The 72,089-nt window shown below is 39.0% G+C and overlaps 1 protein-coding gene across 1 annotated transcript; it reads left to right on the top strand.

The window, feature by feature from the left end:
• The first annotated feature begins 26,924 nt into the window (after positions 1–26,924).
• LOC141789433 (regulator of G-protein signaling 8-like) lies at positions 26,925–62,688 on the top strand. The gene is made up of 5 exons (XM_074668831.1): positions 26,925–27,199; positions 49,502–49,612; positions 52,209–52,270; positions 58,147–58,313; positions 59,964–62,688. The coding sequence occupies exons 2-5, from the start codon at positions 49,512–49,514 to the stop codon at positions 60,156–60,158; spliced, it is 525 nt and encodes a 174-aa protein (XP_074524932.1). The 5' UTR covers positions 26,925–27,199; positions 49,502–49,511; the 3' UTR covers positions 60,159–62,688.
• Positions 62,689–72,089: the final 9,401 nt, after the last annotated feature.

Genomic DNA, 72,089 nt, shown 5'->3' with positions numbered 1-72,089 from the left:
AGTGTTTACTTGTTGTCAGCCCACAGATACATCCGTGCACCAGGCTGATGTCACTACATATAACCGGCTACTACAACGTTTGCTTGATGTCACATTTCAAACCATAGCGCTACGTTGTTGCACTGATAAATTCCTCACCTCAGCAAGTTTTATCTAGTAAAAAGTTGTCTTGAACAATTAAAAATTTGTTTCAATCAACATTAAATTAAAAACAAACACACCTAGCTAAAAGTAATTTATGAAAGTGTGCATGAGACTCCAGGCCAGAAGGTGGCGAGGGAGTGCAATGTAAACAGATCCTCCTCATAGCATCTTTGGGGATGAGAAATAGAAAACCAAAACATAGAGCTTAATGTTGCAGCTCCATCATAATTTCTGGCTGCAGTGTTCACTTTATGCCACATGAAGATTATATTTATCACAGTATTAGGATTCTAGTGGGGAAGTGAAAGTTGGTACAGCCTCTACAGTTTCAGACCTCTTGTGCAGTAAGTGGCTTGGAAAAGAAACTGAATGTGGCCCTTCATTGACAATCACTATGTGATGCATGATAAAGTATGGATGCTGCAGTGCTTATTCAGATAATAGCACTCATCATGTGCTTTTTTGGTGTTCAACATTCATGATGCAAATCACTGTTTCAACTCACAGTCCTAAGTGGTTTTTTGGAATGATACTTTATATCTGAGAAAGTTTGGAAGCAAAAAGCCTTCAATAACTTTTTTAACAGCCTCAACATGAAACTGAGGTTTAAACTCTCCTTGGATTTGTTCCCACTTTCAGTTCTCACTTCATACTTTTGCTATAAATTCCAGCATGTGCAGCACTATCTATGTTTTGTACCAGCCGTGGAGGGAAAAGCGTTATAACCACCTCAACCCCTGCAGACACTAAGTGTTTTCACATCGTGGCTGCTCTAATAAAATTCAGGGGTACACAAAAGCAATAAGGAACTCTCCTCTGGGGACGGATAAATCAATTTTAAACCATTGTTTAAACTCACCCTTAAGATAACAGCTGTAGTTTGTAACCACTGGAGCGGCTTCTTGTGCATCCCTTTACAGTGTAGCCATAAACACATTAATATAGCAGTCTATATTAACTGCAGCAGCATCAACACAATTGCCTTATTAGTTAATTACACTTTGGAGTAGAGCGATTGTGGTACCACTGGAGCTCACCAAGCACAACTACAAAGTGAAGACAGACTTTCAGTATAATGCACATGTAACAAAGGGTTCTGTTAAACTTTGACTAAAGACAATGTTTCAAAACCAATAGAAAATATGTATTAGATGTTCAACACACTACCTTAAGAATAAGTAAACTTTGAACAAGTTTACACTGACTTGCAATGTCATCTAATTTCATATCTAAAACCTGTTTTAGCAGAAAAGGCTGCAATCTGACATATCAATAAAAACAAGCCTGCCTGTAAGTGTGCCTATCTCTTGAACCTGATAGTTTTGATTCATGTCACACCAGAAACACACTTTTGAACAACTAAGGGACTTGAACAGACATCTCTGTTCCTCAAGTATAATGTGGTTGGACACAACTTGATTTCATCATTAGAGTATTGGAGTTGGGATGACTTTGTGCAGAGTATGATTTCAATTCATTACTCAAAAACACCACTGCAGCTCCATTCTTGAAACTAGACCAGTGTATTTTCTTTTTTTTACCTGACAAGTTTCCACTACAAATTCCCTACTATCTTCCTCCGTCACATTATGTTGTTGTGACCTAATCCAAATAACTAAATTTCAAGAGCAATGTCATTTTATACCTCCCCTGCCTTTCCTGCAACAGAGGAGCAATAAAACATACATCTGTGAAACAAGCAAAATGTTTGGCTCACAAAAAAAGCAAACAGAAAATAATGTGTAATGGTGAATGTGTAATGTGTAATGAAACAAACAAGCGGACCAAAAACACTTAATTCAGCCAGCTCAGTGCACTGGGAGGGAGAAAATCAGACCTTGGAACTTGGAAAAAGGCTGAGGTCATTTGTTCAAAGAGCATCTGATACCAGCCTTGAATAAGGGAGGCTTATGGAAATCGAGAAGCCCAGAGGATGAGGGGAACTACATGCTGCCTCACTCCTGAGATACAATCTGAAGACTGTCAGACAACAGGGGCGTGGTCCAAAAGAATTTAAGTCATAAGAGCTGTCTGACAATGAAATACAGACGTATGAGTTGGATGTAAGCACGTTGTACAACTTTCCAGTCTAAACAAAGATCAAAATAACAAATCACAGGGGTTTGATTTTGTAAGGAAGGATTTACTCCATATCACCAACTGTATACAAAAAAGCACCACTGTTGGTTTTGACTGCTTAAAACTTGATGCCGTCAAACAGTCAAAAAGTGATGGTGAAATAAAGGACCGAAAGACGTACCAATGCAAGAAATCCTTCAACATTATTACAGTCATGGAGAAAGTGGAGCAGAAATGGATCATTGAGAGCTGCAGCTTTTCAAAAAGACATAAATAAATAAAACAGCTTGTTGACAGCAACAATTTTAAAAACATGTTTTGCTTAAACGGACCATTGAGCTTATTTGTCTAACATTAAAATGTATCAACTTGTCAAATTATAAGCCTCATTTGCGCTGCTCAAAAGTCCATCATGTACACGCTGAGATGATTTCAAATCGACAACGAATGAAAACTGAAAGTGCATCTGCTGTTTTTCTCAGCTACTTTTCCAATCAGCAGTTAGGGAACTCTTTCTAGAAATAATTAGGTCCCTGTCTGCCTCCCCCCTGGTGACTAGACAGGTGTATCCAGTGTGGACTTACTCCAGCCTGGTTCTTCTTGTCCCTGTCGCCGTGGTGACAGACTTCCTCGGGTACAAGCCTGTAATCACCCTCTAGGGCCTCACCTAACTTGCAGAGTTTCTATTTCAGTGAGTTGGTCTGGGAGTCTGCGAGGCTCGGTTGGCCTTCTTCAGCTGCAGCTTTACCGACCAGCTAACAGAGCGCGGCCTGTGTCAGAGGAGTCAGACCTCTGCAGGTGCCAGAGTGATCGGATTATTTGTGTCTTTGTTTTTGGCATTACTGTTTTAACAATAAACAACTCACTGCAGTCATACTGACAACTTGAAGTAGCATTAAACCATTAACAGGTGATTTATAAATATAATGATTTATTAATGCAAATATATTGTGTATCCTTTGTTTTAACTGTAAAACTTTGGTCTGTTCCCTCCCAGCAGTAGAAGTCTGTATGTTCCTAAATCTGCACAGAGAGAGTGTATTTAAGTAAAAACGATGGGTCAAATTTCTCTCTGTAATAAGAAAAAGGTCTCTCAGAGAATTATTATCCGGCTCTGCAGTTCCCCTCAGCATCATACCAGTGTTAAATCATATTTTAGCATCTCATTTTGTTTCCAACTTGCAAAATTAATGATTTGGTTTTTGTCTCACAGCTCTCTGCAGCATCCAACCAGCGGAAAGCTCGGCTGCACCCACTGTGTGCTACCATGTACCAAGCATCAAACAGCAGACAGATAATGTTAAGAAGAAGTGAACACAGTCACGGTTATTGTTTATCGTTCAGAACACAGTGTGACATGCTGAAGCCGGGTTTAATACGCTGCTGTAAAACCTGAGAAGGAAACATTTAGTACAATTTCCAAGTGGAAGGATGTGTTTTGTCTGTCTTCACAAAGAGGAATACACACGCTAACACTGGTTCCATCTCATTAAGCTGTTTGTTGTAGTGTGATAGACTGCAATATGATCTCATGAAGCTGGAGGCAAAGACTACATCCTCGAGGAGGAGAGGAGTAACTAGGCCTTGCAGACAAGGAGCTTGACTGCATGTCATGAAAACCATGGTTTTCATGAATACAATGAGTGGGTTCTTCTGTTGTGGAGCTTAGTCTCTGTTTTTGTTTACCTGATCTGCAAACATAGTAAAGAAAAACACGGCTTGAGATACGGCGCCTGTTCGACCAACTGTTCAGCCCCTGTTCAGAGGTTATAGACCTCAAGTATCAAGTCCTAACATGTGGCCACTTTCCCATGTGACACTCCTCCTGTCTCCTAGCCTCGTACTGTATCCAACAGCCCATCCTCTTAAAATAAAGGCGGAATAAATTTATAAGCTAAATAAAAATACATCTGAAACCATGAAAGAGATTCCACAGGGTTAATAGCATAAGGAGTCACCACTGTTTGTTGTTTTTTTTGTTTGTTTGTTTCTGACACTTGTCAGAAATGATGGTATATGTAATCATCCTGGATCTGCACAGTACAAATGATGAGACAGTAGTATGAATGATGAGACAAGATAATCAACTTGGCAGCCTCCCCGGGTTTAGTGGATGACACAGCTCACAATCATAGACTGTATATAGCGTGGACGGCGTGGCTCCACCATCTACTATATTACAGTTTTGAAGCAAAAAAACACCCGTCACAGGCGCAGCCATTCAAGCGGTTGTGCAGCCAAAGTCTGTGCAGTTAAGACTGTGAGGGATTCTGGGTGGATCTGAGTAGAGCCAGTTGACAAAAATAACTTTTTTTTTTTCTTTCAAGAGTCTCATCACTTTACGACTCTACTTCCCAACAGATTTTACAATCCCCTCCAAAAATACATGAGAACGGCAGCTGACAATCATGTTAAAGGGATAGTTCAGTTTTTTGAAGTGGGGTTGTATGAGCTCTATGTGACCACTGAGGACATTAGATACAGTAGAAAGTTGTCTCCTCTCCCTCAGTAAGACACAAACTTTAATCGATGGTGACAAGGAAATAGACGCTAACAGGGAGAGACGGTACCAAATTCAAAGGCTATTTTTTCTGCCTACAAGAACTCAAATCAAAAAGTAATACCACAGTTTAAGAGTACGCTACATAAAATATTTTTTTAAGTGCATTAAGTCTTCGGAAATATAAACATTTATCCGGACGTAACTAACTGGTCATGTGTCCTTCCGCGCAGTGCTAGTGCGCTCTGTCCCCCCTCCTCCTTTCAGCTGTAGGGAATGTAAACAAGCTATGCTTCATGCGCCGGTTTTAGCCTCATGTAAGTTTGATCAAGTATCGTAATTCTTTTGTTTGTACTCTAAGGATTGTGAGGCAGCGTAGGAAATTCAAAATGAGTGACCATGACAGCGACGATGAAGTTCCATTCACTTTGGAACCAAAAGGATACCTGTATGAGCCGGAGTAGCTACACAGAAGAGGAGCTGCTACAGATGGCGACTGAAAGGAATACAGAGGAAACATTCGCAGACACTTCTATGAGATGTATTAATTTTTTTGACCACAGCCCATCTGGAATAACTGGAGAGTTAGATTTTTTAACCTATACTCCAGGGGTAATAGTTTTTGTGGCGAGCAAAATGACCGCCTTTTTTTTTTTTTTTTTTTTTTTTTTTTACAGTCTATGCTCACAACACAGCACACATCATGTCAGACGGATGGACTGACCCCCAACTTGGCCAACTCATGGCTATGGGGATACTTTAGCCCTTTCCAAACTATGAGTGGTCACGCTATAAGATTTCCTGTACACTCCTATCAGGCTGGAAAGTGTTGGCAAAGGTTTCACCTATTCTTCTCTTACTGCTGGGAAGCTCACCTCTTGACCTCTCCCTCATCAAGTTGGGCTGCATCTCTGGCTCCAGAACTCACCTCAGCTAAACCCACACAAATATCATATGAAACTGATATCTATATGTTTGGCCTTCAAATTTGCCCAGATAATAGCATCTTACACTGCACACTTCTCACACTCAATGATCGCCATATTGGCTACGTAGAGGAAGGGGCGGGAACACATCAAACAATGAGTGATGGATGTAATCAATAAAAAGCAAAATAACATTTGTGAATGGTTGTGAAATGGGATCGTAATTTTTACACCGGTTGCTCTGTGATGGTCAAAACTTGATAGACGTTGCCTCTTTTGTATGGTATTGTTGCTAAAAACTGACCACAGGACTACCGTACATTTTTGTGCTGATAACAGGTTGAATTTAGTGTTCAAAAATCACTAACTTGTCTGAATGAATGGGGCTAAATGCTGCTTCAGTGGTCAAGATGCGTGCGCATCTATGATTACATTGACTGATAATCTCTCTATGGGGTGACCATATTCTGAAAACCCAAAAAGAGGACATCCTACCCAAAGATATTCAAAACATTCCTCTTTCGTTTTGGAAGTGAACATTTTCCATGACAGAAACATGCCTACAACATGCTAAAAAAAAAAAAAATGGGGGAGGTAGACCATTGCTCAAAAATTCAAACAGTGCCTCAAAATCAAAGTTAAATTTAAAGTTTTTTTTTTTTTTTTTTTTTGCATCTGACACATAGGTGCCAGCTCTGCAGACAGTACACAGTGATTTCTACCAGTCATGACAACTACAAAAAGAGGGGTACTTTTTCTGCAGTTTGTCTGTAAAAATGTAAGTACGCGTCGACATTTTCTGTGAGAGTGCTGCGCAGGCAGTCCGCAGGTTTTCCATTAGGACCTGAGAAAATGAGTGGCCAGGGTCCTTTGTGTCATTAAACATGAAGTGTGCATACTAAACGTGACGGGTAGGTGCATCAGAATGATGACAGTGGTCCAGAGCAGCGCTTTATTACAAATGTTAATGATGTGAAGAACAAGAAGAGCAAAACCCGGACATTTGAGGGAATGTTTAAAAATCTCCACAGACATTATTTTAAGACCAAAACGAAGGACATTTCTGGTAAAAAGGGGATGCATGGTCACCTGAGGTATGTACCCAACCATGACCTCTGTGAAGTGTTACACAGTTATTGTTCCTGACTGACAAGTAACCCAATACTTAACTCTGTAAGAAACCATTTTTAGTTGTGTTAATGCATTTTTAGGTCTTACCAGCTTCAGCTTTGGCGGCTCTGATGTATGGGTACAGTTACCTTTGGACAGAGATGGGCTAGCTTTTTTAGCCATTAATGCTCCGCTAAGCTACCCACATTAGCCAAACCAGCACTGGGTTGAAGTCAGTCATCCCAGGCCAATGATATTCACCAAAATATTAAAACTATTAATCTGTTTAATCCTACTTTTTCCTCATTTTATTGGAAAATTAAAAGTCGAAAAGTTTGTTTCATGATTGAAAATGTTCAGCTGAAACTTTGCCCCCTTCTAACTCACACGTACTTGACAGATAGTCTAGTTCTGCACTGCCACTCCAAAGCCGGAGGGAATTGTTCCACAAAATCTCAAACTAAATCTCTCTATGGAAAGCAGCCCTGTATACGCAGCTTACAGAACAAGTTCGGGCTCTTATAAAAACATTTTCATTAACGCTTTGGGGTGTTATACGCAAACTGTTACAAAAAATAATTGAATAGACACAACCCTGTTCTACTATCAGTATTTCACAACCCCCAAAGCACAGCACACAATAGAACAGCATTAATTAGACTATTTAATTGCCTGCTCTCATTCCCAGATGGGTGTAGCAGCTGCTGCCATCCAGCCAGTGCACTTTTATTGATTATGGTACTGATACATTCCTGTATTCCCCAGAAACCAAAGGCAATTACTCTGTGTAAACCACATCCAGCTGTATGCCTTTCACTTGTAAATGGTTCTACCAAACATGCAGTCAAGCTGTAGGGCCCATGTCTGATATTTCCCTGAAGATTCCTGTTGTATTTTTCTCTGTTCCACTCTTAGAAAACCTCCCCGAGGAGGAACCTGGTGGAAACCGATAGGGAGAATATGAATATGGATTGCCAACATGATAAAATAGAGCAGAACCGTAAAACGTATTTTTTTTTTTCCACATTCAGGGTATTAATAACTGTGTCCAGCAGCATGAAAACAACATTTTTTAGAAGCTCATTAGTCTTAAGATAAAACCAAATGTGTATGCAGAAAAAATCAACTATGCATGTTGTTTTGCTTCAGGATTTTTACAGTGAAGTATAGTCACAGGGTTTCTCCACAATATGACATATTTCTGGTCTGAAATTGTTATTATGGTTGGAAACAGACATCTTCTTCACAGTTTCTCCAGCTAAATATGCTTTTCTTTAAATTCAGACCTCACATCTCATCACCAAGTGTTGCAAATTTAATCTTATTGAGTCTGCTGTTGTCACAGTGGATCTGAATGAGCAGGAAGGGTTTCCTTGATTTGCATTTGAAGACAAGAAAGGAAGCTTTTCTATGTTAGACAGTTTGAAGACCAGCACAGCATGAAAGCCTCTTCACTCAGGGCTTTGGTATTGATGGAAAAGATATTGCTGGTGTTTATCAGGATATACATATTGATGATGACAACACCACGCTGGCTAACAAAGTTTAAAATTGAGAAGAGAGATCTGTGTTTTTCTCTGCTGAAAAAGATTTCTGCGATTAATTTTGTAGTGATGGTGGACACTGGAGCCTAACTCTCAGACAGAAAAAGGACAGAAGAAAGATAAACAGGAGAGTGATACAGCCCAAGCTAAAGGCTAACACAGGGGCTAAACTGTTTGTTTATTTCAACCCACATGCAGCAGACATTCTGCAGTGGTCTACTCAAACTTTAGAGCCTATCAGTGAAAAGGAGCGTAAGGTTAGCCAGGTTACAGCGAAACAGGATTTACTGACGTTACACGTTACAGACATGTCTTAGAGCACCAGGCCATCAGCTACGCTCAATAAAGAAGGCTATTAAACTAGATACAAACTAACAGTGTATACTTGTTGCCATGTTCGCCTACAGATACATCGGAGCACCGGGCTGACGATAGCGCAACAAAAAGCCTGATACTACAACATAGCGCTACGTAGCTGTACTGATAAGTCTCTTACCTCGGCACGTTGTATCCAGAAAAGAATTTGTCTTGAACAAGGAACATTTGTTTTGATCCAATTTCCATTTAATTCCAAAACAAACGAGGGGTTGCAATTGGAACAGATCCTCCTCATATCGTCTTTAAATCCTCAGAACGTAAAAACAATTATTTTTTTCACCACATTGAAGTGAGTATTTTATATCTACAGGGGTAAGTAGGTCCCTTACAGGGAGCCTTACCATGTTTCTTCAGAGGGCCAGAATGGACAAATCAAACAATGGCACAAAAGAGAGCATCTCAATTTTTCCCAGCTATCAGAGTTGCTAGAGATCCTCTACAGAGTGTTCCTGTAGTGCCCATCCTATCATTCCTGAAAATTAGACTTGAAGTAGCCTGGCCTGGTTGGAGTGGGTTGTCTCTGCTGTAGTGTGCACGGTGTTTGAGTTTTTCTTTGATGGTATCAGGTAAAGAATAGATTCCATCCATCCCCCTCATACTGTCAATTTAATTTGTACTTAAATCACAATGAAACTCACTGGTTAATGTCGTATTTCAGGATAATCCTCACTGAACTTCTATCGACCTTTACCAAAAGTTGACCCAGGAATAATGTCCTGTGATTCTGATCACAAAGTATAGAAAGTAAGACTCTTGGTCTCTGGGGTGAAAAAAGTGGATGAAGTCCCAGTCTTTCAAAGCAGTCACCTTCCAACAACAACACTGAAGAAGATCTTAGACTATAAAAATCATTGCCACAGGACATCCTTCAGGGAACAATTAGACCAGCTGAACTGGTCTCAACGGTTCAGAAATACAAAAGATAGTACAAGGTTACTATACCTTGGCTATTAATCTTACAGTCAGCATTGAAAGGGTCACATTATATGATCCATATAATTCATCATCAATTATATGTCCAATAAATTAAAAGAATAATTACTTATTTAGCACAGACTCTTTCTGTTTGAACATATAGCAAAGCCCAGCTGCGGTATTGATTCTCTCTATAAGGCTTTACAGTTGGCTCCTGCTGACACTGCTCAGCCTTCAATTGACACTGTAGTGAAAACTGGTCTAATTATTCAGTCTCCATCTGACCTCTTTCTGCTAATCAGAGCCTGGGGGATTGATTAAGTACATGTTAAATACATAGGCCAGCCTTGCTGGTGTCCATGTTGGACTATTAGCGCTGAATGGACATGAATAGGCGAAGAAATCAAAGGAGATGCAAGAGAGAAGCAATTATACTCAGCCTCTATAGCATAAAGAGCTCTAAGTGAATGGATCTATGTCTCTGAGGACACAAAGAAAGAATAAGTGTTGGAGAACATGTGATGCATGTAAGGATTACGATGGTATAAGAGAAAAAACAGAGAGAGGTTCAGAGGATAAAAGGAAGAGGAGGAGAAAGAAGCCCTGACAAATAATGCTCTCAAGTTTAACCACCTGTAATTATCTGCAGAGGGTGAATTCATGTAGAGGAGTGACGAAGCTCCCCTTCACTTGTGGTGAGGGAGAGTTTTCAACGTGCCACGGAGCCACCCTGTGGCTGAAATGAGGAACATATTTCCTCTAAACTCATTGTTTTGAGGTATTGCTCAGAGCCAAACTGCATGGAAAATTCAGTTCTGAGTGTAAGAATAAGAAATGACTATCAACAGTTGCTTCTAAGAGTACTGTATATTAAAGATTAAGTATTTGATATGTCGATTTCACTTTCTGTTTTGGTTATAGATTCTTTTATTCTGTTTTCCTGCATGCAAAAGGTAGGAAACTGCACTTTGACTGTGAGCTGGTGAGACAAAAAAAAAAAAAAAAATCCCCTGTTGGCAATCAATAAAGAATATTCTATTCTATTCTAAGTGTGGAAAAGGTAGATATCTATGATAGGACAGATGCTGTCATAGAAGACTGAAGACTGCTGTCTCTTTGTTTAGCACACCGGCTCTGTTAAAAGATTGCTTTAAATTTTATTGTAACTCACTGGCAGCAAGGTGCCAATGAGTTACAGTAAATGTACTGGTACAATATTTCTATTTACAGTATCATTTCAGTTTTTTTTCTCCTACATTTTTTTTTTTTGCTGTTTACAGTAATTTACAAAGGGGAAAAACTTTCCCATTAAGTTACTGCAGGTAATGTGGTAAATACTATTAGCATTACAAAAACAACACCCCTGTCATACAATAATTTGTTCTTCAGTAACGTATTGTAGATTAGTGGTTCCAAAACTTTTCATCCTGTGGCCCCAAAGTTGCAGTGCTGGAGTCCAGCGACGCCCTGTCTTATAGGCAGGGGTGGAAGTAATGAACAAGTGTGTTATTTTGTTCATACTTGCGTACAATTTACACAATGTAATCTACTTCACTACTTTTAAATTCACAGGCCATCACTGAGTACGCCCACCATTTGAATCATATTCAAACCTTCCATCTGCATATTGTAGCCAATCAGGCTGCCCAATTGCAACCATGCCAATGATGTCATTTGTCATTTGGCACGCCACAGAGTTGACCAGTTTGGACTTAAAAGTAGACAGAAAAATTTTCAGTGAGTCTGCCTGACCCAAACAATTTTTATCTCTCTTTTGGCTCCTCCGCATGAGCCTTGGTAGGCAGATAAGTGCCCTACTCTGGATGGTATGCAGACAGATGCTCTAATGAACATTGTTGAGTTAGGGTGGGGATGAAGTCTATAGGCTACAAGTACACACATGAGGTCAGATGGCACACACAACCTTGGACTCAGTATCTTTGGCTCTGTTTCATTTCAGCTGCAGCTGGTTGATGTGCACGTGCCCAAGTAAGGCTGTTTGCGCCTCTCTGTGGCTGAGCAGTGACATTTGTGCAAGTCTTCAAGTTTATGTTTGTTGCTATCATGTGCTTATATACTAAGGTGTTTTTTTTTAGTCTGGAATTGACCTTTTTTCCCCTATCTTCTCCCAATGTTGTTTTTTCATATCTATTGCAAAGGGGCACTGGGTAGCTAGCAGCTCCTAGGTTCATCTCATTTCTGTGTTTCCACATGTTTGTTTTCTTATATGTCTTGAAAGGGATGTAACTGAAATGAAATTTCTCCTCGGGGAACAATTAAGTATTCTGGTTTTGATTCTAAGGAAAAGAAAACTGCCACCACAAGCACAGGTGTCTGAAGGTAATATACCAACACAACAGAGTTGATACTTGAGTTGATACTTGACAAGTTCCCATGGTCACACCTGGAGGATTTTTTTTTTCTATGTACAGAGAAAAAGAGACAGCGTCTAGATGCACTGCATCCGTTAGCCTGACTGCTTTCCATCATTTTCTGAGCCATTTTCAAGCCCGTGTGTGTGAATAAGTTACATGTGGAAATTAATGTCTCACTCTGTATCAGTCTATCAACTAATCAATCTATCTTTGGACATTTGTGTTTATAATGTTAATGTGAGTATTCTTCTTGTACCTTGCTGTCAAACTCTCAAACTCACGCCACTGAAGCACTGTGCAAACATCAATGGGGTCACAAATTATAACTGGTTGCAGGTTTTTCTGCAACACTGGCAACTTTTTTTTTTCTAGCGGAAATGCTACACGTGCATGTTCATGCATAATCAATACTACAAATAGTCCAGTATAATTATAGTTTTCCTTTTCTGTCAAAAACAGTTTAAGTATCTGTATTTATTGTTGAAATGTAAACAAACACACTTAATGAATTTGAGAGAGGGCAGAAAATGTTTGGAGGTTTTGTTACTCTTGTTTTTGGTTGTCTTAGACACAATAATTATTCAGCAGCTTGGCAGTCCATGTGTTTGTCTCTGAGGTCTACTACTCCTCAGTTCCAGTGGTGCTGCGCAGGCTCACAGTGAGATTGCGGTGCCCTTCAGGGGGTTCAGCCTCTGTTGCTGTGGGACACATGTCTCTGGAGTGGTCCATGTGGGGGAAAACTGGTCCTCAGGGGATTTTTTATCACTCAGCTGTGCTCCTAATGGGACTTACTGACAACAGCTACATGTGCTCCCCTCCCTCGTAATCAGTCGACATGCAGCTCGACACCATCTGTACATTGGAATATAACTGGCATATGTCAGCTGCCAAATATTCATGTGGAGGATTGACTCAGGTTACAAAAGGCACATCTCTGTGTGAATATATGCATGTGCGCAGTGTAGAATATAAAGCTGTGTTGAAAGAGGGATAGCATGACTGGAACATGTTTAGTATTTTGAAAAGCCTTGATGTCTCAGCAGGCTGTTACAGCTCTGTGATTACTGGAGTGTATTGTACACTTCCAGATGGATCTGGATCATGTTTTATGCTGTTATGAGACATTCAAAGACAGGAACTGCTTCACCAGCTGTAGAGTTTGATTTGATCAGCATAACAATATGTGCCTACATTTTGAAAACAAAACCTATACATACATGTACATTTTTCCCCTATTTCATTTGTGTTTGGCAAATTACTCTACAGCTGAAAATGTATCTCCATGTTGCTAAAATTTTCCAACCAAAGAATTTTTTTTTTTATGGGAGACAAGGAATTTGATGAATTGAATAGAAAAGAAGATTAAATACATTCAGAATCTAGGGTTGTGACAGAAACCTTTTTATCCTCATGAAACAAGCTGATATTGAATGAAGGGCACTTGATGAGCACACAGAGGGAAATGGTTCGCAAGGGACAAAAGAAATAATTGGGTTTATGGAGTGGTTAATTGAAATGTCTTTCACAGTAGAAAAAAAAAAACTTCACATATTTTCAGCTTCTTATCTTTTTTTTTTTCTTTTTTTTTGTACTTTGTTACCATTTCCCTGGCTGTTCAACGACAGAGATGGGAATACAGTAATTCAGGCAGAAAGAGCGACTAAAGAAATCTGCTGTGACTACCAGCTTGAAACAAACATACACTATTTTACTGAAGACCTCTCACACACAACGAAGAAAAGTCATTTGTTTTATAAATCAGTGTAACATAAGTTCAGCTATTCTATCTGGACGTCACCAGCTGGATTTAACCAATCGGGTCCCTTGAGCTGCTTTGACGCTGTTGGTTAGGATGCATTTCCCAAGCATCACCGCTAGAGGGCAATACCTGCACAGCATAAAATCCATTACACCACAACCAGCTCTGTGGTGTCACCTCCACACGAAAAGAAATACAATGCCTGTTGTTACTGGATCTAAGTGCTTCACATAATAAGTACATTGACAAAATCAAAAACATGTACTCAATACTGTGGGGTTTTTGTTTGTTTGTTTGTTTGTTTGTTTGTCTTTTGTTTCCTTGTTTTTTGTTGAGTTTTGTTTTTTGTTTGGTTGTGTTATTTTCAGTTCTTGGTGATATGTTAAGCATTTTTTTGTTTGTTTGTTTGGTCGTTGTGGGGTTTCTGTTGCTTTGTTTTGTTTTGTTTGTTTTTTTTCTTTTCTCTATATACAGTGTTAAGAACAAGAGTAAAACACCAGACAGATCTGAAAATGATGGGGGGGGGGGGGGGGGGGGGTGTTGTTGTTGTTGTTGTTGTTGTTTTTTCTTTTCTTTTCCTTTCTTTTCTTTTCTTTTTTAGTTTTGTTTTTAGTTTTTTCCCCCTCCCTTTAATTTTGATATTTAGTTTCTCTACCTTTTACAGCAGTTGCTGTAGCACGTCTCTTGTACAGTGTCAATATATTTCCTGAGAACTTCAACACTGTCATTCCATGTCTTCTGCAACTCAAGACTTTTCTTTCTTTTCTTTTTTTTAAATAAGGAAAACGAACCAAATCTACTCAACTTAAATGGCTTTCAATGGCCAATTTAACAAAACAACCTCTTAAATCCGCAGAGTGTTAATGATTTTAGCCATCACTGTGTGCTGCTTTCAAAGCTACTCATGTTTTTTTTACATCAGCTAAACAGCAGTTTAAGATCATCACAGAGACAAAAACAACTTTAAAATGTTTTCGGCTGCGTCATTTAAGGTCGATCTAAAAGCAGCATGAGTTACACACAGGGATAAAGGAGGACTCAGGACAACATCAAATGCCACACACTGAGGATAACACATTTTGACAGACACGTCTGAGGATATCACTTACAGCTGAAAGATGATTCCCCTGGACTTGAAATGTGTCATTTAAAATAAGGACACATGGTTTAAAAACGAATGAAAACTGTAATTTTTAGACATTTACCCATCCCTTTTCCTGTTGACCCCTTGAGGCATGGAAACAGCTTTTAGCTCCATTCATGACACGAGTTGGCGTTCTTTAAACTCTTGACTAAACCAGTAAGCAGCATAAATGTGTGGTTTTTCAATGGATCGTCCTTGGGGATCTTTGAAGTAAAATCAGTGAGTTAAATGTATGTTTTTCTTAATAAAATATATGAGAAGCACAATATGCTTGTATCCAGGTGAGAAGCATGGTGTCCATAGTTACACAGTCAACAGCTGATTGACAGGAAAATAAATCTAGCAGTGTTTTTGTTTTATTTTCAAACCTGTTTTTATCAAGCTTTCATCATATTTATGACAAGCTGTGATCTGAGGAGCCTGTTTTTGTAACACATACCCCACTCACTCAATGTTTAGAGGATATCAGTGTTACTGTCTCTGAAAAACAAAGCCTGTTCTGACTGAAGCATCTCTGCCAGCATCCCAAACCCATCTCAAAGCTTGCTTTTGATTTGCACTCTTTGTTCATGAAAAATATGAGGGAACAGAACTTTAAGCAACATGCTGTTGCCAGGTAACAGACCTTTTGAGTAGAAAAATCATGTGCAGAGGTTTTCTTTAAAAAAAAAAAAAAAATCATATATCTACCTTTACAAGACTGAGCAATGTGCTGTTTATTTCTTTATAGTAATGTAAGGAAAAATAACTGACTCCACTTCTGAGGACAGTTGACCTTGTTAAACCAGTTCAGAGCTTTTACCCACATCAGGTGATATTTAAGCCTGTTGCTCCAGTTCTTAGCGTTTATAATATCTGCATATTAGCAATTTGTGTCCTCATTCATTAGCACTTTACACCAGTTAGACGGATAAAATACCCTCTGAAAATGCTCAGTGTGATGCATGTGCGGTCACGCCTGACCCACAAATTATAATTATAACAGTAAGATCATTAATGCTTCATGACGGATATCAGGGGCAGCTATTAGCTGGAATGAGCTGGCATATTGTATGCATAGCACTGACTAACTAGGCATATTTCTATGATGACATGTCCCTTCTCTCTGCCTGATGTCTTCATTAAGACTCATATATGTATTAGTTAAGAGTCCGCTCTTGTCCTACTTATAACAGAGTCTTTAAATTAAGATTTGATTGCAATTAAGCTAATATTATCATGTTTTATTAAAGTATTAAATAACTTTAGCATACTACCTGTTTTAACCTGCAAATGTGGGCTATCAGTCATCTAAAGTAAATAAGGTGTTATGTCCTACTTGTGTTATTGCAGGTCAGCTGCTTATCAAAAGAAAGTGAGTTCAAGTGTGTCATGTTGAAGGTGTGGTCATTTGGTTCAGTGCCAGATGCACAGTGACAAGGATTATGTATTCATGTTTGCACTTGATTGCATAAACTTTGTTTATTCTTTTTTTTTTTTTTTTTTTTTTTAATATTTGTGTTGTGCAAAGCATCTCTTCTGGTCAGTGCTTAGTTTGTCTTCTACGTTTGTCTATCTCAACCTTTCCTTGTGCAGATAATAGTTTTTGATAGCACCTTGCCACCTCCGGTCCAAGAATATGAGACAATGTGGAAGTGCTAAACTCTGCTGTTTCTAGAGGGTCAGCGTGAGGCTGAAGTCACATACACACCAAGCCAAAAAAGCAGTTTTCACGGCAGAAATTAATCTGTTTACAGCCTGGTTCATAAAAATGTCTCCTGTCAGAATTTCTAATTTCACTATCAGCACACACTGTACAAGGGGTGAATGATTTCTAACTGGGCAGTGAGGATGGGTACCAAATTAGGTACTTTTACAGGTACCGAATCCTACTTGTACCGGGTACCAATGGATGTAAAATCAAAAGGTACCATGTTTAGGTACCTCAATGCATCTTTGTGACTATGAGGGGTGGAAGCTCAAGTGACTTTCCATGCTGAACCAAGTGGCAGCCTCCGGTTTGGGAATACGAGACAATGCCGAAGTGCTAAAATCTGCTGTCTCTCGAGTGTTCTCTTGAGGCTGGCTCCGAAAGTACCGGAAGTCACATACACACCAAGCCATAAAAAAGCATTTTTCAAAGCAGAAATTAACCTATTCACAGCCTAGTTAAAAAAACGTCTCCTGTCTGAGTCGTTAATTTTACTACCGGCACCCACTGTACGGGGGGTGAATGTATTTCTAACGTGGCCATTAAGAGGATATTAAGATCATGAGCTCCCCCAATAAGAGGCACAGCTGAGGGTCACATGACAGCCAGTGCCCTATGGCTGTAGGTGAAGCCCTTGCCACTACCGATATGGCCGCTATAGCCGATGTGCTTCATTTTTCGTTTCAGAAACAGACGGGTGACGTCGGCGAGACTAAGTCCATGTTTTATACAGTCTATGTGCTGAACACAGCATTACTGAAGAATGGATATGTTAGATTGGAAAAAAAAAGTCAATTTTATTATTAGACAAATTAATATTTTTAACCACATAAACACACAAAAGCACCCAATATTGGTACCGTTGAGTACCGATACTAATTGCAAGATACCAACATCGGTACATTGAAAATTTGCCAAATCTTCTCTGCCAATGCCGAACAGCTTCTTCGGCTGCAAGCATCAATATGCTGCTACACTAACCTCAGACAGGAAATACTTGTTCAACATCTCACGTTCTCTGAACTCCTTTGCAGTCATCTGATGATGTGGCAGCCTCTTGCAAAGACAATGCCCTGCCATTATTCACAATCTGATGAGCAACTTGAGCACAAGAAGAGAGCCAGGGTCATGAAAGGACAGATCCGCAGCAGCTGCATGCACATATCTGGTTAAAGACAGTAATTAAGGCTGCATAGCAATTAAGTGACAGCGGGCACGTTCTGGGATTATAATACGGTGGATGGCATATTGTGTCTTTAGCACTCTTCTTTTTCCTGTGTACAGCTAATATAAGAGAGCTTCCAACTGAATAATTCTGCTCAGGCAACAATTCTGTTTCTGCCTCATTCGTGTCTTTTATACCAAAAACTGGTCTACCTGTCTTCACACTTAAAAGAGATCAGCACCTTTTTTATTTACTTTATCTTTCAACTCTGGGTCTTACTAAGCTGGGTTGCCATTACATTTGCTCCCAGTTAAGCCTTACTTTACTGGTTCCCAAAATTCAGAGCATGGAGGATCTGCCTCAAGCTTCAGTGCTTCTACTTAAAATTTGCTTCAGTGCTTCTACTTAAAATTTGCTTCAGAACTACTTTAAGATGAGTACACTAATTTCACTTAAACACTTCCAGCTTTTAATTTGTAATCTTAATGATTTTGATTGGTTTTGCTTGATTTTTTTCTTGTAAGAAATGTATTCCCTAAAAAAATAAAATAATAAAACTCAAATAAATGCTCTCTCAATTTTGAAATTGGCAGCAAACGTGTCGCAACATTAGACATTGTATTATTAAAGAGCTCCACTTCTGATGTCTTTAATTCCTAAAAAAAAAAAAAAAAGGAGCATTTATTCTTAGTTAGCACTTAGTTAACATGACCTGCATTTTGACCTCTTTACATACCACAGATGAGCAATCAGAAAAAGTTCACATGTCCTTTAAAACATCTTGTACAGACAGTTCCAGTCATCTTTGAAAAATGTGTTCCTTGAAACATTAACTCTGGTTTGTTTTGCTTAAATGTCCCCAAGGCACAATGACAAAGTTGCATCAGTTTTTCATACACAAGATTGTACACTGACCCTGATGCTAAAGCAGGTTAAGAGAATTCCTGCCTCATTATTTCTTTATTCACACTCCTGTGCCACCTGCTGTGAGGTCAAAGTGTCTTCTGAGAAAATCCCTCTGCGATTCATTTCCTGGAACTGAATTGATTTTGAGTAAAGTGAGATTTTTAAAAAACAATGTGAAAATAAATGATGATCTCTTCTTTAAGACAGGAGCTGGTGAAGTGGAAGTGTTGAAGGTGAAACAGTAAATCTTTCGAGGGAACACTTTTGTGCTTCTTAGAGGAGGATTACCAGGAAATGAAGCTTCATTTTAATTCAGGCTTCTGAACAAAGCATTCACAGAAAGGTTGTTTACAGTTTACACTGTAGTCACTAAGCTTTTCATCAGATGATGGTGCTGACTGAACAGTGTGCTCACAACAAGGAAAACAGGTTCTCATTATAGTCTATTTTGCATCAGTTCATCAAAAGCCCCTTGGCTATTTGATGGCAGCTACTGTTTGTTGCACTTTTTATACATGCATACTATTCTCTTGTGCTGTGCATTTATTCAATAAGAAGCAAAAGAGCTGAACATAAAATTTGTATAACCCTTTTATCTCAGACAGCTTGGCAGACAAATGATTTTAAACTCTTGCTTGTATCAAACTCTCCTTTAACCAAGAAACTTAGTTTTTGGACAAATTATACAATGTTTGTCAGCTCTGGGTTCAGGCTGGTGATTCAAAAAGTCTTACATTTAATAGTCATTTTTTTACAGTTATGTTAATGTTACAGTTATTCCTTGATTTTAAATGTCCTGGTGCATAAAAACTTATCGTCTCATACAAAATATTTCTGAATCAATAAGCCCGAGTTCTGCAAACTGCAGACGGACTGCATTGTAAAAGATATAGAACAGAATACAAATATACTCTACATATATATGACTGTAAAATAACAGTAAAAGACTACCAGCAGAAATGGCCAGTAATTCCCAGTTATTTTGCAGTGCATGTACTGTAATTAATTTTTTACAGTAAAATACTGCGTATTGGATTACAGTACATGAATGTAAATAAAGGAAAAATAATGGCAACCATGCTGCCAGTATTTTACTGTTATTTTAAAGCAATGTGATTTTTTTTTTTTTTTTTTTCTGTGATGGTGTTTTGCAACTGTGAGTGAGGAGGGAACGCAGTGGATACAAGACTGTGCTTTACATCCATATGTTGTGCAGGGGACATGGGCTGTCTGTGCTCCGATTAAACTACTGCCCCTGTTGTGGTATTTTGAAGTTGACTGTTAAAGTTTTGCTTGAAAAAAACAAACAAAAAAAAAAAACTGAGTCTACCTTTTAATTTTGAAATTAGCCAGCACACTGTAAAAATTATTGGCTACATTGTCTGTGCCATGTGAAGACAGACAGCTGTTCCATGACATTAAAGGAGACATATCATGCTAATCCATGATTTGATACTTACATATAAAATAATAAAGTTGAAAACAAGACCTTTCAGCCCCTGAATTTTCAAAAAATAAGATATTGTATTTTTTCTGATATCCTAGAACGAGATTTGATGCCTCTGAAAATATGTCATTGCCATTTGCCTTCGAGATTTCGACCTTCATGACGACACGAGGATCCTTTCTTTTTATTGGAGTAATCTGATAAAGCAGCTCCTCCTCTGTGATGTCAGTTAGTCACACAACCGCCACCAAGGGATACACCCATCAAGAGCCGAGTATAAACGTATAAACTATACATGTTACAGTACCGGTTTGACTCACCACACTGAAGCGTCCTGAGACGATCTGTGTCGAGGTGGATTTTCTTCCTCCTGAGCTGCAGAACCGTCCAGGTCTGACTTAGGGTCCAATACAAAAGGATGTATCCTACATTTTTGGATTTTGTAAATACTGCCATGCTGCAAAAAACACCCCCTGGCTCTACCCCCTCCGCCCCTCTGATAGAACTGACCAATCAGAGCACAAAGGGCTGTGACGTTGCAAGGTTACTGGAGGTCATTCTCGAAACAGAGCATTTCAACGAGATCTTCAGAATGGTCTTAAATGAGGATATTGAGAACGCTATTGTGGGACAATGAAGGAACTAAATGACTTGTACTGAGGGCAGAAATGCTTTACAGGCATCCTAGTCTGGCATAGTGAAAAGGAGAAACAATCATGATATGTCCCCTTTAAGCTCAAACAGATGGTCTGTGTCATGTGACCTGTGTCCTTCGTGCTACATATGAATATACAGCAGGGTCTCATATATTCCCTGTGTTCCCTCCTCATTTATGTTTACAAAATCATAACAAAAATTCCTTTTCTGCAATACAATGACAAAATACTGGCAGCAAAGTTACCATTATTTTACAGTGTTTTTTTTTTTTTTTACAGTGCTATATCTACATACAGCAGGATTCCACTATTGAAATGTCTTCTTACATTTACAGTAATTTATTACTGTGTGGGTGGTCCATCCCTAACGTAACATCGCAAGCCTGTGGGTTCACCCGACTGATTCACAGGTACATGAGAACAGCTGAAGGAGGTGGGCTTTGACACTTGTGTTTCACCCCCTGCCCTCTGCCTGCCATGGTTGGAGGAGGTCTTAAAGGAGGTTTCCTCCATCTGTTTCGCCAGGCACTGCTCAAAGCCTGTATAAAGCAGCAGTTTCACCAATGCCAGCCTAAGGTTGTTAACCTGTCAAGTAGGAAAATGCCTTTCGAGCAAAAACTCTATCTAATGGTGACTCTTGACAATGAGCTGATTTACGAAATAGACACCCCCCTTATCTAATATGTCTATTAGACTTATCTATTATGTCTGAAGAGTATTAATAAGTTAGTTAGATATAATATTGGAATGAGTATTATCTACATATACTCAAGTTTCACCAGCAAAGTTTGCACTAAAACTGTATTTGGGGAAGTAACCATCTTTTCCCCTAAAAGGAACTTTAAACCGAAAATTTATTCCATAAAGTTGAAAAATTAATTAGTCTGCTCTTAACTGAATTCCCCCAGATCCATGTGTGGTACATCTCCAATCCAGTTTGGCCCTGCATGCCCTCGTTTTTTAACACCCACCAGAAAGCAGTCATTCTGAGTGTCTCAGTTTAACAGTGACTGGATTATTTCAGGGTTAGATAAGCGCTCAGTGCGTCTCTTAAAGATACAGAATAGCCTTGTGTCTCGCCTCTGTAGGACACCCTGAGTGCTGTGATAAAACCACAAGAGGAGGTGGTTTGGGAAAGTGTGGGAGAAGGTCAACTTTACATCACTACACCTGCGGATGCACAGTGTCTGCTGAGTCATTTATACTTCGAAACAATGCAGTCGAATGCCGCTTGAATCATTCCTGCCTGTGTATTGTTTCAAATACATCACAGTGGTGACGCTGAGCTTGATCTCAGAGCTGTGTCCCTGGAACATCCTGAACAAACACAGAGGTGGATAAGTGAGTCAAAGTATACTGTAGATACTCCTGATCAACAACCATGGCACGTTCAAAGTTACCTTTTCTCCATTTTGATGCTTGGTTTGAACTAAAGTAGGTCATCTTCACCATGTCTACATGTTTACACATTCAGTCGCTGCCATGTGATTGGCTGATTGGGTATTAGTTTTAACAAGCAGTTGAACAGGTGAATCTAATCAAGTAGCCACTGAGTGTATAATGTTAGTCTTTAAAAGTACAGGAGGAAAAACTGATGTTGTACAGCTACACAAACATGCCCTGAAGTACAGCACATGATGTCCGACACTCAGTGCTCTCTGGTGCTGGTCTGATACTCTCTTCAAAAGTGAACATTTGAAGGTGGTTTTGTGGACTTTTTATAGAGCCATTTGAAGAAGTCTCATCCTGCCTTAGTGTTGCTGTAATTGATGAGTAAATCCTTGATCTGAAAGATTGAAAACTGTACTGGGTTTATGAAAGCATAACTAAGTGAATGCAGTAGAAAAAAAAACAAAAAACATTCAAACTGTTCACTTTACCTTGATGAGACAAGTTATTAAAAGCAGATGTTCACCAGATGGAGCTAAAGTGGTTTCAAAATGTGTAATAATTATCACTTTAAGTCAATATTTACGGCCCTTGAGTCCTACTACACAGGGGATTAAACCACTCTAAATAATGAGGGTTTATATAAAGGCCAAGTCTGTGCTATAAAAACAATATGAGTGAAGGGAAAAAAGATTAAAGAGGTGGTAATTTAATCTGCTTTGCCGAGATAATGATAAGGATAGACACAACAACAATGACTGAGTGAATATTTTTAGGACTGGTGGCTAAAAGAAAAATGAAAAATGGTTGAATGACATGGGGACATAACGCTAGATTATACAGGCAAACCTGCTGTACTATTCCATCCATAAACCTGTTCACAGTTCTCCCTCACATAAACATTATGGCTCTCTCTAAGAGATGGCAAGTAACGTTAAGTACGTTACTGTTCTTAAGTAGATTTTTCAAGTACTTTGTACTTTTAGAAGTATTTATTTCTCTGACAACTTTTTACTTTTACTCAATTACATTTTCAACATAAATACCGGTACTTCCTACTCCTTACATTTTCCAAAAAGGCTCGTTCCTTTAAATATAAAGCCTGGGCCCATATATTCTTTGTTTTTTGGCACCGCAACATCAGTGTCAGAGCAGGTCTGCCACACTGCCCACGTATGTTACACCAGTAACGTTCAAGCAGCTGCACGAAATGGACTACGGTGATGGTCCCACACAGGAGCAGCACTCATGGCCTTATTTAAAAGAGCTTTTTGAGATTGTTGGTGCTAAAAAGTTGTGCTAAAAAACAACTCCTAGCGTATGCGTTGCATCTTGTGCAAACCAAAACCCCAGGTATTGGTCTTCAAGAACAGTCCATCAAGTACATTAGGACACTTGGCAAGTAGTGTTTGTTCAAACAATAACTTTCCTAAACTAGATTCCATATAAATTATCCTGTGTAATATATACTACATGCTAATCTGAAACCGTTGAACAAGGATTGTTGTCTCACAGCCCTCTACTGGTCTGATGAGGTTTTGCAATTACTTTTATTTTTTCTCCTTATGTCACTGGCCTGATATAAATAATCAACCCAGGTTTTTTAGCCTGTAGTAAAAATGCAGACAAACAATGGGCCACTGGAACCACACAGTTCCTGGGAATGTTGCAGCAGAAACTAAAAGTTCCTGGACTTTCTGGCTGACAAGCACTTTAAGAAGCACTAAAAAAAGATGACAAAAACTGAAGGAGAAAACACTTGAACATAGATAGAAGGGCTCCAAAATAAGCACTCAGTAAATAAAGCAGACAGTGCTGTGTTTGTGACACTGGGAATAATCACAAAAAGGTCAATTTTGTTAAAGCTACAAACCACGTGTTGTGACATTTTCTTGTAAAAAGCAGCACATGCTCTGAGATTGCAGATAAAGTATAAATAACAAACACAAGTGAATGCATGTGTTTGAGTCCTATTAAAAGCTTTCTGTTAAAGTCTTGTTTTAGAATGTAGAAGTCAAAAACCTTTAAAAATCAGGGTTTGAATGGAATTGGTTGTCGACTTCGCCACAAACAATCAAAGATCTTGTTTTTTCCAGGTCTGATCATTAGTATTTATAAGTGACATTTCAGAAAATGCCCGACATCGCTAAGAAACAACATGCCAGAAAATCTGAAAGAACAAAGACTCGGGAAAGCAATGACATGTACAAATGTTTGCTACCTGGAGAGGATTTCCGATTCGTCATACTTAGAGACGGAGACAATGTCTGACCGGGAAACCTCTGGTGCAGCTTTCAGAGGCAGCATCATCAAGGCCACACATCTCTGCTGTGTGGGCAGGGGTTTCTCATCACTCTCCTTTTATGGTCTGTTTCCTCGTCGATTGAAAGAGTCTCTGAATCACTCATTGATTGAGTTTTTGTTCACTGTAATGTCTGTCATTGCCCGGTAATTTTATCTGATTAAAGAAATTAATTCTGCAAACTATGAAACATCAGAATAGGTGAACCTTCCTTTGTCTGCTGCAGTGAATCGTGGTTAAATCTATTTCATTTGAACGTCACTTTGCTGAGGCCACATAATGAAAGCTTCAGAGGTGATATTTGTCATAAATGTCGAAAGCAAGTTAAAAAACAAACTAAATATGAAAGGCATCGATCTGTGTAGTACCTGTGTTTCCCACCTCTCATTGTAAGGTTTTACATACTTAAACTCATCTTTTAATATATATATCTTTTAATCTATCTTAGATTAAATACTGAAAGAGTAAACACACTGCTGTCACCCTCTTATTCTTTCAATCAGAAACTCTGATGGTGGCTCAAGTGGCCTGACGAGGTGCTTGTTGAATTATTAATGCACTCTAACAATCAGCAACGCACTAGATCCTCAAGCCTACTTTGCAGTATTTTTTGGAGGTATGAGCTCTATGATATGACTCAACCGGGCATCAAATACATCAACCCTGCTATTATCAACATCAAAAGACCCACGTTTGTCAGTTAAAAATGATGCTGTTTGAAACAACCCTCTTAGTCCTGCAAGGCTGAAGCAGACATAAAATAGACCCGTCTGGACTTATCTGTGTCATGGCATTTATATAACCCCACTATTAACAGAAATTTTCATTTGTAGAGTAACCTAGGTTATGCAATGCTTGGTGCTACAGATCTATTTGACTTGAGAATATTTTATTGTTGCACATATCATATGCTGGTGATGCTGTGGACATGGCAAGGTAAGATAAACTCACTCGTGAATCTTCTCAGTGTTTAATCCTGGAGATGTTTGCAGTACTATTCCTGCCTGTGGATATCAAACCAAGAGCTACATATTGTGCATATCATTTATTTAATGCAACATGTTGTGGTTCTTAATTTTTTTTCCCCTCAAACAGAATTTATTTCTGTCAATTGCTCAATCTGTTAAAATATTTGACACTTAAGGCTTCACTCTGTTTTTTATGTATGTCTGTGTCTGATACCGAGAAGAAGATAGAGCCACGGACATGTGTGTGTAGGCAGTGCTGCTGCACGGCTTTTAGTGTGTGAATGTGTGTGTGTATTTTTATGTAATGCTTGGATGCCTATTGAGTCGCAAGAATTATCCGTCCTCTGCCAGTCTGCCTCCTCCACACTCCAGCCTCCTGCAGGTTGTAGCTCCCTCTCAGACGTGAAGAATATCCTTTCTTTGTGGTATATGCTCTTATGCAAATCTCATTCAATCTATCCTATGTTTTTTTTTTTCTTTTTTACATTCATGCACACACATGTATATTTGCATAAGCATGCAAAAGAAGCTGCAGCTTTGCTTCTGTTTACTTGAGAGAAAGCAAAGTATTGTTTGGTGCAGCCTTCTGATTGCCTTAGTGTTATGTAACACCTCTCTGCACGCAGACTCGCACACAGTAGAGGACACTTTGAATAAAAGTCTAACTTTATGAAAAGGTTCACAAAAGAGCATCATTTCATTTCCACAAGTGCAAATTATGTAACTAATTAACAGGAAAGTATGTTAATATAAAAGTATGCATCAACTTCTTCATCTAAATAATTAAGTTTACTTTGCATCTCAAGAGCAACATATTTGTATTATGACAAAATCTAAAACATAAACTCTATCAAATCTACTCTCAAGTCTTTGTCCAGTCATTACTTTTTAGATTCATCTCTATCCATCACGTGTTTTAGCAACCGCTTACATAATCTGATGGATCAATTTGCCTGACAAATGCATTTGATTTATGATGTTGACTCTGAACTGCAGATCTGTTTGCACTACAAGCTAAGGAGACAAAGCAGGACTATTGAAGGATCATGCTCTGGCTCATGTTATGATGATATTTGAAGTACTGAAACAAGAAGTTCTTTTGCTTGAGAGATAACTTTATTGAATTAAAAATGTTCAAGAATTCATTTTAAAACTATGCACGGTAACTTTCTGAGAAAGAGACTTGCAGCTTGTTACTGGAAGAGTAAATGATTGTTGGGGGAAGTACAGGAATGGTTACCAAAGGTTAGAAGTTTTTACAGTGATTTAACATCTAACTTCTTCTTTCTGCATTGTTAAAAAGATTTTTTAAATAAGTATTCTTTTGATTTTTACTTTAGGTTTTGATAGAATAGCAAAGCTCCACAGCTCCAGCCCCAGTCTCCTCCTCCTACTTCACATTATGTTTCCATCCCTTTAGCTGCAGCACCATCGAACAGCTCAGCTCCTCTTCACACATGTGCTCCGGTTGTCCTTGGAGAGTTCCCTTTGCAAACAAAAGCCCTCTTCCCCCTCAGTCTCTTTCCTATTCCACCCCCTTCTGCCTCTCCCTCCATCCATCTCTGCTGCTCTCTCTCCCCCCCTCGATTTCACACCATCGAGCATGTCGCGTGTAGCTCCCACTCGCTGGCAACAGAAACACTAGCTACATCTACAGTTCTAAGGCGAGCAGCTTCATACACATAACACACCAGCGTTGGCTTAAAGGAGGCTGCCAAACACACGTTGCAGGAAGGCAGTGATTAGAAAAAAAAAAGAAGATCAGACAGAGTCCAGCAGCTCTCGCACTCACCGGACTCAAGGTAAAGGATCCATATTCATTTATTGAATGAAGAGGTGTTATGTAATCCTGCTGTGGACACATAGCTCTGCCTGGAGAAGGGTGTTTGCCATTGTTTACGGTTCATAGGACTGATTGTTATCTGCTGCTTGAATGGAGGCTTTCTGTGAAATCAAAACACTGTTGATGGTTGCATTTGATATTTACGAGGCTCATATTTAAAAGACTCAAAGACATGCAGAACAGTCCTCTCTCATCCTGCACATTTTGCCTGCACGTGTCCACCCTGTGTCTCCATTTAACCTTTATGATTTCTTAATCACGCATGTTTTTAGTGCCACGCCATGGAAGCACGATTGAACACCACTTCACACCGCCCAGCCAGCCCACTTCACACTGAAAGCTCTGAGGGCTTCTCTGTCAAGTAAATGTCACTCATCAGAGCTATCAAAGATGGAGGAGAGCTTTAAAGCCCACACAAGTGGCTCCTGAGCGTGAGGTGTATCCAAACCCTGACCTTATCAAACTCATTTCACACCAGCTTACTCCTGCTTCTCTTCTGTGTCAGTGACCACGATACTCATCAGACTTCAAACAGAGTTATTAAGAGTGCATTAGAGGAATTAAGAGGAGGGTTTTAAAACACGTCCATGGGGTTGTTCACACAACACCCAGAGGATTTTTGCTTGGATACTCTACTGACAGGAGGAAACACACCCCGTCCTCACAGCACAAACGTGTTGAAAGCCATCATGAGCAGTTTGGTAATACTGGCAACAGAGTGACACAATCCTGTTCAGAGGAGATCATGTGTACTGCAGTCACAGAACCCACTTGACCTCACATCTTCACCTGAGGTGTTGAGCTGCGATTGTGTGACCCTGTCATTGCTGCCTTCACTGACCTAAACGTCATACAGGAACACATGTGATGTCAGCATTGATGTTTTGTTTGACTTCTAATCCTCTTGGGACTCAAAGTCTGCTGGTTGAAGTCATTTTTTGACCCATGGTCCTCCTACCTGGACCTCATCTCTCTGAATAAGTATGCAAGTCACGGTTGGTGTTACGTGTCAGACTTCATGGATGTTCCAGTGTTGGCTTCTGAATTCACTTCAGGCATGAAATCTGGTTTAAGGTCCATTTTTTTGACCCATTCCACTTCTCCAACCTCTGACTCCTGAGAACAAAAATGTTGATAATTGCATGCACATGTTACGGCATGTAACACATGTTGCTTAGAAGGTCTCCTGCATGGCAGTGTTACTGCTACCTCTTACCGGCTTTCTGGCCTGATGCCTAATATCCTGAAATTTGCTTCCTTAACCATCACAGCTGCAAGAGGTCTTCATTGAAGTGTAAGCATACAAACTGATAAACACTGGAGGTTGCTGGCGATGGCTTGTCATCCACTGCAGAAATGCATTAAGAGTTGGACTGATATCAAAAAGTCTTGGCTTTCAAGGAAGTGGCACATTTGTCAGATGTCTGTTATGCCTCTTTTGAATTAATTATAGATTATCAGGTCAGGTCTACAAACAAAACGTAGAGGCAGCCAAGAAATGCGTTGCATGTATGTTGCGTTTGAAGAAATAGTTAGAAGACATAGTATGTGCTATCCTGTTGTTCATATTCAGCACAAAATCAATTGTTTCCTTAACAGCAGGGGTGGAAGTAATGGATAACAAGTTACTGGCACTTGTACTTCAAGTGTGTAATTTTACTCGTACTTGAGTACTATTTACATCATATAATCTACTTCCCAACTTTTAAATCACAGCTGGCCACTAAGTACACCCACCATCTGAAGTAATTATCGAACCTTCCATCTACATATCGGAGCCAATAGGGCTGTCCGATCGTGACAGCAGCAATGATGTAATAAAAGGAAAAATCCACCACTGTAAGCACAGGTGTCTGGAGGTAATATACCACAGAACAGAGTTCATACTTGTCAAGTTCCCATAGCTGTACCTGGAGGATTTTTTTCATTTATTGAGAGGGGAAAGGAGACAGCCTCCAGATGCACCAGCTAGCCTGAGTGCTTTCCATCATTTTCTGAGATGATGACTGAGCTGTTACTAAGCCTACATGTTGGAATAAGTTACATGTGGAAATGGATGTCTCCCTCTGTTTCAATCAATTAGTCAGTCTTTCTTAGATGTTTAGTTTATGATGTTTATGAAAGTTTTCTTCTTGTACCTTGCTGTCAAACTGTCATTGCATTGGAGCATTGTGCGAAAGGTGATGGGGTCACTGATTTGGCTGGTCACAGATTTTTCTGCAACACTTGCAACATTTTGTTCTAGTGGAAATGGTGCTTGTGCGTGTGTGCATGCATAATCAATACTCTGTTTTCAAAGATGTACAGATTACAGAATTTAGAATGTATACAGAAATAGATTTTTTTGCAATGACCCAAATTTTGTTTATACTTGTGGCTTAATACAGCAATACATTTGGCAGTGATGTGATGAAGTGAGGCTTGAATATGATATGTAATGGTTTACGTATCTCTATAGAGGAAACATCCTTCAAAGATTGAGCAGTATCATGACATCACTCTGGGAGCATTGTCTCGTCAATTCAGTTTGAATGCCTGTTATTGACAACGCAATTAAACATCCTTCAATCAAACTCTTTCCACCTCTGCTTAATAAAAGGCATGTCCAAAGTTAGATGCAGTAGCCAATCGCGTCCCAAGATTAATTTTAATTTATTTTTAGGATGTAAAAACGCGCTTCATGAACACAAAGGGCTCTAATTTCTTGGACCAGGCGCACCTGCCCTGCGCCGGCCTTCGCCGTGCAGACAGGGTGTGACCGGCGCACTTTGCAAGTTTCCTGCAGTGCCAAGAGAGGCGCAGTCAAGCGCAGAGGAGCGCAGAGGTGTGCAGAGGTGCGCGTCCATGCCTCCCTCCATGCAAATGGCAGAGAGGGAGGAGAAAAGCCGTGAGTGGGTTTGACACAGCCAAGCGCTGTTTTCACCAATCAAATGAGCGCCTCTCCTCGCCTTTTAATGTGCTGCGGCCAAGGCGCATCTGATTGGTCTGAGTGATCCCCAGCACCGTGGAAACAGTGTGCTGGAAAGACCTGGTAGCGGAGACGGTCAGAGCCGCTGTCCCTGCAGTAGGAGAATGGACAGCGGGGCGCATCGGAGGACACGGAGCGCATCACCTTGTGGGCCAGCTCCCAAGACAGATTTAGTCTGTTCCTTTGTTAGTAATAGGAGTACAAAATTAAGCGACAGTTACACAGCTGGTTTTCGATTCAGAATACTTTTGATCCACCTGCACTCCTGGTTTGTCATTGCCAAATAGCAGAACCTTTGGTGATATACTGTATACTCTCCTGGTGTCTCCGCCTCATCCTCCTTACAATAATGTACTCCATCTTTTTAGATCACGTTAAAAATAAAGACAAAAACAGAGAAATATGGAATATCACAGGAAAATTCTGAGTGACATACATTTATTTTGTCTCTTTTTTTCTTAATCTTTTCTCTCCCTATTTCTTTGAATTAAATGAAACGAGAGAAGCCAGTATCAGATGTTAAGGCTGTTTATTAATTGTAAGATGTGCATCAAACTTCTAGCTGCCGTCAGGTTCACTTTCCATTATGACAAAAGGCTTTAATCCTTCATCAGATGTGACGGGACAGTTAATAAAGATACAAATGTATATGCTGGTTCAGACGGTTACATTATATGACGATTACTGTGATTGTTTATTGCATTAAAATGTGCCTGACACTCTGGAAACCTGCCTCTGAGGCTTTGTTGACATGTGCACACATGTGCGCCTGTCACCAAATTACAGCTGCGGAGGGTGCACTCCGCTTTGCGCCAAGAATAGACCAGGTTGGAGCTGGCGAGCTTTCAGCGCACTTTCTGCGCTGTTTTTAGCACGAAATTGTCACTGCGCCAAAATAAATATGCCAACATCCCCCCATGGTGTGCCGTCAACTCCCCCTGGCACGCAGTCACACCCATCCCTGCGCAGACAGTCTACCAAATTGTCAGCGCAGCTTGCGCCCCCTGTGTTGCGCCACACAATCAGAGACAAAGAGTTTGGAAAAAAAAAAAAAAACACATTGAAAGACTTGAAACCAGATTAAAGTTTTAAAATGGTGCAGAAAAGGGAAAAATGGTGCATCAAAATTGTTTAGAATGCAGTGTTGCAAATGCTATTGCAGGTCAAAATAGTCGTAGATGGCTGATGTTTCTGCAGCATGTAACGCTGCTGAAAATTGACTACTCATCGTCTGGTGTTAAGAGATAAATGAGAGACAGGTGAGGTTTGATTTCATCAGTATGTAATGACGGCACGAAAATGTCTGACCACACTCAGTGACTGATTTTCTATCAAAATCCCTGAAAGAGAAAATAAAGACAGCACAAAATTTAAATAATCATTGTGCAGTATGAAGCACAAGAAGGCTTTTAATTATAAAAGACTCATAATAATGCAACATAGTCAAGGTCTTTGCTGCATTGGCTCTGATTGGATTGAGCTGAAGGGGTCAGGTTGACTCAGGACTTGTGAGGAACTGTGATTGGTTGAGCAGGTCATAAGGAGGGGCGATGCTTGCTGAAGAGGAGCTGTTTGTAGTGTCTGTGATGTGTGTTGACCAGCATTGACAGCAGGCTCAGAAAATCATTGATCCAGACCAGAAGCTGACATAAGGATGAGGGACGCTTCAAGACTATTTCCTGTTTCTGTCTCACAGAGGTCTTTTTTTTTTTTTTTTCCAAAATATGAAATATAATATTGATGGCAATTTAACTTTAATATTTTACTGATCCCTCTTTTACAATAAAATGCAAAAAACACTATATTTTAGTTTTACATTTTGCATTTAATCACAGAAAATTGAAAAAAATCGTATTTGATTTTTATGTGTAATACCTGTTTTTTGGACCAAAAGATACATAGACTTAAACTGCAGACATGCCAGATGATATGATTTTTGAGCTGGGTCTTGGGCATGAATTCTGCACAACCAAGGTGACTTAGATTAAGTGTATCAGGAGAAACAATCCTGCATCTAACTCATTTTTAAATACCAAATACAGCCCTGATCTGGCATCACTTCCATGACTTTTATCTACGAGACTTCGTAAATCTTGTTCAGTTCAGCCAAATGATCCTGTTTTCACTTGGATTATTTTAATTTAAAGGACACTTCAGTGACATCTGTTGACAGCCAGGTCTAAGGGCTAGTGACATGAACAAACAGGGCACACAGCCAGCACTTGAGCAAGCACATTATGCGGTTAAGTGCTGAGGAGATAATTGATTCTGGGTCTATTGTCACAGTATGCAGGAGATGTGTCACAACATGTGGTGATTCAAGCAAGTGAGCAAGTGCACTGCTGCAGCTCAACAATACGAGTCAGTGTGAGCCTGATACATGCGACGACAACAGCGTTTCAAATCCTCCGCTGGGGAAATGCTTTTAGTAGACAGAGCCGCAGGCCTAGGAGCCGATCTGCATTCTGCAATGCAAAATAATCCCCAGAACAAACTGGTTACATAAATGGCTAAAGGCAGGATGAGTGATAACAGGCAGTCTGTAGTGCACAACAGTGAAAGCTGAGAGGTACAAAGCACAGGTTGGGATTAAAGCACCGTGGAGGACTGAATATAACAGTTTATTAGAGATACAGTCAAGAATCTGGACTATTAAAGTACATCATAATTCACATGATGTATGGATTTTCTTACTTTCTTTGTTCAAAAGTGGCTCTGAAACAGAAACCCACTTACTGGTTCACTCCCTTCACATTCAGTCATACCAGAAAATAGCCTTCAGTGGATGACAAGCACTTATTTTATCACCAGGCAAACTGTTTCTCCAGAAGCTATCGCAAGTCAGTGCTGTGCCCTTATCATTGTGACCACCCCTGACAGGCATGTACTTTTAATAGCTCGTTCAGCCAGTGACAACAGGATTTTCTTGAGTTTAATCTGACATAGCTCTGAGTCAAACACTGTGGCAGAGATTTAGGAGCTGTTTGCTCTTCCTCCTCTCTTCAAAGGATCAGGATTGGGTATTGGCAGTGGGTATTCTGTGGTGAACTATTTCTCTTAATAACTTTGGAGGAAAAAAAAATATCTGTCACCAAGTGTGGTCAAAGATTCTTGTGCCATCAAACATCTGTTTTGTTTTTTGTTTTTTGTTTTTTTTTTTTTATAAAAGCCCATTTCCAGCAGACAAAAAAAACAAACAAACAAAAAAAAGGCAAAATTATGGGAATAAAGTAATAACTACGAGACCATGTCAAAATTATAAGATAAAGTCATAATTATAAGATAAAAATCAAAATATATGATATAATAAAATCTCTATCATAAGATAAAATTTTGAAATTATTACATAAAAGTCTCAATTGTTATAATTAACAAGATTTTGTGCAGAAATTGAAATTGTGACGTAGTAAAATCATAATTGTTGGATAAAAAGTCAGAATTATGAAAAAAATAAGGTCATAATTATGAGATAAAAAGTAAAAATTATAAGAAAATGAAGTCATATTTGTAATTCTTTACATAATTTTGTGCAGAAGTTGAAGTTATGTGATAAAGTCATAATTATGAGATAAAAGTCAAAATAATAAGATAATGGAGTCATAATTATTAGATTAAAAAGTTAAAATAATGAGCTTAGAAGTCACAATTATGAGATTTAAAAAAAGTCAAAATAATGAAAAAAAAATCCTATGAGATAAAGATTCACCAATATGAAATTAAAAAAGGGCATAAGAAATGATATGATACAGTCAGTACTATGGGAAAATAATCCAATTATGAGATCAAAAGGCATCGTTATAAGAAAAAAGTCAAAATATTTGATATACTCTTTGAAAGTTAAAATTATGAGATATTAAAGTAATTATTGTTATTCTTTAAAAGATTCAGTGCAGAAGTTAAAAATATGAGATAATAAAGTCATAATTATGAGATAAAAAATTGAAATTATGAGATAATGAAGTCTTGATTATGACATAAAACAAGTAGAAATAATGAGATTAAAATTAATAATTATGAGATAAAAACTCATATTTATGAAAAAAGTCAGAATATGATTTAGTTAAGTTATAATTTTGAGATAAACTGTTGAGATAAGGAGATAAAAAGTCATTATTATTAGATAATTAAGTCATAATTAATATATAATAAAGTTATAACTGTGAAATAAAAAGTAATTTTGAGATAATAAAGTCATAATTGTTATTCTTCTTATAATTTTGTGCAGAATGTACAGAGCTTCTGCTTTATTCTTGCAATACAGTGACACATTGCTGGATAAACTTTGTTTTTATTTGTGCAATAGACAGAAGATGTGAGGGTACACATGACTTAGAACATGATTCATTTTGAGAGCTAATAGAAAAAGTAGGTACATATGTGTGATAATATGTCAAGGTGCCATGACTGCAAAAGGACATGAGTGAACCTCAGTGATGAAAGGATTAGATGTAGGACAGATTATTTATGGAACAAATGTGCAATCTTTTCAGGTTACCAAACAGGCTGCTTGGATATATAATGTACCATGTCCCTGTAAAGCTTGCACAACACATTCATCTCTTCTTGTGGATTAAAGTCTAAGCTGCAGACGTGGTGAACTGCAGATTAATCTGATAGAAATTGAAAAGATAAAGGTGAGCCTGCGTTGTGGGGGAGTGATATTAATCAAACAGTACATGAGTTTGCCTACCTGGGTGGAGAGTAGATAAAAATAGTTTTTAGGTGTTACGTGCAAGAACTCCCCCAGGCGGTTTTATCCCAGGTTAACCTATCAGAAGGTTGGAAGTGAGCGGTGAGCTCAGGTGTTATCAGAGGAAGTCTCTGGGGACAGAGGCAGCATGGGGTTATCGAACATGATGCGTGGCGCAGTCTATGAGTCATTCCTCTGAAGTTTTGAGGCGCGTGACTCTCTTTTTGTGAACATGGATTCATATGTTTTATCCTCTGTTGACATGTGAATGATTGAAAATTTTGACTTTTAAAGACAAAAATCTGCATGTAAATTGGTCTGAAAATACTGAAAATGTAGCAATAAATCTTTTTTTTTTTTTTTTAGTACTGTGAATTCAGAGATGCTCTAAAGCTCAGAATTATTCTCACACCTGCCCCTGTCATATTAATAATGGTTTCCTGTGAAGTCAGGACAGCTGTACGTGTGACTATTACTCACCCCTGCAGCTTTATTTAGCAACTGATTACTCATTTATCAGTCAGCATCACCTGTGATATCCAAGTCATTATTATTAAAGGTCATAAATCAATTATTCAGTAAAATGTTCTATTATTGGAACAGGCTCTCAAAAGAGCTGCTTCAAAAAGAAAAAAACTCATGAGACCAGGTTTGTAAAAGCATCTGCCACAAGAACATGTAAGGAGTTAGTGGCTATGACTGGAGGCCCAGTGATGATAGGAGCTACATGTTCCAACAACTTTTACATGTGGTCCAAAACTGCAGTCTGAGATCCAGGTGAGAATGAACTCATCTTTGACATAAATCCTGAGTGACATGATACAGTGCCACACAGACAGGACAGACAGGAGTGTAAGTCGGGAGTGATAAAGGTTGTCACTGAACAGCCTGTTGAGAGTGGTGTCATAACAGACATGAGTTTGAAAGCAACTAAAAGAGGCTGAATGTAGCAACAGAGGAACATGGTGTCAATAGATTATTTCTGGAGCGGCACACACTGTAATGAGTTTATATATATATATATATATATATATATATATATATATATATATATATATATATATATATATATATATATATATATATATATATATATATATATATATATATATATATATATATATATATATAACTTGGTATCTTATAAGTGATTATATGACTTTTGCACACATAGGGGCATGGCTGACCTGGCTAACAGGCAGAGACCTTGTAGCAGTCTGCAAAGAAGTTTAAGGTTGACTTTTTTACCTCATTCAAACTGGATAAAATCTAGGTTTAGTTCAGTGTCACCACAGTGGCATAACATCCATATTTTACACAGTCTGTGCTTCTGATATAAAACCTATCTTTCACTATTTAAAAATAAATAAATAAATAAAATTTGACACGGATCACATCTTAAAAGTTTTGCACACAGAAAAAAAATGGATTCAGCCTACAGTTGTATTGAGCATTAAAATGCTGCCCTGCTCCTCTGACGGTTTCCTCTGCACCAGGATGAAGAGACACGATGAGAACTAGAGCCTTATTTAGCAGTGTTTTTGAGTGAAAGTAACGCGCTGAAAATTCTCTAAATAAAGCGTGAATGCAGACCGATATCAGATTTTTCAGGTGGGAGTCTGTTTATTTGTGTTTTTTAAAATATGGCCCCGTCTAAGTGCAGAGGAAATAACAGAGGAGCAGGGAGGGAGTGTTTGGTGCGTGCGCTCTGGGCTTCTGCTGCACAAAAACACTGCTGTAGGGGTTATTTCTGCCCTAAACCTTGTGATAGGTTTAGGGCATCCCGGAGTATCACTTTAAAGCTAGAAGTGTGACATAGCCCTCATAGAATAGAATAGAGTAGAATAGAATAGAATAGAATAGAAAACACTTTATATATCCCTGAGGGGAAATTCAGGAGTAGTCGCAGCAGCAATTACGAAAAACAAAAGTAAGAAATATCTGAGGAAGGAAGGTAAGTGAGGAATATCTGATCCAGGCTAAGTTTTTTGCAATGTGACCTGGGTCAGAAGAGCCAGGTACAGATGTGTGCAACTTTTGACATCACTCTTGGGGGATTGAGGCCTTGTACACATGTAGCTCAGTTCAGAAAACATTGTTTTTAGAGACGTAAAACTGTGGTTCTGTGTGGATGACAGGCCTGAACCATAGACTGTATAATTAATGGACATAGTCTCACTGATGTAACCTGTCTGTTTCTGAAACATATTTTTGAAGCAGATCAGCTATCACGGCAATATTGGAAGTGGCATGGGCTGCGAGTACAGCTACAGGGCGCCTGTCAGCCTCATGAGCTGAGCTGTACCCTTGATTGGGTGAGCTCAGGATCTTAATATCCTCTGAACTGCCGAGTTAGAAAAAAAAATCACTTCCCATACAGTGCATACCCATAGTGAAATTAGCAATTCAGACAGGAGATGTTTTTGAACCAGGCTGTTAACACATTCATTTCTGCTGAGTAAATGGCTTTTTTGGCTTGGTGTGTATGTGGCTTCCGATACTTCTGGAGACAGCCTCAAGTGAACACTCGGGAAACAGCAGATTATAGCACTTCCGCATTGTTGGGCTACATGTATTATGTGTTACATTTAAGATATTTCAACACCCCAAGCTCAAAATATACATCTAGTTGAAATACAAAATGTTCACAAAAGTTTTAAAAAAATGTGGGATTTATTTTAAGAATCAAAGGAAAGTTAGATATTAAGTGCAAAGCCTATGGTTTTTGAATGCATGCAAAATGTATCTGATTTCCAGTCCTTAGCATTATCTCACATAAGTTCTTTATGAGCAAGCTCCCCTTAAAACTTACATGACATGTTGCAAGATTCACACTGCATTTTACACAGACACATTAGCTATTTCCAAATCTCTCATCTACTTCTGAAAGATCTGATGCATTAAACAGGTTCGTCGCATTCATTAGCAGTCACTTTATGCACCTAATAGAAAACAGCATCACGTGCAAAGTATGCAGGTCAGTGAGAAGTGGGGTAATTATCTGCACGTGTTCCTGAATTAGCACTTAGTGTATCCTCAGGTGAGAGTACTTTTTTTGTGAATGGACTTGTCCTGAAATCCACCTGCACCAGCTGGGCCCTGCAGACATCGGCCTGGACAGAAATAAACCTAAACCAGCCTTTTGTTGTTTCTAATGGTGGCAACACATCAGATGGGCTGACACATCCTTCAGTGGGCAGAGCAGGCTTCCGCTCTGCAGGCAAGCAACACACAAATACACACAGTGCAAGACCACAGTTGTGCTCCTGTGACTAAAGACTCAAACCAGACAACTCGGCCTCGGAGAGGAAAGGGACATGCCTGCACTTGCCAAATCTGAATGGCCGTTTGGACAGTTTGTGATGTGAGTCACGGTGCATCTCAATTAGACTGAAAACTGTGAAAAATGTGTTTGGGAATCAATGGAGTGAAAGCTTGGTATGAATGTGATAGTATTTTAAAACATTTGGCACGGATCTTGCTACAATGTGGGAGACATCCAGTACAAATCCTGTCTCCTGAGTTTCCTTCACAATTTCTCTCAGTACTTAAGCACTGAAGTGATATAAAGTCAGCAGATAATAACAAAGAAATACTGTTTTTATTGAGACTAAGAGACTTAAGCTTCTGCAAGTTTTGTAATGCATGCCAAATTTTTCAAAAGCCTCTCATGCTCCTTTCTCTGACTTCAGTTGAGTGTTTTTGACCCCACACTGTTTAAAAATCGGGCACAAAGCCATGTAGTGTCACAGAAGCCAAAGCGCCTGACACGCCCCAGTGCCTTTGCAGAGTGAAGAAGAATGACCCTGTTTCACTAAGTGAAAAAGCGAGGGCAGGCAGAGAGTGTGACGGGGAGTGAGTGAATTCATTACCAAGTTCATGAATTACAATTAATTAATGGACTGCTGGAGATAATTGACGCTGCAGGAAAGCAGAACTGGTCCAGTAATTACAATGTGAGGGACTTAAGGACATATTAGGTGAGACATTAACAATCATTTATGCACTGCTTTTATGAAAGCGTTTATGAAAGTGTTAAAAATGTATTTGCTGTGTGGTCTAAATTAAGTGACACTGGTGTTTGGGGTCAGTCTGAACATGGAGTTTGTGTCATTTATGCTCCTGTAGTGAGTTTTTAGCTGTTTATAACGCTGAAAAGACTCTCTTCAGAAAAGCAAGCAGGACCATCTGCAGGAAGACCGACTCTTCCTATATGGTTATTTTCAGTGCCTGTAAACACTGCTGCAGGGACGGTGAGTAACAGCAGAGTGAGACAGCCTTTTTCACAGCCAAGACTCACAGTGAGTGATACATGGACACCAGTGTATTTCTGGTGTAAAAGTGCAACACTCTCATGTATATATATAAATGTATCAGCTCAGAGGTTAGAGCTACAGCTTTGTTCACATGAGTAGACACTTTGTACTGCACATTATATAATTACAACATCTTGTAGATTAATGTTTATATTTGATAATGTAAAAAGAGCATGTGTTTGCATTTGGCTGGAAGGGGTAGCTGTTTTTGACTGAGGGGTAGTTATGGTTACAAGTTGCTGCAAAACATACAAAAAAGTCTGAGCTCTGTTGAAACTGTGAACAGGACAAAATTGAGAATATGGCCAGCATGCATGTAAATCTGCTAAAAAAAGGTGCTGGAGTTTGCACACCAGAACAATAACTAATGGTATAACTTTGTATTTAAATATCAGTGAAAAAAAAACACATGCATTGACATTGCAGTGACAGGAACGCTGAAAGCTTTAGTCTTCACTTAGTGACCCAGTCACAAAATTTGTGTTTGCCCTCTGTCCCCAGAGTGTGTCTGAAAAAAAGGGGACAAGAGTTTTAAGGTCATGTGTTTCTGCAGCCTGGGTTTTGCTGCAGGAAAGAAAAAAAAGTTTTTTTAGTGAGCTGGTCTCTTTAAATGTAAAAGCAGACTAAAGTTGTTGAAGGATGATGCATCAGCTTGTTGATGCTTTGACTGATGACTGTGGTATGTGTACATTTTGTGTTTGTTGTAACTTTTCTGGAACATGCTTAGGGCATTAAAGAGATTTTTAGTATCAATAGTTTTGGTTAAATAAAATATAAAAAAATAAAATAGATAAGACACTAACAAGAAGACAAAGGTGAATGCACACCTCATAATTGAAATGCCCAAACCTGGCTTTGTAGTCCACCATTGACCATTGATGTCAATATTTCAGTTTCTGAAACAATCAGAATAACCAGTTTCCATGCATGAGTTTCCTTTTACCATGGTATCCCGATCAAAATAGGCACGGACAACATCTCGACGCATGGAGAATTTCAAGTCACAATGCGTGTCATTTCTTCTTCTTCTCACTGTATCCATTGCAACAGCAGCTGCAGCAACAATAGCAGCAGCACGGTGGACTTCCTGTACTCAAAAGACTCAGGCTGTGTCCAAAATCACTCCGTATTCACTATATAGTGCACTAAGCAGTGGATAAGCCATTTTTGAGTGCTGTCGGAAATCTGAATGAGCATGGTCATTCACTATATAGTCCACTCAATGTATTCCACAATGCATTTTGAAATTTAGTGTATCAGCGATGCCTACTATATGAGCATTATGTACCATCATGCATTGCGGTTCAAACAGAAGAAATGGCTGATTACATGATTAATGACTACCGATAATTTGAAACAACATTAAAAACTATCTGAGAATAACACTTATCTCTCTTTTTAACTTTCAGACAAGCGCAGCTCACAACTTCGAAGTAGAAAAACCAACAACACAGACGTTAGCCACTGAACCACCAATCTCGGGTGATGCATTCACTGGACCTTGTTATTCTCAAACACAGCATAAGTTGCTGCACAAATGTATAGTTTATTGATTAGAAAATGACATGTTATACGTGTTTCAATTTTATTTGGCTGTTGCAGAAAATATGCTCAGTATAATATTAGTTATCACTAAAATAAATGCCGTTAAGCAGTGTTTGGGAAAAATACCTGTTAATCCCCAGCCATCCGTGAGCGACGCAAGAGTAATAACGTCACTGCCAGAGGCTGGCAAGTGAGTGAGTAGTGTCTGAAATGTTGTTTTAATTTAGCTGATTGAGTGGACTATAGAGTCCACTACATCCAATTCACTACATAGTGAGCAGTGGGTAGGGAATGAGTGAGGGATTTCGGACACAACCTAAGATTTGTGCACACAACACAAATTAATGTTCCTTTCAGGAGAAACCAGGAGAAAAGGAGTAACCCAGGGGTGATTTTTCAGGTGTTTATATATATGCTCTATCTGAGTATCACCAGTTTACTCAGCGACAGCAGGAATGGCATTTCCAAAAGTTACTGTCCATCCTTGTCCATCCCAAAATCCGCTCAACTCCAGTTTTAAATAAAAAACATAACTGCACAAAATCTGTTAATAAGCCAAAAAGCAGATTTAAACATGTTGAATTATTTCTCAGTAACCTGATAAACTTATTTCAATACATCACATCAAACACTAAAATGGTCAGAATTACATGTTCTAGGGCACAGATGGACTGGCAGTCTAGGTCACGCCCCATGAGGTGTGACCTTGAGTGGGTGGCCTGGGTTTGAATTCAGTCTGTGGCCTGTTTCCTACGTCATTCCCTACTCTCACCCTGTTCCCTACTCTAACCATTGTCCTATCCTCTATAGTTCAAGACATAATAAGCCAGAAAAAAGAATAACATGTTCCATTTTAAAGCAACTGATATGGACACTGACTTTGTACTCTTACAGATTTTGCCAGTGATAAAAGTTTGTACAGGTTGAAAACATCACTTTCCAAGCATACGTCACAGTGCAGTGTGACGTACAATGGTGTGAGTTCTAGACTTAGGATAAAAACGTGAGCTGCTAGAAATGAGCACATTCGAAAATGCTCTGTATTCCTCATGTCGAGCAGCTATTTTTACTTCCACTCAGCCTGAAAGAGAGCAGCAGTGTGACCTGCACTTAAGACTTTCTTGTTACAACTTCAGTGATGACGCGACATACCCATAGATAGATTTACATCCACATCACTGCGTCTATGAGCGTACACGCTGGAACCCGAGCGTCCACGCATTTATCATAGGGACATTTGTACAATGCAAATCTATACCCTCAGTAAATCCATGACATGTGCAATTAACAGAAAAAAGTGTGTTAATGGTCCTTTTTTGTCATCTGAGAAGAATGCATTTCCCCTGCATGAGTAGCTTCATTTAATTTTGTTTTATCGTTATACAAATCATGTTTCATAACCACTTCTCAGCATGTCAGCTTATACTCCACGTAGCTCTGCAGGGTGTCTTCTGTCAGCATCCAGAAACAAGGACATGGAGAGAAATCTGAAAAGCTGCATTGCACCAAGTTAGGTAACATCAAAGAAGATGTTCATACCCATACACACACTCACAGACACATCTTCTGTGATCTGGATTTTTAATTCTTAATCCAGTAACCCCAGTGGGCAGCTCCGGTCTGCCGGAAGTTGTCTGCACTTTGAAATTCATGAGGTGCACTTGGGTGTATCTGAGACTGAAGAGCGATGTTGCCATTTTTAGCCACATTCCTTCAGGAGCTGTCCATGCTGCACGGCTGAATAGAACATGCACTGTTTCCTCCTGACTACATGGATTTGTCAGGGATTTTTATAAATAGCTCAGGAGAGGCACGTGTCTCCTGCATACTGCAGATGAACACAGCTCACAGCAGCCAGAGAGATTCAGATTTGTCAAAACAGAGGCAGACAGGAAAGTTGAGGAGAGGTTTGTTATGACGCTATCGACAGCAGCTAAAATGATGCGTCAATAATTCCACATCTCTCATTGGTGACCTCAACAAATGACCTCTGCCTGCCAAGAATGGCACATACTGACACACATGCAAATCCAAGCATGAATAATTGTTTAAGACAAGTTTCCATTTCTATGAATAATACATTTCACATGAGCTGAAATTTGATTTTCCATTTATTTAATGTTCTTGATGTTCCAAAATATTCAAGGTCAGATGTGTTTACAAGAAATCAAAAGAAGTCTGTTAGTCATGTGATTACTGCAGCATTTTAGAGTATCCAAAGTTGGCTCTTTGCAGCATGTTAGAAATGGTTTTGCTAGACAGAGGCATTTAAAAAACAACAAGCTTGAAGCAGAGCTCAGCTGATAATTGAGATGAAGATCAACCATTGACCAGAGGTGTCCAAAATTTTTTCAGAGTGCCACATTTGATCTAGTGAAAATTGCCAACTGACATATCCATTTACCATTAAACAAACATGATTTAAAAAAAAAAAAAAAAAAAAAAAACTTTTTCTTATGATTAGAATACCTTTGCCATCATTAGAAAAACAAACCTCACCTGTCCCTCAGTTGTCTGTTGATACTAGATGATCAATGGTCCGTTTTCTGCAGGGTTACGTGCTGTGTAAACATTAGCAAACTCTATATCTGACCAAGGGAAATTGTGCGCCATTAGAGGGCGCTGCTGGTGGAATATGGCAGGATTTTTTGGTGGCCGGATGAGGATTTATCAGGATTGTTTTTCATGATGACTATTTTGTCCTGAAAACAACCAGAGCGCCAAATATTTCTTATCCTGCTTCCTGAACAATTTTCTGCAGCTGCTTTAATTTTTTGTTTTCTGCACCATTTCATTCATTTTATGAATTTTATAAAATCAAAAGGTACCATGCATAAGTAAGTGGTTTTCCATGCTAGACATGAACACAACATTGCAAGTTTATATTCATTCATTCATTCATTCATTTTCTGAACCACTTATCCTGTGTAGGGTCACAGGTGGCTGGAGCCTATCCTAGCTGTCATTGGGTGACGGGTGGGGTACACCCTGGACTGGTCGCCAGTCAATCACAGGGTTGACACAGAGACAGACACTCATACACTCACACCTACGGACTATTTAGAGTGACCAATGAACCTGGTGAGCATGTGTTTGGACTGTGAGAGGACGCTAGAGGACCCGGAGAGAGAACACACATACACAGGGAGAACAAGGAAACTCCACACATCGAATCGAATCGTGACCTTCTTGCTGTGAGGCTGCAGCGCTACCTGTTGCTCCACCATGCAGCCTTTGCAAGTTTTAATGTTGAAGAATAAATAAATATGTGACATAATACAAAAAACAAAAAAAATCATGAGATTTTACCATAAAAAATGATTACCACATAAACATACAAAAGTACCAAAAATTGGTGCCGTTGAGTACCGATACCGATTGCCAGGTACCGGGCACCTTACCGATTTAAATATGAAAGGTACCTATCCCTTCTGTGTATGTGTTTATTTTGGCTGTTAAAAGAGCATTTTAACAAGAAATCAATTTGAGATAATCATTTCTGCAGCACATTTAGCAAATTAGGAGGAAACTGGAAAAAAAAAAAAAAAAGACATGTTAAGTTTGAATCTTATAGTGCACCAACATAGTTGAATGGTTTATTTAATAATAAAGTCGGAGAGTCCATCCATAAATCAGAGTCATGACATGTTATGCAAACAGTCTAGCCCATCCTCTTTCCAATGTCATAAAATGCTAAAACTCAGTCTGCTGCCCTTGGTCTCATCAGACTGTGCATATTTATGATTGCTGTGAGCATTGTGTATGCAAAACTTAAATTGTGGACTAATCTGCTGATTTTGAGTTATTTGTGGGGTATTGATATTGACCTTTTGTAAGATGACAAGAGGCTCCAGAAACGCTACTGAATAGATACTGTGTTGACAAATTATGTTCACCTTTCACTAAGTCCGTCCATACTTTCATTACTTCCACTCACAACTGACCAATGTTACAAAACTCTTCCAACCACACCCTATGGTGGCTTTATTTACCCTCTAAGCGAGCATATGACCCGAAAGGCATGGGACCTGTCAAAAAAGAAATCACGCTGAAACACTGCATGAAACCAATTTCGTCATCCCCTGGCATTTTTTCTGTGACCTTCAACTGAAAGATCAGTCAACCACTGTTATACAATGTTACAGTCACTGTGAGTTTCATAAGCAAATTCATGCTCTGCATGCAGCAGAGAGCAGTCAAAGGTTGTGATTCCATATGCCATGCATTGCTCATTGTTCTTTATTTGCCGCCAGTTACCATAAACAGCAGCAACATCCATTGCTAAGTTTGAGTTTATGATGAGTTACTCTGCTGTTTTAAATAGTTGAAAATCCTTCACATCTGAAGAGAAATATGATAAAAAGAAGTGCCTGCACCTGCCCACGTTAGTAAACCCAGTCTGTTTGGAGCTTTACTAAAAATATCTCTGCTCATTATTTTTGTAAACCTTTCTGAAAATAAACATGCACCGACAAATGAAGCGCACCTTGAGATTATGACTCACAGCAACGATGACACGCAAATACTTTTCCAGTTCACTGCCTGTGGCTTATATAAAACATCAGATGCATAACGGTAGTGTCTCTGGGGCAGAAGCTTCAGATCTACAGTGCATCCGGAAACAATCTGCAGAAGCTTCGGTGGTTTCTTCTCTACATCTATTTATGAGTGAACAAACCGGCTTCTGAAAGAGCTTGTATGGTGTTTGTTCTCCAATACATCCCTAAACAAATACTCCTCAGAGCTCAATTTTTCTTTTATTTAAAGGCCTGTGTTTACCCCTCAGATACACACAGCCGATGGCAAAGGTAACTCCATACCATTTTCAGAAACCTGACATGAGTACAACAATGGACGCACACATAAACACTCATATCTCAATGTACAATACCTCGAAACACCTAGCAATGTAGGACGCAAAGTGAAATTCTAAAAGCTTTGGTATTCTCGCAGTGGCTGTACACTCCACTTATTAAAGCATATCACTTTGGTTAGCTAATGAATGGTACATTTCATGCAATGTTCCCAATTTAAGGTCTAAGCATCAAAACAATCAAGCTCCTCCTGCACTGATACCATCAACAGAGACCGGATGGAAGCATTGTTATGAAATAGCAGCTCAAAGGTGAATGATTGAAACAGTGGGTAGATGGAAAAACAGATGCTACTTTTATTCAAATGAATCATAATCCATTTTATTACTGAGGAGACTTTACATAACATCATAAAACACAAGATAACAAATTGGTTTCTTGTATCACAAGAAAGCACGCCTCAGTATTAAGGACAGGAAATGATGTCGTCAGCCTTTGTTCTTATCCTGCCTGACCGACCTCTGAAAATTGTGATTCAGATTGGGATTGGGATTTGATTCTCAGAAAGAATCAAGATCAATCTATTCTCAATGTTCATATACGTTTCAAAGTTGCACATGCATGCTTGGCAGCTAAACAATGAATAGTTAGCGCAAAACGTGATTTGAACACAAGTTAAAATCTCTTAGTTTCACTACTTAACTGTTCTTAAGCAATAGGTGCAATAATTACCTGCTGTCCAAAATACATATTTAAGTATATGTGCAATAATAATATTCTCATTAATTGATCAAACTTATATTTTATAGTTATTTTCAATTTCACGTGCACTTACGCTTCCATTTTTTCCACTTTCTTACACTTGTATTTTCTTATATCTTTAACTTTATTATGTCATATATTTATATATTTTGTAGTTTCTCAAATCTTCTTTTTCCTTATTTTGTACTTTCTATGTTTAACTTTTTGGAGGAGTAGCAGTAACAAAAATTATAACACTTTACTTCAGAGGCCCGCAAATTTCAGTACACATGGGTGAAATTAGACAAAGTTTTTTCTTATATCTTTGAAATTAGCACATAACTTCTTTAAAATTATCACAACACTTCTTTGAAATAATGTCCAAATTTACTCCAATTTGCAAGGTAAGAAGGTGACGGTTAGCAAACATTTTTTATTTGAATTTAAATCACAACCCACCACAAAATGTTTTTAGAAGTAACCTAACGTTTTTGCACTTTCCAGAGAAGTAGGTGATAAACAGCTGCTCAGTTCTTGAATACAAAGGTTAGGTTCATTGTTTCCTCTGATAATTACCTTCAAATCTTAAGTGAATAATTCAATTTCCCAATAAGCAGTTGATAATTAGCTATTTGTTATTTAATTTCACCAAGTTCTACTTCTAGTACTGAGTTTGTTGATATGCATAATTGCATTATGTTTTACATGATACAACTGAAGGCTTCAGGTGTGATATTCACCAAGAGTGGGGTTGTAAATTAGCCTTACCTGATTGTGATAGACACTGCGAGTACAGGCGCACTGCAAAACAGAATCTGGCCAGAAGCTATGTGCTAATTTTCACCAAAATCTCATGAAATTTTAAAGAAATAAGAAAAAACTTTGTCCAATTATTATTTTTGTGCAATGCAATTTGTGGACCTCTACAGTAAAGTGTTACCCAAAAAAGGAATCTCCCCTCAGGGATTAATAAAGTATTTCTGATTTTTGAAAACTTAGTGTACAAGGTGCACTTCTGTCAAATAAAAAGTAAGCTGTGGCCAATAGCTTTCACAGTTTTTCTCCTTCATAAGGTAGCATTCATGCTTTCAAAGAAAACTGTGGTTTATTTTTTTCGTTATTGCGTCTTGTAGAGGGCTGGTTGGATTAAAAGATGCTTGATTTGAAATTGGATGTATTTATAGAGCATCTTAAACAACAACCGCTATTGACCAAAGTGCTAAACAGTCAGGAAGACATGACACATTAAAGCGAAGACCATGTTAGAAAACTAAGAAATGCAGCACTTGCAAGCTGAAAGCCAAGGGGTAAACATGCATTTTAAGATGTGATTTAAAAAACAGGTATTGAGGGGGCCAACCTGACATGCACCTACGGGTAGATGTTGCTACTTGATCTTACAGTAATTTGCACCAACCCGGTGTTAAGGCGGGAACTTCCTGTTTAACTTCAATCATCGAAGTAATTAAGAAACATCTTGAGTATCTGGAATATTCATACCCAGCCATCAATCATCTTATAATGTCTTAATGACAAAAATCAAGACGCCCCATTCCTCTTTTGTACATCAAGGCGACTTTAGACATCAGACAAAAACTTGAAGACACCACTCATGGCATGACATGAGCAGAATATGTGATGCATCCAAACAGTTTTTAGTGTCTTAAGACATCTTAAGACAATTTTCCTTTGTCCTAAGATGTTCACATCTTAAGATGGCTTCAGGCATGGTTTGTACATGTCTAAAAACATGGTCAAGTTATTTTGTTTCAGCTCTAGTATTATTATAATAACATGATAATAGTTAATTGTTCACTGTAAAATTGTATAAAATTGGAGTGTGAAATGATAATTAAACAATATTAGTTATTATATTTAAAATGTATTGATATCTTTTCTTACTTAAAACCTAAACCCAACAAAAAGTTTCACTTAGATTTAGGTTTTAAGTAAGAATCCACTTCTCCCTTGGGCAAACTCACAGCATCTGCAATAGACTTTCTGCACCCAAGTAATTTCAGGAAATTTCTCAATGTCTTGTTTCATTTCAGACTCATTTATGATGCAACTGCTTTAGTGTTTATGTACTTATGTTTCATCAGATTGTGTTCTTCAGATTCCATGCACCTTGATCTAGCTGTTAGTTTTTTTCTTTCTTCTCCTAATGTGTCCTATGTATAATAAATTAGGTTTGTATTGGATTACCTGGTAAAATATGAAAGACTAAGCTAATAAAGACAATTCTCAGAATGACACCTTATTCTTAGGGGTAACAGATCAACATGCATTTGTCTGTAACTTTATAATTGTAATTTTCTGCTTGATAAACCCATGCAATATCCTTGCACAATGATCTGCTTAAAGAAGAATAAAGAAGCAGAACAGAGAGTATCTTTCATGCACACAAAACAAAAAGAGCAGGAGCGAAGAGCTATTACGCGAATGCTAGCTGGAAAGTGAAACAATTAGAGACAATACTGCCTGTGCAGAACACAGCTGCTGTCTGAAAATGTTCTTTTCAAGGTTTTTCCTAACTCTGCAAATCACTTTCAGACTCGGTGTTCATGCAAAAAACTAAGGAATGACAGGAAACTGGCACCAGAAATGTTTGAAGGTGCCTTGTAAATGAAGCAGAGCGGCACTGAATCAGCAGGCTGCATATGGAGTTGCACCTGTTGTCTGCATCCAGTCCTGTCGGATGGCCTTATCTCTGCATCTTGCTTCTTACAGTCAGATTCATTCATCAGGTTTCCCCAACATTTAAGAACTTATGCATAGTCTAAATATCTAAAAAGGCAGAACATGCATGAAACATAGAATAAGCAGCCTTAGCAACAGCTAAAAAATATTCTATAATGCATCTTATTATTTATTTGCAGTTTATTCCTGATACTGTCCAGAGACTTTCCAGTTACATAAATGTGAAGCTACGTTCCAACTTTGTCGTTCAGTCAAACATTGGAGACAATGTTTTCTCAGCACTGTTTGCATTTCCATGTGTATACTCCTGGAGCAGACTGTGCTATTTAAAGTGACAAACACACCCATGCACCTGAACGAGTCATTGTGTGCAAAACCTTCACACATGACAGGACTGTTTTTGTAGTTTCGAAGTTCAAGCTATAAGCCAAGACTCACGGTAAACAGGAAAAAAATAATAATAATATTCTGCATCCTTCTGCTGCAGGATCAGCACCATGAAGACAAGACTAGGCTGCCTCTCTCACAAGTCTGACTCCTACAGTGACTTCTCCGAGTTCCTGCCTCCTGCCCACGAAACCACTGCCAGGTGTCTGAAGTAAGTCTGCCAAATCCTGTTTCTAGAAACGTGGGTTTGAAATGTTTCAACAAAAGGAAACGGAGAGTTCTGTGGTGTTAAGTAATTCTCAGGGTGCTGACAATGGCCAGCGAAGTTTTAACAGGAAAAAAGTAAGCAACTGTAAAAATTCTGAAGGAGTAGCTTTGAAGGAAACTTTTAAATCGTAGGTATTTAAAAGAGATACTCTATGCAATCCTGTCTGCAAAATACTTTGAAATGCTTTACTCTATTGATGCTAGTATTGATGTTTCTCAAAATTATGTAGACAGCTGACAAGACAGAAATAAACGCAACATCTGATTAAATTCAAGCTTTCAAATAAATTGCCTTTTTGGCCTTTTTACATATTTTCCACAAAGAATTTGTGCAAACAGTCAGCTATATGAGTTATAAAAACACAGATTTGCATGTACTTTTTATTATCTCTTCTTGATTACAGGCATGGTAAGTAAAACATTTATATTCTTCATTTTCTCTGTCAGTGCAACCATGTTAACAAATCATTTAAATGTAGCACTGGATTCCAAATTAATTGCCTTTTTGGCCTTTTTACATATTTTCCACAAAGAAGACTGTCACTGATATTTTAAAATCTTGAAAGTATTTCAATGCTAAAACCTACAGTAAACTACTGAGAAATGTCTTAAGAGCAAAGGATTGTGGGGAAGAATACAGTGAAGCTATCAGACTGTCAGACTTCAATATGAGCAGGTTAGCTTTATTAGCACATGATATTCTGTGTTCTTCCACCAGCTGGTGACTTGATAAACTGGATGTCCGTCAAGCTGGCAGCACAAGTTAATCTCAGACTGTCCAGTTCACACTGCAGCAACTGTGACACGAAATGTTCTGACCAAGTTTTCCTCTCCAAAGGAACTGAGAGGAGTTTCTAAGTGAACATGAAAAAGTCTCCCATCTAGATATGCCTGATCCTAATCCACAAATTACAATGAGATTATCTGCACCAATATAGGCTCTTCCGAAATGCTATTTTTCAGCTTTCCGACCAACTGCACTTCAAAGTCTCTATGACAACACCATGCCACTGGACAAAACTTATTAGCAAAAGGATATATCTGAGTTTTGCTCTGCTGAAAACAGAGTAATTTTGTAGTGATGGTGGACACAAGAGTCTGTCAGACAGAAATAGGACCAAAAAGCAGAGGAAAACAAAATGGGAGAGTTATGGATCACAAGCTGAAGGCTAAAACACAAGCTGAAGGCTAAAACACAAGCTCAAGTCTAACACCTTGGCTTAGCTTAAGGCTATAACACAAGCTGAAGGCTAAAATAAAAGCTAAAGGCTAAAACACAAGCTGAAGGCTAAAACACAGGCTGTAGGCTAAAACACGAGCTAAAGTCTAAAACCTGGGCTGAAGCCTAAAACTGAAGCTAAAGCTAAAACCTGGGCTAAAGGCTAAAACTCAAGCTAAAGCTAAAACACAAGCATATGGCTAAAACCTAGGCTAATGGCATAAACACAAGCTGAAGGCTAAAACCTTGGCTAAAAGCTAAAACACAAGCTGAATGCTAAAACAAAATCTAAAGTCTCAAACATGGGCTAAAGGCTAAACATGGGCTGATGTCTTAAGCAAAAGGTAAAGGCTAAAACATGAGCTAAAGGTTAAAACACGAGCTAACGCCTACAACACAGGCTAAAGGCTAAACACAAGCTTAAACTCACTAAAATCAACAGCCAGGTTAGGTTAGCTCTGTTTGGTAAGGTTGAAGTTGGTAGTTAAGCACTTGCACAACTGGGATTCACTAATGTTACACGTTACAGACATGTCTCAGGGCTTAATATAGCCCACTACTAAACTTCAGTACAAACTGACAAAGTTTGCTTGTTGTCACGTTTCAAACCACTGATGACAACTACCTTACCTCGAGGCTGTATCTGGTAAAAAGATGTCTTGAACCAAGAAAAGTAGAGTTAAAAAGAACACGCATTTCAATTTATTTTCAAAACACATGCCATGTTTAGAGTCAAGTCTGTACGACAGCGTGCGTGCAACTTTTGGCCAAAGGGTGTCACTGTAGTCCAGTTTAAACAGATCATCGTCTCAGCCTCTTTGAATCTTAGGTCACGACTGTGAAGTTGTAAACATGTCATCTGTGTGGTTGGACATAATCAAACCAACAGTGTAAAAATAACAACAAAGCTGGCATAAAAATACTTTTTTTATCATGTTCATGCACGACAGCTATAGAAGCAGGCTATTTTTACTGCTCTTTGATGTACACCAAGGTGTGTGTCACAAATAGCCCAATGTTCTGTATACCTCCCATTGAGCGCTCGATGCATAATGTTAATGCATCCCTTTAATCTCCAAGATAGTGTGTTACCCATCATGGTTCCAGCACCTCATTAAAATGTGAACTAATGCCAGCTCTTGTTCTCTTTCCGTCTCCTCTCCTCCGCCTTGAAAGCAGCTGTGTGCAGCTCGATAAATCATACATTAAACTGAGTTGCGCTTCTGTAACACACACATGGGAGCATCTTGTGTTAAAAATGCATGGAAGCACAGTTGGTTTGCATCTCATGGTGGTTTCTTTTTATATTTCTTTCCATCAGGTTGTCAACAGACGAGGTTGTCCGATGGTCTGAGTCGTTTGATAATCTCCTCTCACACAAACGTAAGTAGATGTTCTAACAGCAGCAATCAAGAAAATTAAAGATGCTCTTCAGAAGTGTTGAAAACATGTTCCCGTTTGTTTTTAGAATCTATTTTTCCCTCAGCACATACAGAGCCCAGTCGGTTTCTCCCTCCAAGCCGGTCTTATGTAAGGGCTACAACACTGTGTTGTGAGGACTCCTTACTGCATAATGAGTCACTCCCTTCTCACTGACCTCCCCCTTGGACAGAGCACAAACTGGTTCCAACTCACCCACAAACACAGATCTACACAACCGGGTCATGGGTTTATTTCCAAATGGCTAACAAGCTCCGTGACGTTGCATGAAGCAACAATAAACTCAACTGACAGATTGAAGGAAGCACAGAAGCTGCACAGCTCATCCAATTTGGGATATTTCGTCATTCAAATCGTCATACACATGCAGCCCAAAGACAGAAGAGATGAGACAAAGTTGACCACAGCGTGTTACTGTTGTTGTCTCATTTGTTATTTGTCATGTGTTGGAAACGTACTGTTTTTTTTCAGTCAGGATTGTCTCTATTTGCTACTTTTTGAGTGTGTCAATGCCAAACACTCTTGGTAGGTTTCCATATCTACAGGATCCATATAGCACTCAAACTTTTTCTCATCATAAGTTTCTCCAATGCTAACAGTTTTTAGCATGTTTAATTTAAACATGTGTGAGCTGTAAGACTACCGCAGACTTTTTTGCAAGCTATCTCTGATTGCCATTTTTTTTGGCTTAATCCAGGGTTCTCAAATGGGGGTACGTGTACCCTTGGGGGTACACAAGGGCACTCCAGGAGGTATGCAAGATACAAAAATGTATATAGAACACTTAAAACAAGCAAAATTCTTTTAGAATCAAATATAATTTAAAGGTCATAAACTGACTTATATATCCAGTAGGTTGCTCAATTCAGTTTTAACGCCCATAAAATAAGAGTCTCCTTCATTCCAGTCTAACACAAATTACAGCATTGGAATTGAAGCATAGCATGATGCTGCTGAAAGTACGAAGGGACACACACCAAAGAAGGCAAAACCAGAACCACAGCAAAATTCTGTCAGTGCTTGGAGAAATATGCAGTCTTTTGACTTTTATTTATTTTGAGGAAATGTTTATCAATTGTTGAGTTAAAAAAATTTGGATTGAGTGCAGCCCATTATTTTAATTCAAGGTAGGGTCTGCAGGACTTTCCTAGAAAAAAATAAATGCTAACTTGTACAGGAATAATCCCACTTCATCATCTCTTACAGGCCTCTATACATGTATGTCTGAGACTGTCTGCCTCAAACCCTCACCCCCACCTGTATGTTGATATTTTAGTTGTATCAAGAGTGGAGAGTAAGCTTGGTTACATTAGCCAATCACAGCGCCCCCCAGTGCACAAGTGACTTTGCGTGTTGACGAGTGAGTGGAGACGCTATCCTGAGTGGCTACGATAGCACAGAGACAGAAAGACACAACCACAGTGAAACAAGACGCAAAACAGATAAAGATTTTTCCTTAAAGAGGGTGGAGCTTGGCTCGAATTTCACTTACTTTAAGCACTTGGAGAGCAACGCGAGTTGGCTTTCTGCTGAGCAGGTATGTGTCAAATGACCCAATGATTAGCTTGTGCTAACATGCCAAGTCAAGTGCACAGCCCTTTGACATGGAAATGAGATACTAATGGTGGTTGTTGGGCTAGTGAGTGTGTTCATGTGGCCTCAGTCAGAAGCAGTGAGTGTGCGCTGCAGCTGGCACTGATCTGAGGAGGCGGAGCCCAGTTTCAATGTTATATTTACTAAGAAAAGAAAAATCCTGCAGACCCTACCTTTAAAGTGACAATTATGTCTATGTACCCAAATATTTTCTCTTTAACACATCTTTAGTTATTTTTATTTAATAGTTGATGTAGTTGTACTGTTTTGTGTCTATCCAAACCAGTCACAATTTTTTAGGGTCAGCATTTTTTTTTTCTAAATAAAAAATATTTCATAAACCAGGCACTAATAGTACAATGCTGTATGTCATGCTTAAAAAAAAAGAAAAGAAAAAGAAAAAGAAAAAACCTTCTTTGCACTTGTTAGGTGGTACTTGCAGAAAAAAAAATCTCAGTTGGTACATCACTCCTTTCAGACACATTTCAAGACTTCAGATTAAAAATTACAGCCCCACTTTTCTCTTATGCCTCTATTCAAAGCAGTAGTTTTTATATCTCATCAAACCTTATTCTAACAAAAGAAGCTGAGTGATCATGAGCTCTGAATCAAAAGAAGCTATTAACAGGGTGCTCATGTGGGTCCAGGATGCTTTACTTTGTTCAGATTGAGGTCATGACACAACGACTAAGGGTGACACAAAAACCAACACAGAGCCAAAGTCGCCCATAGAAAGTTTATTAAAGGTGAGAACAAAGCCTTCCCAGGCACTGGGAGCGTGATACGCCTGTGTATCCTGTTTCAATTGACCAAGCATTAGTGAGGTGAACTACAGCATGTACACACACACACACACACACACACACACACACACACACACACACACACACACACACACACACACACACACACACACACACACACACACATTAATACTTTACATAAGTGATGTGGAAGCCCTGAGACAGTACTGAATGTTCCTTTGACAGATATTACATTCAGCTCAGCATTGAATTAATTTTACATGGATAGTGTGCTGTGTTACTGAATCGTATGTAGTGTTTTCTCCTGCTCAGCAGGATTGATCACACCTGTTACATGCCTTGTAAGGGTAAGGACATATTGTGAAGTTGACAATGACCAACACTTTGTATCGTAGCAAAGGTTGTTAAACCTAAATGTCAGATCATGTAATCTGGTGACAAACAGCAGGCGTTACTTAACTGTGGGAACAATGTATTGTTTAAATACAGTCTGTGCTGGTCCCAGAGTGCCGTACGATCACTCCGGGGTCTCGGCTGATTGCTGCAGTCCCAGCTGCCCTGCACTGTCCTCGTTACTCCCAGCTGCTCCTAATTGCTCTGATGTATTTAAGCCGGAGTCCCAAGACATTCTCCTGTCAGTTCATTAAGTTCACCTGCTCCAGTGACTCGGTTTGATCTTGAGTTAAGTGAACCTGCCTATGTCCTGCTGTTGAGTATCAGTTAAAACACAGTACTAACTTTTACTCAATTTTTATTTGTCTAAACTTAACTCTTTTTTTTGTCATTTGCCATCACATGGCTTTTTCTAACCTTTATTCAACCAGCTTGGTCCCATTGAGATTAAAAACCTCTTTTTTAAGGGAGACCTGGCCAAGACAGGCAGCAGCAAAACCACAAACTTACAGACAGAAAACAAAAAAGGATTATGGATTAAAATCCTGTTCTAGGAATCCATTCCCCAAACAGCTGAGCTAAAAGGGTTTCCAGTTTGTTGTGCACCTCAAGGAGGCATGGTGGGAGCCACGTTTCCACCAAGTGGTTCAGTTCGGTTTGTAGACCAGGGCTGATAACAAATTTTGCTGGATGATATATTGTCCCACAATTATTGATGATAAACAATATTATTGACCAAATCAATGACTAATATAAAAAATATATCTCATAATAATGCAATACACCCTTACAAATGCAATTGGAATATCAACAACTTTCAAGTGCCTAAAAAAACAAAAAATAAAAATGAAATGGGCTCTCAGTCAAAAGTTGCACTGAAATAAAAAAAAAAAAACGAGTTAAAATGCAGAAGTCCTTTTGTGATGTAGCAAACTACACTCTCTGTGTCCACGGAAATTCTAACTCATCCAGCTCAGTTATTCTAAATGCTTCAAACCGAGGCAACTGGACTGGTCAGAGTCTGTGAAGATGAATGAACGATTAATTGATTTATTGACCATCGTCCCAGGCCTATTGGTTCGTCTCGGCACAGCACGCATTTTATGGCGTTTCCACTGAATAATCCACGGACAGATCCCCAAATAACCAAGACGAGCTGTCCCACAGGGGTGCCAGACTAAACCAATCTGATCCCGGAAGGTGGAGCTACAACACTACAGACTGTTGATTGGCTGAAAATGTCGTCACTTACTGTGTAACAGCGGTTGCTGAATTTCACATTGTGGCACACAGCCTTCTCTGGAACAAAACTTGATTGTGCTTTGTAACATGGAAATCACAAAAAGGCGAATTTCTGGATGTCCCACACAGTTGTTCTTTTTTTACTGTGTTGCATTTTTCTTCTCCGTTGGATTTATTAGCAGGGTACATTGTGCCGCACTGCTATGGTGTCACAGTGTTATTTAATTGATGCAGCTATCGGCATCCGGCTTACACACCCCCTGCCACGATGAGGCATGGTTGGCTGTGGAAACGCAAACAGGACCAGGCTTAACGGAGTCAACAAATACTAATCTAAACCGAAATACTTGGCGGAAACAGGGCTTAGGGTCTCCATTATCTTAAACAGATACAGAGGTTGTAGCAACAAGCCCGTTTTTTCATTAAAAGAAAAACAAACTTTTTTCTCAAACAGTTTTAGCTTCAGCTTTTTCACAAGACACAGCACAAAGTTTACATTTAAGGAGTCATCAATCAGTATACCAAGGTATTTGTCACAGTGTTCAATCTCAATCTCCTTTACAGCAACAGAGTGAAATCAAACACGGAAATTTAAGAGCTTTGAAATTGGTGCCACAAATGATAGCAACAAAAACAGGCTTTGGTCATATGCAACTGTTTGGTTTCACCTGCTGCTGTCTTACTTTAAAAGTCTTGAGCGGTCGAAGGTACTCACTCAGTAATAGGCAGCAGACAGACAAACATCATCTGGTAAATATAGTCGAGCAGTCAGCAGCAGCAGAGCCAGATAAATTATCTTGTTCAAACAAGACTTAATTCAGATGTTTGCTCAGCGAGTGTTTATTCAGAGCTTTACTGAATCAACTTAATCAAGAATGAACCGTTAAAGGTACTATAATTAAGCAGCTTTCAGCTGACAACAACAGCTACTCCAACTACTCAAACATTTGACAATTTTATACCAAACTTATTTTATCTGACGATATCATTTGACTTTAAAATAATATTTACACTTTTTTAACCTAATAGCTCTACAACTGCAGCTGTCAGGAATTTCCCAAACCCAGAGACTAAAGACGTCACTATGCTCTCTGTGACCTTTACAGAGTAAAGTAAAATAATGGTGGAGAAAATTATACTTGATATGCCCTGAAAAAATGTTCAAGAAGAAAAGACGGCGCTCTCTAAGCTCGAAGGTTCTGCTGCCGTTGACGTCTGAGCTCCACAGTCACTCAGGGACAGAAGCCAGGAGCACTTATTTATCATACATTTTTGAGCCCATGTAAACCCTTGTGTTGTTACGTGTTCACCCACTCATTAGACTGTGAGTGTGTGCGCGGGTAATTTTTTCCATTTTAAGCAGATGGTGCTCCCCCTTCTCTCGCCCCTGCTAAATGAGTAAACAGCAAAAAAAAAAAAAAAAAAAAGAGGGGTCCAAATGACATGTCAACATGACCGGGTCTGTAGAAAAACATCCCCCTCCTGTGATATCAGAGAAGGGGAACACATAAATTGATCACTTATCTTGACTGATGAAGACAGAATCAAATATCTCTCGGTGGCTGTATTTTTTCTGATTTGTTTGTGTGTCCTAATCATGAGAGCCGTTTCCCGCTTCTGGGAACAAGTGTGTGTATGCACTCACAAAAACATCAACAAGAGATGAAGGACATTACCGGACTGAATATCACATGATCAGGAGGGGGGAGTCTCTTCTGCAGTACAGAAATAGGTGTAACACAGCCGCATCAATCACGTTTGAAGTGTTTTTTGTTGTTTTTACCTCCCTTCCTCCCTCACCCCTGTGATTCATGTGTCCTTTCTCAGATGGACTGGGTGCCTTCCGGACGTTTCTCAAGACGGAGTTTAGCGATGAGAATATCGAGTTTTGGATGGCTTGTGAGGAGTACAAGAAAATCAAGAGCTCGACCAAGCTTGTGTCGAGAGCAGACAAGATCTTTAAGGAGTTCATTGATATTCAGGCACCAAGAGAGGTGTGTGAAACAGGCTTTTTTTAACATCAGTGCATGGCAATGTGTGTATTTTATCATAACAGGTTTTCACTACTTGTGGAATTGTTGAAATCAGGTTACTTTATTTCAATAAGACTCTTGAACTTGAAGATGTCTGTTCCTTTTCTCACAAAGTCAAAGTAGCTTAATTGTGCAAAGAGTATGAATTGATAGAGGTTAGAGATGATAAAATAGATTCATCATAACTGAGCAAACCCTCATGATTCATCGGTCTCACTGTCATGAAAACTGTCCCACTGACACACAGACTCAAACAATGACCAAGTGAGATTACTTTCAAAGCCAGTCAGATATGTGTAGTGTTGTTCTCTTACACACTCCAGCTGCCAGGTCATGCCTACTCATAGATCTTTGAACAGTCTTTCTTAGCATGTACACTGGAAAAAACTGAAATCTTATCAAGTATTTTTGCCTTATTTTTCGTAAAAATGTCTATTTAGACTTAGTATGAGCCATATTTGCCTGACCAGTCCAGAAAAAATGTCTTATTTCAAAATATTTAAAGACAAAATTATAATTTAAATTGCTGGTAACAAGTGAAAAAAAACTGCCAATGGAACAAGATTAAAGTTACTTGAATTAAGACATTATACTAGTTTTTAGCAAATTTCAAGCAATTTGCAGATTTTTTTGACTTGTAACAAGATTTTTCAGTCCTGATTTTTGTTTTTAAATAACTTAGAACAAGACAATTTTCTGGACTGGCCAGTTGAATACAGATCATATCAAGTATAACAAGGTGATTTTTACTTAAAATAAGACAAAAACACTTAAGATTTCAGTTTTTTGCAGTGTGATACTTTTTATTGATAAACTTCAACATACCTGAAAATTCACTGCCAAGAGTTAATTTTACTTGAGTTCATACATAATGGCAGAAGGTTTTTTTTTCCTGCTAACAAACGGGCTGTTTACATGACAATGGTTTTGGGGTAAGACGCAAAAGTTTTGTTGCGTTTCAGCCTCGCGTTTACACGGAAACAGCGTTTCAGCCGACCTAAAACGCAAACTTTTAAATGGCCTCCAGAGTGGGATTTTTCTGAAACTTTTGCTCTTAGTATTCACCAATACACTAGATGATCCCAACTGTACTTTGGTGGAGATCTCCCAAAAGCGGCTTCTGAACAAGACAGTTATAGCACCAACTATAGGCCTGGCATGCTTACAACTGTGTTTTCAGTCCGTCAGCGTTTCCGTGTAAACACAGATTTTTTTTCACTGTGTTTTAGCATTTTCAGATGAAACGTTGTCATGTAAACAGGGCCTAAACTACAAGTCATAATATGGGGCTGGTCAGTAAAAACTTTACCTAAGTAATGGAAATTCAAGCAGGTCATCTAAGGTGATCCAAAAAGTGGGTAGCTGGCCCATTTTCAGAGGGAGAGAAAAATACTGTTAAGAAAAAAATTCCCAGGCTTTATTTTGAAGAGGAATTTTTATGGTCTTTCCTAAATTGAGGGCAGAGAAGGATAAAGACCTCAGTGATCTGTGCAGTGCAGTGAGGTTGGCACATGAAAACTGGTCAATTAAAACGTATGCTCATGAAAATATTCAAGAATGATGAGCAGTAAGCTAAATGTGAATTTGTGTTTCCTCTCCTCATCCCGGTAGGTAAACATTGACTACCGCACCAGAGAAAAGACAAAACAAAGCCTGGAAGATCCGTCTCCAACCAGCCTCAACGAAGCCCAAGCTAAGATCTACAGCCTCATGGAGAAAGACTCCTACCCACGATTCCTCAGGTCAAAGATGTACCAGGACATACTGAAGAGGGCGCATGCACAAGGCCAGCGGAGGTCTGTTTGACAGAGTCTAGTAGAGGCTGAAAACTGGGAGGACAGAAAACTGGACCTACACTGTAAATGATTCATTAACCCTCTGAATACTGTGAATCTGCAAGGATGGAGCAACATGCTTGACTGTGTCTTTTGTCTACACCAGCTCCATGCATGCAAACCCTGCAGAAAAAAAAAAAACATGTCATGGTGTAGTACGCTGTAAATTACAGAGACAAGGACTGGATAAACTAGTTTACCTCCCATGTAGTGCTGGGTGAAATGTCATCAAATGCCGTCACCATATTACATGACACTGACATGATATTAGCCAACTAAAACTGAAGCCACAAGACTGAGAAACAAGAATAAACCTGAGATCAAGCAGAGGATTGATTCCATTATAATACTCTGCTTAAAGATACTGCCTGATATGTGTAATTGATTATAAATAATTGGTGTATTTGTGATGAAGGTTGTCTAAAATTTAAACTCTAGCTCTCCACATGTTGCAACTTTGAATGCTTCAGAGCATGGTACTGGCTGGTATTTGAACCTGTGCATTGGAATCAGTACGCAGGAGGAAAAAATGGTATCAAACATCTCAACTTTATGAATGAAGTCCAACTCAGATAGACACGTCTTTTTCTCTTTCACAGCTTTTTTCCAGTCAAAAAGGCAGACAATGCAGGTAGCTCCTTTTATTTATTTATATTATGTTTGTCTTGTGTTCTCTTTTTTTGTTGTCATGTTTCATTTTACGTTGTCATGCCCTGCACTTCAGGGCCTCCATATAATTGCCTTCTTCAGACACAGTTATGAACCCAGCAGTGCAAAGAAGAAAGAATTTTTTGGCACTTGACCCTGAGCTGGGTTTATAATTTGAATGTTTGTAGTCTTATCCCTGTCATATGGCAGCCCTGAGAGCTCACAGTGCTGCAACTTAAGAAAACACATGCAAAAAGACAAAACAAGCAAATTAGGAAAAGACCTTCACCAATTTGACAACATATGTGCAGCATTTAGAAAAACGCGCTGCAAATACACTTCAACACAACGGAAGTGTTTCCAGAGGACATTTAAAAGTGATGCACATGTCCAGACATGCTTGTCGCTGACACAGATTTTCAGTCACAGCTCTATTAAGTTTTTTTTTCATCAGTTGTGTTGGAAAATGAGGTGAAAAAGTATGTGTTTTTTATGTATTTAACATTGTGTTAGAGTATGTGTATTAGAGCTGTGACTGAAAATCTGCAGCAAATTGTTGAAGATGTTTTCTTAATTTGCTTGTGTTTTGAGTTTTTCAATGTTTTTTTTTTCTTCAAGTTTTTGTGCTGTGAGCTCTCAGGGCCACCGTACTGTCAGTACCACGAAAAAAAAAAAAAAAATTCATCCAGGTTTTCAGAATTTCCTCCTCCTTTGCATCACCATTAAATACTTTAAAAAAGTACTAGTGGCAGATTAGCTAGCTTACTAACTGTTAGCATCATCAAGTGTCCATCTGGTGTGGAGGAGAGTCTTGTCACGTCTGCAAACACCTAATGCTTATAAATAAATCAGGGACCAAAAGCACAAACTGAAAGAAAATCCATCACCTAAAAAGCTCTACATTAAGAATCACAACACTTGCCCAGCACTATCCTCTAGGCTACTAATCTTTAACTCTTAGCGGAATAGACTCCTCGGTGTCTCATGCAGGTGAGTAGACTTTGTCGTAGTTTGTGTGTTTACAAAGAACAATTAGTGAGTGAACACTTACTCTCTGAAACTGTGCCAAACTGTATTGCACTCAGTATAGCTGCATATTCCTGTGTGTTGTATACTCTAACTGCTATTCTATGTGACTTTAAATGTGGAGAATGAAAAGGGTGTTGTTGAGTTTTGCTTTCAGTTCACTTAGGTCAGGAACAATGCACTGGGAGCTGCTGTTAAGAAGTTCAAGAGGAGTGGTTGTAAATGTCAATCATGTAAATTGCAGGAGTTCTTTTCTTTAAAAAAATTAATCAAAATTATGCAAAATTAATATCAGTAGTTTGTCAATTAAAGTTACATAAATTTGTGAACGGGCTTACATAACTCAAGTGTTCGAATGAACGGCTTAATCACCTGCTCCCTAACCCTGCACTAAGTGAATTGAAAGCAACACCCTGACCTTCAAAGAATCTCTTCTGGGTTGACTTATGTTGTGCAAAAGATTAAAATTATCAGCATGATGCAATACTCAGAATTAGTACTTTGATATTCTTTGATTTCTATGCTATGTCGTGAAAATATCTGCAAAAAACAATCTATAGAATAAGTCAGTAACATGGTAAATGTATTTGGACGTGCTCCCTCAGCATTTGCACTCCTTCTTGAATAAGCTAACTGAAAAGACTCCTGGAGTATTTCAGGATACACAAATATTTTCTTTAGTGCATGAGTACTGTAAGAGCCAAACTGTTGGGGAAAACAGCAAATAAGGCTGAAACATATCACTCTAATATATCTAATGTTACTGTGTTCTACATGAATGTAACCTTCCCTTTGATTTTGGGATTAAAAATGAATCTGCATCCATCTTTTTTGTGCTGCGTGATTTCATCCCCACAGCGCATGAGGGTATTAGAGTTATGAAAATGCGTTCATCCAATCATCAAACAGATTGACCTCGATTTTTCTGACATTTTATAACATAAATTAAACCAGAGAGAAATGTCTTTAATAAATGAGAAGCCAAATCCTCAATCCATTGATTTGTCACTCCATTTCAAAATTCTGTCTTAGATAAGATTAAGGATTAAAATGTCCAGTTTCTATGGAAGTAATTAGCAGGAAAGTAATGACAGTTTCAAATAACTGGCTGAAGAGTAACACAGTCACTGTGTTGCTGTCAAAAAGGGAGAGAACTTCACTCAACATCTCTGCATGTGGTGACTTCTAAGGTCTGATGTTGCTGCTGCTTTTTACAGCAATGACTCATAGAATGAAAAATTATCCAGAAAAAGTAAAAACAGAATAATCAAACATTCATGAAGCTACCTCTATTTCGCATCACAACCATTAGCTTTCAAAAATAAAAACTCATACTGCTCCCTGCAGTATCTGGGGCACTTGTGGGATATACTTGCCCACTGGGACATTACACATCCATTAACTTCGCTGCCTCTGATGTGTTAGTCACTCAGGGAATGGGGAGCAGAGTGAATGTGGGACAGCACCCTGCTCTGCTCAGCTCAGCAGACACAACACAGGCCTACGAATGTGGGCCAGTAGACTGCAGACAGCGCAGACTAACAACTCAGAGTGGACAAGATCACAAGCTGAGCACAAACTCAGCACGAAATGATAGCTGTCTCTGCTGAGAGCTGTGAAAATTACTCCAATGCATCTGGACAACAATGATGGGAGCAGGTAGTGCTTTTTATAGATGGATCAGATAAAAATACATGAGCTGTGGTAATGCTCTGCAGAGGTGAACACACCAACAGATAATGGGTTAATAGAGCTGAAAGGCAAACAGCATGCTTTGTAGGATCTAGGCCAGTGGTTCTTGTGTTATTTCAAGAGAAGCAAGTCCTTGTTTCATGATGATCATGTTAAAAGTCTGCACACACAACCAATGCCAATTTTGTGAGCTGCCTTCAGCCCTCCAATAAGGTCTAAAAAATTTTTTTTTTAAAGAGCTTTTCAAAAGGAACCCTAAATAAACTGTTACACATTCCCTTCACTCAGAATTTGCCATAACGTTTATTTACTAAAGCTCAGTTTGCTGTTTTGACTTCTACGTGAACAGTTGTGTCTTTAGCAGCATCTAGCAAAACAGACTTACACTTACATTAACATTTAAACATTGCCTGTTTACTAGGGGTACAACGGTACGCAAAAATCACGGTTCGGTACGTACCTTGGTTTTAGGGTCACAGTTCGGTACATTTTCGGTACAGTATGGAACAACGCAACACCATTTGCTTGTTTAGCATGTTTTTTAAACCAAAAACTTGCCATTAAACAGCGAGGGGGGAGGCTCTTCAAGCTCTGGTTGGTCATTAGCAGCAGCCATGATGCACAATTCAGACACAAGCTCCTGTGGCTACGAAAGCTCTTTGATATTCATCCTCTGATTGGCTCACCGTGAGACGTCATGTCCACATGATATGCACATGATCGCAAAGCACCAATCACAAACCAATTTTCTCATGAATATGCTCAGCCAATCATAGACGAGTACTCACGTGAATATTAAAGAGCCATGTGCAGCGGCCAACGTAAACTTACTGTACTCCTTCGAATACAGCACTGTACCCAACCGAACAGCCTTATGGAGCGGTTCGGCACGGATACATGTACTGTTACACCCCTACTGTTTACTATCACAGAGTAGATAAACACCTTTGTGTCCACGCAAAAGGCACTGGTGGGAAGATGTCTATGCCTGAAAAAGTGGCTGTTATATGCCAAAAAAAAAAAAATCTATCAATTAATGTTCATCTAAAGGGGCTGTGAGGAGTTTGAAAGTGATCTTGAAAAAGTCTCCCTTCTAGATATATTCCTGACTGTAATCCACACTTTAAAATGAGATTATAAGCGCCAATATTGCTGGTTACAGGTTATCTTAAACTGCTATTTCTCAGCTTCCTGTTTGGGTCAACCTGCACCAGACTGATTTATGATGCACCTAGGTCTCTATGACAACACCACGCCAGCTGCCCAAGTTTAGTAAAGAGAAGAGATAAAACACAGAAATTTGTGTTTTTTTCAGCTGAAAACAATTTCTGTGATTAATTTTGTAGTGATGGTGGACACTGGAGCCTAACTGTCAGACAGAAAAAGGACAGAAGAGGAGAAAAAAGATAAACGGGGGAGTGATACAGCCTGAGCTACAGGCTAATTAGCCTTTAGCTATGGCTGTATCACTCAATAACACAGGGGCTAAATTGTTTCTGATAATGTCCATTCCAACCCACAGTCAGCAGTTATTCTGCAGTGGTCTGTTCAAACTGGAGAGTCTATCAATAAAATGAAGAGTGAGGTTACATTAGCTCTGCTTGGTAGATGACTGGCAGGACATAGCTAACCAGGATTAGCCACAAGCTAACCACATTACAGACATGTCTTAGAGCACCAGGCTGACAGCTCTGCTAAATTTAGACAGCTACTAAACTACTTACAAACTGGCAGTGTTTACTTGTTGTTATGTTAGCCTACAGATACATCCGGGCACAGGGCTGACAATATTGCTAACATATAGCCAACTACTTCAACATTTGCTTGATGTCATGTTTCAAACCATAACGCTACGTAACTGTTCTGATAAGTGCTTTACCTCGGCGCATTGTATTGCATTGTTGTTAAAAGTTGTCTTGTACAAAGACAGTTTTTTTGATCCGATCTCCATATAATTCCAAAACAGACACATGGCTCGCAAAAAGTGATTTTCAACAGAAATTTATCACATCCCTTGGTTTCAGGTAAGGTCCCAATTTATCTTAGTTTGAAGGGTTGTGTAGCCCTTTGCCTTTGATTTTATGGAGAATTGGAACACCATTTCACTAGATGTGCATGCACAAAACCAAGGGCTAAGGGGTAGAATTGAGAGTGTCCCTAATTTTTATAACTAAATATGCTGACTAGTTGTTGCAGTCCTTGTCTTGGTCATCCTATCCCATGTTTTTTCTCTCTCCCGTAGTATCAGTCATTCTCCATCTCTCTGTATCTACTGTCTTTATCAATAGTAAACACAATACCCTCCCTGCAGCACTGCCTCAGCTGTGGATCATGTGGAGGAAGAGCTGGACAGTCGATTATTCCTCCTGCTCAGGTCTGAGACAAACAACAGAAGCCGTGCAGGAAAAACAACCAAACAAATTTGATTTGCTTGTTATAAAAACGTCCTGTCCAATAAAAACTGGTTTATTTTATCCATTGCTGTACCACTCTCACATGACTATGAGACCAGATGTAAACACAATATTCTATTTGTCTGCTTTCAACACAGAGCTAAATGAGTCTGTGTAATGTACAAGGGCTCGCTCCGAGTGATAAACCTACAGAGATTTTTATCAGCCAGCGCGTTTAGTGTTTCAAATTGATGACTTTTTTACTGCATTGTTTATAGTCTGCTCTTATTTAAACAGTGTCTGAACATAAGCACAGTTAGACCCTTTGTGTAATGTCTCCACGGTAACAAACATCAAACACAACTAGCAGAGTACAGGAAGTAGCCAACATTGGATTAGTGTTAATTTTTGATTTTGCCTTTTGATGAAAAAGCCTTTTATTTTTAGGCTCATACAACTTTTTTTGTTCTTTAAAGTTACAAAAACAAGGGACAATAAAAGGGTCAAAGCAACCACGTCATATGAAAAAAAAGGTTGTGCATTTGGGGAATTCTCCCGCCTCATACTGTGAAATCAAATAGAAAATGCATTAATGACTCAATACAATTGATTTGAAATTTGCAGGAGGAAAAAAATGGAGAACACTCTTGCTACAAGCTAAATATCAATGAAATAAGTAAGGCAGAATACCTCATAAGGCGTCCATTATCAGAAATGAATGGACAACATAGAGGCGGTTGCTTATACAACAGACATTTACAAAAGAAGAGAGAGAGAGAAAGTACTTTATTTATCCCCGAGGGGAAATTCTGGAGTCACAGCAGCATTTAAGAAAACAAAAGTAAGAAAGTGTATAGGAAGTGCAAAAAGGTCCATAAGAAAGTAGATGATGACAGCTTGTCCACCACTCTCCAGCCCAGCCAGTCTCCACCTCCAAAGGGTCCTGGACTGAGCCTCCCCAGCAGTCTGTTCAGTCTCTGTTTCCTGGATCCTGTCTGCCCACAGCAAGCGAAGCTCCTCCCATGTGGCACCGGCGTCTGATGTCAGCTCCATCAGCCACGTCCGTGAACAGCACAATGCCACTCTGCCCTCCGGCAGCCCCTCTGCAGCTGAGCTAGCACGGCTAGCTCGGCCATCCCACCGGAGACGGATCCCACATTCCCCATAATGATGGATGGTAGGACAGGTTCACGTTGTCACCTCCCAGCTGAGGGAAATCATCAAGCCTTCCACCAGTTAGCATTGACATGCTACAGGCTGCTAACAGCTAATTTCACGTTTAAACAATGCAGCCATGGTTACATGTAGGATCTCCAGACAAACACAGGAGAAAAAGTAGTAAAAATATTGCTGAAGCCACAAAAAGTTTGGTGTCCATGACCAACAATGAACCATACAAAGTGATGATCCACTCCAAATACAAAGATTATGAAAAAGAGACAAAAAAATTACAAGAAACGAACAAAGAAGAGAGAGCTGCTGCAGGAGGCAGCCATAGCCGACAGGCGCCTAGCAACAATTTTAAGTAAGACTACCTCTTACCGCTGAAAGAATATATAGCCTATTTGACATGTTTTTATTAACAATACTATACAGATGTGCTTTTACTAACTTGGTTGTACACATGTGCTCATTATTGTTGGTATGAATTGCAGGACACTTGAGGGGGGCTGGGGACTCCTGGGATTTTATTGAGCACCCGGAGTGTAGAGTGACCACAAGTGAAGTTAATGTTTATACCCAATAATAAAAAGAAGTAACTGTGTAACACTAATAACACAAGTCAGCAATTACTTTTTTAGAGTAAAGGTGTTTCAGTGTAAGTGAGGACGGTAAACAATTAAAGGAAGGAAGGAAGCGAGATTTGTGTTTCTAACAATTTCTCTACAGATAAGTGAAGGGGGGCTGATCACCCACTTGATGAATGCCAGTCACAGACAGAGACAGAAGACGGCCAGCAGCCAATCAGAGGGGGACAACACCTGGAGAGCCAATAAGAAGATGACTCAACCTACATTCCTTAGAGAAACTCTGTTAGTGACTATATATTGGTGCTGAGAGAGAGAGTCAGGGTCAGTCTCATGAACTGTCTCTGCAACATGTAGGGAACAGGGAAATGAGGCTGCACCAGAGATCTCTGTAAATGCATATTCTTGTCCTATTGTTAATAAATATGTGTTCAACTGAGAACCAGGACGCCTCCTGATCCTTCCCCATCAACGAACTGCGCCGAAAGAGGTGAGAGGAGAATGGAGTCAGATTAATAATTGTAAGGTATTTTGGTCAGATTGATAGCATCACATCTCCAACAAGAAGTAGTTTAAGTATTTGAGACATTTAGAGCTAAGACATCATTTTGAGTGACAAACTATCTGTGAGGTACCCTGTCAGGATCGCAGTGTGGGAAACTGACTGAGGTGAACAGTAAAAGGTACCCTGTAAGGCAGTGTGAAAATGTACCCTGTCAGGATAGCAGTGTGGGAACATGACTTAGTGCACGGTTAAAGGTACCCTGTAAGGCAGCGTGGGAAAAGTAGCTCTGTCAGGATAGCAGTGTGGGAAAATTACTGAGCACCCAGTTAGAGGTACCCTGCAAGGCAGTGTGGGAAAACAGTAGAAGTAACACTTAGATGTATGTCATACACCTCACCTCATTTCTAACACCGCTTGTGTGTGTCCAGAAGATGATGCGAAAATTTCTTTCAAAGAACCAAAGTCCACAGATAGTTTACTGAATCATTTTATTGCAAGAAATGTTATCCAACATTCACTCTGATCATTAAATAAACTGTGAAATAGTATATGTAAACAAATGTTCTGAGTTTCTGTTGCCACGGTTACCAACTAGCGACTGAGCCAGCGCAACAATCAGGCTATTTGACTGGAACTTTTTTATAGGTGTCCTAAAACACTTTTTAATGGACACCCTGCAGCCAATCACAGTCAAGTATTCACCCAGACTGTGGTATAAAAATTTAACCCTGCAGCTTTTACTGTAGACTATTCAGAGTCGCTTCATATACTTTACATAATCTATGTCCAAAGTCAAGCCCAGGGGGCAATTTCAGTCCATGATCCATTTTCATATGGCACCCAGCTTTCATCTTACAATAGACAATGAGTGTGCTGACCTCATTTTTGAACAAGTGAACCACCAACGTGCAGGTCTGCTCAGTCTCTGCCCCTGCCCCAGGCAGTCCTGTCAACTTTAAGACCAGCCACAGTCGGCAGCCTTTTCCACTCCATCCTACACTTCATCCTCCTCTTTATTTTTATCTTCCTCTCTTTCTGCCACCGGCTGCTAAGTTCATCTAGTCATACTCTCCAGACGGTCTGTCATAGTAGTCATCATAAGACGAGTCATCAGTTTATGAATTATGACAATTAAAAAAATATCATGTTCTAAATTTTTTTGCACATTTAAATTTTCTGTCAATTGTACAAACAAAAGTCTCATTAAACTGCATTTGGAGTGTGCTAAAATGAACATATTTATCATTGTGTGAAAATGTGCTTAATGAACAAACACTGCAAAATGGACGATCTGCCAATGGAACAAGAGTAAGGTTACTTCATTCTGGTTTTAAGCAGATTTTCTAGCAAATTTTTCTTGTTCCATTTGCTGATTTTTTTTTTCTTTTTTTTTTTTTTTACTTGTTACATGCAATTCAGACCTTTTTTTTTTTCTATGAACAACCTTAAACAAGACATTCTTCTTGACCGGCCAGGTGAATGTGGCTCATATCAGTTATAATAAGACAATTTTCACTCAAAATAAGACAAATAACACATGAAAATAATTCATTTTTTTGTGGTTTAGAGATCTCAGAAGATCTCTAGGTCTAAAATGGTGCAGAAAAGACAAAGATTGGAGAGAACAAATTTTTCGAAACGCAGAATAAGAAATATTGGCGTTTGCAGGTCAAAATAGTCTGAACATAAAAAAAAACAATCCTGGCTTAATCCAGATCCTGATCCTGCCATAAAAATTCCTGAAACATGTTCCCCACATCGCCCCCTAATGGAGAACATTTTCCCTGATCAGATGTATAAACTTACCATTTTCAGTTTTTTATTATGCCTAAGGTAAAAAAAAAAACTAGCAACAAAAGAAATATTTCACATCTGTGTATATGCTCTGTGCTAAAATGCCTATGTCCCTAAGAGTCTGAACTGTCCATCTATGTCAAACATCCTATTTTTAGACACAAACAACACTCTGTAAAGAACAGTTCACCCGCTGCTCCCTGCTTTTCACATGACTGATTGTTTGTTATGATCTCAGAGGGAGCAGGCTCTTCCAAACGCGATGTTGACAAGAGTCAAATATCAGTCCTGTTGTTTTCATTTAGGCCTGAAATTTCGTAACTGAAATACAGCAGGAGTAAACAGGTCCATTTAACACCAGGTTAATCATTACCTGTGATTTCTGCTGGCTGGCTCCCCTGGTCCACTGGTCAGGACCACCCACAAGATACAGTCATTCAACACCCAGTGGAGCTTTTGTCTGAGGAAGCATCATGGTGGTATTTTATTCATGGCTGTGAAATCTGTTTCAGCTCCCCTCATCTCTTATTACAGTGCACAAAAGGTGAATTGCTGCTGCAGTCAGGATTGGTTCAATCATGAGTCGGAGGAGAAATTATGAGCTCCACGTGAGGCTGACACACATGACACATATTTAATCCAAACAAATTAAATGCAGTGTGATAGTTTTGCTCCGGAAAGCCTTCGCCTCCTCGATATGTAGCACAGCACTGAAATATCTAATTGAGAAATTAAATGGTACTTCTGCCATCTCTGCTAACACTTAGAGTGCAAGTGCATTAAATATTCACAGATGGCTGCTGCACATGTAGAGACGCGTGTCCTTGCTGTGGATTGACTGTACCTATTGATCTGCGTGTTTATCTCACAGCCTTTTGTATGCATGTTTTGAATCACTGGTCGCACACATCCTGGAAAGAAGCTTGAATGCTTGAATAAACAGAGAAGGAGTCAAGCTCCCAAACATATATGTTGTTTCAGCTTCTTCTTTACAATATAAGCCATGTTTACTGAAATTCCCCATTTTAAGGATTAAAACAAACTAACAAAAAAGAAAAAAGCCTGATTTTGATTCACAGTATTTGTGTGGCTTAGTGTTGTTCATAAAGTCTACTGAGAGAAATAACTCATGATTCCTTCAAGCAATGCTTACAAGTATGGTTTGGAAATCCTTCAGTTAAGATGTTTGTTGCTGAAAATCTCCTTAAGTACTGGATAGACTTCCCCAAAGCTTCCTTTTTTTTGTCTTGAATTTATAAAGCTAAGCCTTTAGCTTTTGTTTTCAGTCAAATTCTTACTTGATCACCTCATAGTCTGTGATACCAACCAAGGATGGGAGACACCCATCAATTGTCTCTCACTACCAGAAAGTGGTCAGTTTTCTGCTGTGTTATATGCTGTATAAACATCAGCAAACTCAGCTTCTTTCCAATAAAAATGTCCTCCATTAGGGGGCGATATGGGTAAAATATGTGAGTTTTTTTAATATTTTCCTAACCTGCATTTAAACTCTTTTTGTCCACCAACTTTTTTTTTCTTTTTCTTTTTTTTTTAAATTTATTCTCTGCATTATTTTATCAGTAGCTACGGTTACATGAGGAGTTTTTCATCTTTCTCGAATGGAATCTTTCTGAATTACTTTTTGAAAACGATAGTATAAATGAAAAGGAATATTCCAATCTCTGGTCTACATGCACCGCTGTAATCAAACAGAATAGTCAATGGGGCATGCTCAGAAAAACCTAAACATCACGAGATATCAAAGCTGGAGGACGGCAGTTTGTTTGTCACGGTGTTGCAATGCTCCGTATTGTGAGTTTGTCGTCCGTCCAGTCTTGAATTTATGTTCATTTCTTTCAAAGTTTGGATCAAAAACAAACTTTCCGCAGCAGTCCAGTGCTGACGGCTCGCCGCCATTTTTAAAGTTGAGGAACGTCTCTATTTGCATCTTACATCATAACTTAGCATGCGCTGAAAGAATGCACCCTGACAACTTCCCGTTTGAGTGGATACATGATACCTCAATCGGTTTGGGGAAAGGAATACTCCACCCCTGTGAAACCGATTAAATGTCCATTTGGATTGGCACTTTTCTT

This window comes from Halichoeres trimaculatus, unplaced genomic scaffold (assembly GCF_033239565.1).
Source record: "Halichoeres trimaculatus isolate MK-OKI-2021-1 unplaced genomic scaffold, fHalTri1.1 fHalTri1_scaffold_4, whole genome shotgun sequence".
In the NCBI taxonomy this organism is placed as follows: domain Eukaryota; kingdom Metazoa; phylum Chordata; class Actinopteri; order Labriformes; family Labridae; genus Halichoeres; species Halichoeres trimaculatus.
Note: the sequence above shows the minus strand (reverse complement) of the source record. Positions and strands in the feature narration are given on the sequence as shown.

Excerpts from the sequence above, each read along its gene's own strand:
- LOC141789433 (XM_074668831.1), top strand. The coding sequence starts at position 49,512 with ATGAAGACAAGACTAGGCTGCCTCTCTCACAAGTCTGACTCCTACAGT. Across the intron at positions 52,271-58,146 it reads TAATCTCCTCTCACACAAAC|ATGGACTGGGTGCCTTCCGG; the intron begins GTAAGTAGATGT and ends GTCCTTTCTCAG. Across the intron at positions 58,314-59,963 it reads ATATTCAGGCACCAAGAGAG|GTAAACATTGACTACCGCAC; the intron begins GTGTGTGAAACA and ends TCATCCCGGTAG.